This window comes from Trichechus manatus, unplaced genomic scaffold (assembly GCF_000243295.1).
Source record: "Trichechus manatus latirostris isolate Lorelei unplaced genomic scaffold, TriManLat1.0 scaffold00046, whole genome shotgun sequence".
Taxonomy (NCBI): Eukaryota; Metazoa; Chordata; class Mammalia; order Sirenia; family Trichechidae; genus Trichechus; species Trichechus manatus.
The window spans coordinates 17,788,996-17,861,084 of NW_004443982.1; the positions used below are offsets into that span (position 1 = coordinate 17,788,996).

The following is a 72,089-nucleotide window of genomic DNA, read 5'->3' on the forward strand; positions in this document are numbered from 1 at the left end:
GAGGGGACAGGAAAGCTGATAATAGGGAACCCAAGGTTGAGAAGGGAAAGTGTTGACATGTCATGGGGTTGTAAACCAATGTCATAAAACAATATGTGTACTAACTGTTCAATGAGAAATGAGTTTGTTCTGTAAACTTTCATCTAATGTACAATAAAAGAAGAATAAAAAAGAACTGATAGTAATGAAGGAAGAAGTCCAAGATGCACTGAAAGCATTAGCAAAAAACAATGCCCTAGGAATTGACAGACTACCAATTGAGATGTTTCAACAAATGGATGCAGCGCTGAAGATGCTCACTCATCTGTGTCAAGAAATTGGAAGACAGTTAACTGGCCAACCGACTGGAAGAGATCCATATATGTGCCCATTCCAAAGAAAGGTGATGCTACAGAATGGGGAAATTATCGAACAATATCATTAATATCACATGCAAGTAAAATTTTGCTGAAGATAATTCAAAAATGATTGCAGCAGTACATCTGCAGGGTACTGCCAGAAATTCAAGCCAGATTCAGAAGGGTATGTGGAATGAGGGATATCATTGCTGATGTCAGATGGCTCTTGACTGAAAGCAGAGAATACCAGAAAGATGTTTACCTGTGTTTTATTGACTATGAAAAGACATTCGACTGTGTGGATCATAACAAGTTGTGAATAACATTGCGAAGAATGGGAATTCCAGAACACTTAATTGTACTCATGAGGAACCTGTACACAGACCAAGAGGCAGTCGTTTGAACAGGACAAGGGGATAATGCATGGTTTAAAATCAGGAAAGGTGTGGGTCAGGGTTGTATCCTTTCACCATACTTATTCAATCTATATGCTGAGCAATTAATCCAAGAAACTGGACTATATGAAGAACACGGCATCAGGATTAGAGGAAGACTCATTAACAACCTGTGATATGCAGATGACACAACCTTGCTTTCAGAAAGCAAAGACTTAAAGCACGTACTGATGGAGATCAGACTACAGTCTTCAGTACGGATTACACCTCCACATAAAGAAAACAAAAATCCTCACAACTGGACCAATAAACAACATCATGATAAATGGAGAAAATATTGAAGTTGTCAAGGATTTCATTTTACTTGGATCCACAATAACGCCCATGGAAGTAGCAGTCAAGAAATCACACGATGTATTACCTTGGGCAAATCTGCTGTAAAAGACCCCTTTAAAGTGTTAAAAAGCAAAGATGTGACTTTGAGGACTAAGGTGCTCCTGACTCAAACCATGGTATTTTCAATCACCTCATATGGAGAGCTGGTGGTGGAGTGGTTAAGAGCTCAGGCTGCTAACCAAAAGGTTACCAGTTCGAATCCACCAGGCTCTCCCTGGAAACCTGATGGGGCAGTTCTACTTTGTCCTAAGGGTCGCTGTGAGCCAGAATCGACTTGACAGAAATGGTGTTTTTTTTTAATACGCATGCAAAAGCTGGACAATGAATAAGGAAGATTGAAGCAGAACTGATACCTTTGAATTATGGTGTTGACGAAGAATATTGAATATACCATGGACTGCCAGAAGAACGAACAAATCTGTCTTGGAGCAAGGACAGCCAGAATGCTCCTTAGAAGCGAGGATGGTGAGACTTCGTCTCATGTACTTCATGTTATCAGGAAGGACCAGTCCCTGGAGAAGGACATCATGCTTGGTAAAGTAGAGGGCCCGCAAAAGAGATGAAGACCCTCAAAGAGGTGGATTGACGCAGGGGCTGCAACGATGAGCGCAAGCATATCAACAATTGTGAGAATGGCACAGGACTGGGTAGTGTTTCATTCTGTTCTACATAGGATTGCTATGAGTTGAAAACGACTCTACGGCACCTAAGAACAACAACAATTATACCAATGTTAAATTTACTGAAGTTGATTACTATGGTTATGTAAGACAGTATCCTTGGACACTTAGGGGTAAAAGGATATTTAGGGGTAAAATGCCAGGATGTATACAAGCTATGATGATACGATTAAGAATATATATATATATATACACATATATCCTTTTTATTTTCCAGAAGCATGCGACAAGGTTGTGAGGTCTGGTTGGCAGCTTTTTGGATGCTGAGTATCTAGTCTGCATTTATTCACTCTAATGTAATAATATGTGTTCTTGGGTTAGGAATCATCTCCTGCTTCTCTAATTATTGGAGATAGGACTTTCAGTCCTGCCCTGTCCTGAGCCCAGAGAGATGATGATTATTCATATTGTAAATATCCTGCTGTTTTGGGAGCTCATGACACTTGAAAAAAAAATATATATATATATAGAGAGAGAGACCACCCATCTTTCAGTTTGTTGTACTGTGGTGTCTTGTGTGTTACTGTGATGCTGGAAGTTATGCCACTGGTATTTTAAATGCCAGCAGAGTCACTGTCATGTATTGAATTGTGTCCCCCAAAAGTATATGTCAACTTGGCTAGGCTATGATTCCCAGTATTGTGTGATTGTCCCCCATTTTGTGATTTGATGTAATTTTCTTATGTGTTGCAAATCCTAATCTCTGCTTGTGGTTAATGAAGCAAGATTAGGTTATGTTAAAGAGGATTAGGGATTAGGATTAGCAACACACTTGCTCAGGTCACAGCCCTGATCTGATGTAAGGGGAGTTTGCATGGGGTCACCATGAGCTGGAGAGAGAGAGAAAATCATACAAGAGTGAGAACAAACGATAAAGCATATGCGACAAAATGTTAGGTAGAAAGTATGAGGGTATTATTTGCACTTTTCTAATTGCAACTTTTCCATAAATATGAAACTTTTCAAATTAAAGATTTTAAAATAAAATTTATTGCTTGTTTACATCACTGTGATCAAAATTAATATCCAAGACAGTCAGCAAGGGGTTCATTCAGGGACTCTGACTCTTTCAATTTTCAACATATAGTCCCAAGTTCAAGGAGCCCTGGTAGCACAGAGATTAAGCACTTGGTTGCTACCTGAAAGATTGGCGATTCAAATCCACAGAGTGGAGAAAGACCTGGCGATCTGCTCCCATTAAGTTTACAGCCTAGAAAACCCTATGGGGCAGTTCTATTCTGTCACATGGGGTCACTACGAGTCAAAAATTGACTCGACGGTACCTAACAACAACAACAGTCCCAAGTTTACTGTGGAAGGGCAAGAGAATGAGTGGAGAGCCCTGCAAGGGGCTTTATGGACCCTAAATCTCTTTTACCATTCCTTCCATTGGCCAGAAGTAAGTCACCTGGCTCCACCCTAACTGCAGAGAAGTCTGGGAAAGTAGTCTTCTGGTGTGCCCAGGAGGGAAATGAAACTGGTACAGGGAGTACATTGCATTGTCTCTACCACATAAGGGTACTCCTGCCTTGCTGCTAAATCAGCCCGTGGTTTCATTCGCCAACCATCATGTATGACAAGTCGATAACTCGTACACTTTTCTCTTTTACTTCTATGCTGCCCCTCTGTCTCTCTCCATTGTATCTCATTTGTTTTATTAATACCTATTCTTTCAATAAATATTTACTTAGTGCCTTGTGTGATCAAGGATGTATGGGTTATATAAAAATGAATATATTCCTGCTCATGAAGACTTTAGAAAAACCAAACCAAATTCATTGCCGTCAAGTTGATTCTGACTTGCACTGACCCTATAGGACAGAGTAGAACTGCCCCATAGGGTTTCCAAGGAGCATCTGGTGGATTCGAAATGTTGATTTTTTGGTTAGCACCACAGCTCTCAATCACTGCACCACCACGGCTCCATGAGGACCTTACAAACTAATTATTAGGGGGTGATAGACATGCAATGTACATAAACAGGTCTGATGGGGGCACGGTGTGATAGATGCCTTTACAAGTACAATCTGGGATTATTTGGGCACTCATGATTAAGGTTGCATTGTAGGAACTCTGTTATTCTTGTGGTGATATACAGCTTGGATCAGGAAGAGGAGACTCATTGGGGACTGCTATAGCATTATAGGCAAGGGGTCATCAGGACTTTAGCCAGTCTTCTTTAGGGTTCATGTAAGGGTCTTACTTCAGAAACACTGACTCATCTTCTATCTCTTCCTCGACTACTAAAAGACCAGACATCTCTCCTTTTCCCTTCTCCCCAGAACCATGTGGATTTGCTAAAATAACGATCTCAACCTCCTGCCACTTGAACAAGGTGAGATCAATTTCTTTTACACACAGCACATTTGTTACAATAGAAATGCCTATCAGTGATAGGTAAGGCCTTAGAGGCTGGGTTGGGTTTTAAAATCTCCCTGAAATCTTTATTCTGTCATAGTTGCAGACTCAGCCCAGGTGCAACTTTTGACCTTGGGCAAACATCTAGAACAAGGGAACTGGAGCCTGAGATGCTGTCATGGTTTGCATTATGTCCCCCCAAAAATGTGTGTATCAATTTGGCTAGGCCATGATTCCTGGTACTGTGTGATTTTCCTGTATGTTGTAAACCTGCCTCTATGATGTTAATGAGGGAGGATGGGTGGCAGTTGTTTTAGTAAGGCAGGACCTGATCTACAAGACTGGACTGTGCCCTGAGGCAATCTCTTGAGATATAAAAGACAGAAGTGAGCAGTGAGACAGGGAGACCTCATACCATCAAGAAAGCAATGCCAGGAGCAGAGTGCGTCCTTTGGACAGGGGTCCCTGCACAGAGAAGCTCCTAGTCCGCGGGAACACTGACGAGAAGGCCGACAGAGAGAGAAAGACATCCCCTGGAGCTGATACCCTGAATTTGGACTTTTAGCCTACTTTGACTGTGAGGAAATAAACTTCTCTTTGTTAAAACCATCCACTTGTGGTATTTCTGTTATAGCATCACTAGATGACTAAGACAGATGCCCTCACCCCTCAACACTCTCACCCTGGCAAAGCCAACTTCTTGATTAGAGTGTCTCAGTTTTATGGTTTCTGCAGACCTAGGCTTCTACCAGCCTCCACCTTCTCCTCTCATCCCATCCCAGCCCCTCCACTGATTGGCTAGTCTGGTCAGGCACTGAAACTGTTCCCCCAATAGTCAACAGGCAAGGGGAAGGAAATGAATTCAGCTATTGTTGCAACCTTAATAATGTGAACTAGGGAGTTGCTACAGAATTAGTGTTCTAAGAATCATTAGTATGCTCTTTTCTGGAGGGCAATTTGGCCGCATCTATCATGAGTCAGAATCGACTCAACGGCAATGGGCTTGTTTTTTTGGTTTGTTTGTTTTAATCAAAGTGCTAATATCCGATGATCATAGTTCTTGAAATCTATACTACAGAAATAATAGCATGAGTGGATAAAAATAAATAATTGTCCTTGCAATATTGTTGATAATAGCAAACGAAAAAAAAAAAGAGAGGGAAATAAAATGTTCATCTATAGGGGAAGGCATAAATAAATTATGGAGAACAAAAGGGAAAGTATCACACTTGTTACTTTATGTGTTACTTTATGGTTTCAAATAGTTAAACAAACCCTGGTGGCGTAGTGGTTAAGAGCTACTAACCAAAATGTCAGCAGTTCGAATCCACCAGGCCCTCCTTGGAAACCCTATGGAGCAGTTCTACTCTGTCCTATAAGGTCACTATGAGTCGGAATTGACTTGACAGCAATGGGTTTGGTTTGCTTTTGGGTATTATATATTAATTTTAAAACTTAATTTAAATCGCACAATACTTGAATACATTTTGCACATAAACATTACAATATAACAAATACTTAACAGGCCCTTGTTCTCCATCTTGTCTCCTGTTTGTCCTCCACCTGCCCATCCACTTCCAAGAGGTAATAACTGTTGTCATTTTGATGTATGTAATTCCAGGATTTTTTCTTCACACTTATATATATTATATACATATATGCATGTATAATTTTAAAATTTTTATGTAATATATATGATTTTTCAATTTACTCCTTTGTGCAATAATATGCCTTGGGGATTTCTTTCATGTCAGTATATACAGAACCATCTTGTTGAATTTAGCTACTGTAAGGGTGGCAAGACTATGTCTTACATACTTTGGACATGTTGTCAGGAGGGATCAGTCCCTGGAGAAGGACATCGTGCTTGGTAAAGTAGAGGGTGAGATCAGATTCATTGATACCCCTAGCTTCGTCTCTCTGGTGCCAACCATAGCACGTGATTGCGAGTAAGAAGGCTCGTGTTCTGGTACTGACTCTACTTCCAATTGGCTATGTGATATTGGAGTAATCATTTCGCCTTTCTAAGTTTTACTTTATTCACCTATAAAATGAAAGAAACAGACAAAGCCCTTTTCAACTTTAATATTATGGAGTAAAAAAAAAATTCCAAACAAAGAGCCTACTTGATGCTAAGTTAAGCCTTTGCATCTGGTCCTATTTTTCCTCAGAATACCTATTTTTACACAAGCAATGCGTGCCTTCTACATTTGTTTACCAATTGTGCCCTCCCCCCACCCCGAGGTATTTTTGTGTGCTATGCTAATTTTTTTACACAACATGTTAAAAAAATTGCATAGCAGGGCTTACGAAAGTACCTTGAGGGGGGAGGGTGTAGTTGGCAAACAAAAGTAGAAGGCACTCATTATTTGTGTAAAATATGGTATTTTTTAGATCTTTACAGAAATAAAATGGAACAAATAGAAAATTCCGTGCTTAAGACTGGTGCCAAGCAAAGAAGCTTTGGGCCCTGGTTCTTCAATCGTTTTGGTGATCTCTGTACTGGTTTCATGGTCAGTTTTAAGTAGTCACAGATTGAACTGGAAACCAAGGCTGGAAGATGGGGGTAGGAAGGGCTGGAAGGGATATGTACAGGGCAGGGTGGAACCCAGCAGTCTTAGATGAGGTGGTGTTAGAAGTTTAGAATCACGGTGAAAGTTTCGAGTGGGGTTATGCTCAGAAGAGGTCCTTGAATGGCTCAGACAGTTTGCTCTCGGCTACTAATCAAAAGGTTGGTGGTTTGAACCGACCTAGTGGTGCCTTGGAAGAAAGACCTGGCAATCTGTTTCTGTAAAAATTACAGCCAAGAAAACCCTATAGAGCAGTTCTACTCTGTAACGTATTGGGTCGCCACGAGTTGGGTTTGGGTTTGGTTTATGCACGGGAAGTGAAGATCAGGAAAGGTTTGAAGGTTCAAGCAGGAATATTGGTTAATGCTGGCAATAGTCCTGAAGCCAGAGTGACAGAACAAGAGTGATCAGCAGCTTAGCCAAGAAGACTATGTAGCATTGTGTCATATTCTTCTAGTCAGCATACAGGATATATCTTATGAGAAAACCAAATTCTACATATGTCATTTGCAAATTTCCTAACCCTTTGCTTTTGTTGTTCCAAAGCACTAAATAGACAAGGGATGGGGAGTCGTGTTCAGGGCAGTGTCAGACAAGGGGGCTTCAGAACCTTCTTCTGTTATGTTACCATTTAGGTAAGTGTTTCCCAAGTGCAGTCTGCAGACCACCTACAGCAGGGAGACCTGAAGTGCTGGCTGAGATGAAAATTCTCAGGCTCCATCACTGATTTGTTGAATCAGAGGGCGAGGGGGGGGAAGAACTAGAATTCTCCATTTTTAACAATCTTCTCTGGTGATTTGTACGCATGTTAAAGTTAGAGAACCATTAGCTTAAGGAGTCAACTGTGGTCCAGACACATTTTAGGGGTAAAGTTCCCAGTCACACAAACTCAGGAGTAAAAAGTATGTTGTTAGACAGAAATAAGAAGCACACAGTGAAGAATCCTAGAGGATGTAGATGCCTAAAGCAAGTGAAGGTCTGAAGTAGGAAAAGTAGGGATGCATAGACTCTCATAGACTAAGAAGCCCTGGTGGTGCAATGGTTAAGCACTTGGCTGCTAACCAAAAGGTCGGTAGTTTGAACCCATCAGCGGCTCCGTGGGAGAAGAGACCTGGTGATCTGCTTCCATCAATATTACAGCCTAAGGAACTCTATAGGGGCAGTTCTACTCTGTCCTGTAGGGTCACTACGAGTCAGAATTGACTCAACGGCACACAACAACAGACTCATAGACTGGAAGAGAGTTGAGTGAGAAAGTCTCATCATAAAGTCATAGAATTCTAGAGTTGAAAGGAACTTTAAGGTCGCCTATTCCAATCTTCCAGCCACAACAGAAATCCTTTCTACAAACACACTTGGCAAATGGTTAAGAAAGAAGGTTTTCTGGGACCTGGAATAGAGGGTGTCCTTTCCATCCAAACCTAGCTGTCAGGGTAATGTCTGCCATTTAACTGGTCCCCATTGATCCTGAGCTCAGACAAGTAAGGAAGCATGGTCAGGGATTGTGGAAGAAAATCCTTGGGATATTTTTATCCCAAACAAACACATACATGCACACACCATTATAGTTGGTACGGCTTTTGAAAGATATTAACTTGAATTTTTTTTTTTTTTTTTTGGCCATGTCATCTTCAAGGATTTATCTCCCCTTGCAGTATACCTGTGCTGCCACCAGGGGACAGAAGGATGCTATTGATTGTGTACAGGCAGTCCCCAGATTACAAACGAGTTCCATTTCTGTCTTTAAGTCGAATTTGTACGTAAGTTGCAACAATTAGGTATGGTTCGTATCTAACGTCAGTTAGTCAAATGTTTGTCTTAGTATATAGTATATAGTGTATCTTTCTATGCATAAAAAAAATTAAAGAAATACTTCCAGATACACTACAACATCTTTAACATAATAATACAATAATAATAAAATGTTTTGATATACGTGGCAAAGTAGCTCCCTTTTGTTATTACGAACCATTGTATGTACCTTGAATTTTTCACATAATAGGCTTTACGGGGATTGGTTCATAACTACGGGTTGTACGTAAATCGGACGTTCATAACTGGGGGAATGAATGCCTGTACTGCAGTTTAAACTTCAAAGTTTTTGCTTTCCCTGAGATCCAAAGCAATGACTTTCTGTTCAGCTCAACCCCCTACCCAAGGTGTATAGTCACATATCTCAAACTTCGCCTAAAAGCATATCCCTTGGTTAAAATGTTTAAAATATAGCAAACTTTAAAACCATCATATTGGAACCCACATTTTCCAGGCCCAGGAGTATAAGTCAAGGCCTGACAATCTACTTCTAAAAAGTCAGCCATCGAAAACCCTGTGGAGCACAATTCTATTCTGATACACATGGGGTCGCTATGGGTCAGAATCAACTTGATGGCAACTGGTTTGGAGTATAAGTAGGAGAAACAGTAGTAGTTTCTGGTTTGTATAGCCTCTATCTTGGAGAAATAACCAGAATTTCAATTCCCTTTGTTTCATTTGATATCTCTTAGCTATGTCTCATTTGTGTTCTTCAGTAGCCTTTCCAGGCCTCCTTTTCCCAAAGTCCCAACACCTACTCTCATTCCCTGGTCTCTTCCCATACACAACACAGGGCTACATCAGTAATTCATGTAGTAAATATTTACTTAGTGTCCACTATGTATCAGCCACTATTCCAGGCTCTGGGAAAATTAATGAACAAAAATCTGCCCTCATGGAGCTCCAGCACCATTTATAGAAATACTACCTCTTCTTTTCACTAAATTTCAGTGGTACACTTGTTGTAAATCAAGTTATCATATACGTGTGGGACTGTTTTTGGACACTCTCTTCTTTTCGTTTTACCTATTTTTCTATCCTTGCCCTGATACTACACTGTCTTAATTACTGTAGCTTTATAATATTGCTAGTGGAAGTATAAATTGGGCAACCTCTTTGGGAAAGTATTTGACAGTGTCTATTAAAGCTAAACATATGTCTATTCTATGACCTAGGTATCTCATTCCTAGGTATATGCCCAAGAGAAATGAGTACATATGTCTACCAAAAGACACAATATCCAAAACCTGGAAACAACTAAACGTTTGTCAATGGAGAAATGGATAAATTTCAGTGAAGTCATATAATTGAAGAGTACACCACAATAATAATAATAATAATAAAACTACTACTGCACTCAACAACACATATGAATCTCAATAAGATTGCTGAGCAAAAGAAGCCAGACACAAAAGTGTACACACTACAAGAAGCCATTTATATGAAGTTCAAGAACAGGCGAAACAACTCTATGGTATTAGGGATAGGGGTACTGATAGCAAAGGGATATGAAGAAAATTGGGTGCTGGAAATGTTCTGTATCTTGATCTTGATAATGATTATATGGGTATATACATACGTAAAAATTCATTGAGCTATACACTTAGGATTAGTGTTCATTATAAACTTTGCTTTATGTATGTTATGTCTTAATAAATAAGGAAAACATGAAAATCTGAGAATGTCTTTATTCTGTTTCACAACCGAGTATTTTTCTGGGTGATTGGACACAAAACTGTGTGATTCCTCTCAGATTCTCTCTAACGTCTTCTTTCTTTCCTTTTTGGTCAGAGTCGCACCTGTGTGGAGTTGCCCTCTTCTTCCAGACTTTGATGAAATGCCCCACCACGGAGCATGGGGTCTAATTGCTGACCTATTGAGGCTGGATGATGCAACCCAGAAGTATGAGGGAGTTATATTCCCGTGGAGTGAATCTTGACTGATGGGAAACAGAAGAGAAATTGGGAAGATAAGTTTCCACTCCCTTCTCTCTTCCATGGACCACTCAGAGGTGTGCTTCCTTTTGAAGTCCTTCCAGAGAAGACCCATGCACTGAGCTCACACACATGTTGAGTGTGAGTCTTCAGGTTCATTGTGAATTGGCGGTCAGTGTGGTGATGCTTCACATCTTTCCTTGCTTAACTTCACCATTTCCTCACCCTCACCGCCCTGAGCTTGTACTTCCCATGCAAAGTATCAGCACTTTAATCCTTGCCACAGACTCTAGAGACCTAGAAAGATCTGCTTCTGCAAAGATTACAGCTAAGGAACCCTATGGATTACAGTTCTACTCTATAATAGATGTGTCGCCTATTTGGAAATAGGGATTTTTTTGTTATGTTAATGAGGTCATACAAGAGTAGGTCGGGTCCTAAATCTAATCATTTCAGAGTTATAAAAAGCAGAATAGACACAGAGGCACACTGCGGGAAGACAGACACAAAAGAATGTCAAGGAACTCCAGGGAATATCCAGGGCTACTGGCAAGGAAGGACCCTCCTTTAGAGTCAGTGCACTGATTTGGACTTCTAGCCTCCAAAAGTGTGAGACAACAAATTTCTATTCATTAAAACTAACCACTTGTGGTATCTTTTGTTAAGGCAGCACTAGGTAACTAAGACACCACTCTTCTCCCAATTATTCAGCTTTTAGGAATTTATTGAAATCTCTTATCCCTTCATGGTCCTCTTATTCTCTTTGCATTCGTTATAACATTGTTATGGATTAAATCGTGTTCTCCTCAAAATATGTGCTGAATTTCTGGCCCTTGTATCTGTGATATGATCCTGTTTGGAAATAGGATTTTATTTTGTTGTGTTAATGGGTCATACCGGTGTAGGGTAGATCCTAAACCTAATCACTTCTGAGTTATAAGAAGATCAGAATAGACAGAGAGACACACAAAGGGGGAAGACAGATGGCATGTGAGCACTGTCTACAAGCCAAGGAACACCAAGGAACCAAGGAACACTCGAGGCTACTGACAAGGAAGGAATCAACATGGCCAAGACCCTGATTTGGTCTTCTAGCTTCTGAAACTGTGAGAAAATAAGTTTCTGTTCTTTAAAACCACCCACTTGTGGTATTTGTGTTACAGTAGTATTAGGTAACTATTAGGTAATTATTATTTTTCAAACATCCTTTGAGGGAGGAGATAGAGAAGGAAAATTGCTCAGAGTCAGTTGACCATCCTGAATTGGAAGGGTCTGAAATTTTGTTATGTAATTGAATCTGTGACTTGTGACTTGTGAATTTCATGACTGCATAACTAAGCTTCTATAACCACTGTGCAACCAGGGATCTTTAGGCTGATATTTATTTAATATTTTCTGAATGTTAGACATGCATTGGATATTCTCTGCCAGTTTAATCTTCACTTACAAGAGAGTTTATGGTTCTCTGCCAACTAAAGCAATCAATGTCACCTGCAGCAGACTCTCATCCAACAGATAAAGACTTCCTAATTTCTGAAAATAACTATTTGGCTTTTCAAACACCATTAAGAGAGTGTGACAGTAAAAACGTTGCTTGTTAGTATTCTGCATTTTTCAATTTTAGCAGAAGTTTTAAGGTATTACTTTAGAAGAATAACACTTTGCTTTTCTTCTTTTATTGCCTAAAATATGATGCAAATTTTATTTCCCTCCTCCCTTTTTAAACCAATCTATTTATTTATTTTTATCTTTAAAACAATTTATAAGTAAATTTTACCTTTTGGCGCAATCTACACAAGTTCCCTCTTTCTTTCCCCTAGAAATGTGGATGTTCCTGCACTGGAAATGGAGACATTCTAATACAAAACTTAAGCCATCTGGAAACATCATTGAATGAGTCATTATCAGTGGTTACACTTTCCCCGATAACTGAAGATTTACTCTGTAAGCTTAGAAAAAATGTTACCTATTTAGCTGACTTAAAAGTAGAGGGTCAGGGAAAAGCTCAGTGAGATGGAGTGTCACAACGGCCACAACAATGGACTCAAACATATCAGTGATCATGAAGATGGTGCTTGACCAGGCAATGTTTTGTTCTGTTTTACATAAAGTCACCAACAGCCAGAGCCTACTCAATGGCAACTAACAATAACAACAACCATATGATTTAAGATTTTCACGAATGGACTGTTAAAAACATCAATGTCATTGTACATGGTATTGTGTCAAATTGTGAGCTCTAATTAATATTCTTCACCCCTTCAGATGCTGGCCGGTACACTGACGAGAGAAAGATCTCAGCATATATAGCATTTATTGAATAAATGTATGTCTGAATGAATGGATGGATGGGGAAATGCAGTTTAATGATGCTCTCAGGTTCTTCTGAGGTATATATAGCTCATTTCCTTTACATTAAGTGGCTCGAGACTGCTATGCTCCTAAGTTCTTGAGTCTGCCTTGTAGTGTTTCTTTCTTTTCCTTTTCTTTAGGTTCTCAGATATTATTTGTTATATTTATTTGTTAGATATTATTTGTGTATGTGCCTACCTCTAGCAGCCCTTCTCTCTTCTTTTAATTTGCTATTTCTTATCAGCTATAGGTCTGGAACCAAGATCATTAATCTTGCTATGGCAAGTATAAACAAGCTCTGAGTGAATTTCTGACTGACTTTGCTATAGATCAATATAGTGTTTTGGGATTTTATTTTACTCTGGCTGGTCAGGTACTTACTGCCACCCTCATCCACAGTTTTTACTACTATTTCAGATATGAGATTGTCAGATAGGTTATTTCTACATGGAACAGTGTCTTTGTTATCTACTGCTGCTATAACAGAAATACCATAAGTGGATAGCTTCAAGAAAGAGAAATTTATTCTCTCACAGTCTAGGAGCTAGAAGTCTGAATTCAGGGTGCCAGCTCCAGGCGAAGGCTTTCTTTCTGTGTTGGCTTTGGGGAAAGGTCCTTCTCATCAATCTTCCCCTGGTCTAGGGACTTCTCAGTGCAGGGACCCCGGGTCCAAAGGACACGATGTGCTCCCAGCACTTCTTTCTTGGTGGTATGAGGTCCCCCTGTCTCTCTGCTGGCTTCTCTCCTTTATATCTCAAAAGAGATTGACTTAAGACACAACCTAATTTTGTAGATAGAGTCCTGCCTCATTAACATAACTGCCTCTAATTCTGCCTCATTAACATCATAGAGGTTGGATTTACAACACATAGGAAAATTACATCAGATGACAAAATGGTGGACAATCACACAATACTGGGAATCATGGCCTAGCCAAGTTGACACACATTTTTGGGGGACACAATTCAATGTTAGCTGTTGGGGTAGAATTGTTTAAAGTAAATAACCTGTATTTTCTAGGATGGCAATACCTTTGGACTTCACGAGCCTCGGGACTTTCAAAGAAATTATGACTCTACACAAGTTATTACAATTCAGAGGATATAGTGTTTTTCTCATAGAAAAGCAAATACATTCTTCATAGCAATCCCTAGAGTTGGCCATGCTGTGTAAGCATGAATATAATCCATACTAAACTCTCATTTTGTATACTTTCATCTCTCTCATCAATTTTTGATACGAGCTGTACCACTAGCTTTTCTGTGTAACAAACTACCCTGAATTTAACGGCTTAAAACCACCACCACCTAATATTTCTCATGCGTCTCTAGAATAGCTAGGTGGTTCTGTTAATCTCAGCAGGGCTTAGCTGGGCTCACTTACACTTCTGCAGTCAGCTGTGGGTTGTCCAGCAGTTTTGCTAATCTTAGCCGGGCTGTCTCATATGACTAGGGGCTCAGCTGGGACTACTAGGCTGACGCTGCTCCAGGACTTCAAAGTGGTTCAGTCATGGCCAACAATGAGAAAACAGAACAGACTCAAATTTTTACAATTTGAGTGCCCTAGGGGGAAGCCCTGGATTGGGAGACTCGAAAGAGGAGTAGTGAGCCCTTTTAGGAGACTGATGCGTGAGATTGGATTATTGCCAGGACTGTGGAGTACGACATACATTCAAAGTGGCACAGTCTGCTGCTATCTTTGAGCGAGGAGGCACCGTTTCCAGCGCTGCTCAAAATCCGATGGTCAAGAGATTTGGTTGCCAGGCAACACATACACTGCCTTTGTTTTCTAAGAGGGAGATTAGGTTTCTAGCAGGGCTTCGACCTGTAATTTTTCCCATTCTGGTTACTGTTACAGTTCACCCAAATTTTAAAAATTTGGATTTGTTCTGGTTTCGCTTCCTCAGCCGTGATTGAACTGGGAAGCACCGGTTCGAAGCCCTGCTCTGCTGCACATGTTTTGCCCTTCAGCAGGCTAGCCTGGGCATACTCTCATGCGAAAGGCAGAGGAACAAAAGAGAGAACAGAAGAATGCCAGGCTTCTTGAGGCCTAAGACTCTGGAATTGACACAATATCATTTCCACCACATTATATTGGCCAGGACAAGTCACAAGAGCAGCCCAGATTCAAGGTGCGGGCAAATAAACTCCTCTTGATGGAAGGAGCTGAAAAGTCACATTGCAGAGGACGTGGATAAAAGAAGTGGAAAATTGGGGCCATTTTATAATCAATTTAAACATTATTTACTTTTTAAAGAAAGTAATCACTGTATCCATTTCAATATTTTCTGTCTTGTTTTTTCCCTCTAGTTAATGCTGATACCATCTACTTGTTTCACTTTTTTTCTCCTCCCATCTCCTCACCATTTGATATATAATATCTAAAAGAGGAAGCAGATTTCTCAAGATACGTTTTTACGTATACCAACTAGAAAGTAAAGTTTGCTGATCACTCTCTAGAAAGAAAAAAAACTACAAAAGCTCATATGCTTAAAGCAGGGCTTCAAACCGGTTCTGTCCTGTTCAGTCATTGCTGAGGAAGCGAAACTGGAACAGACCCAAATTTTTAAAACTTGGGTGCTATGGAAGAATAACCTGAATAGGAGAAATTGTGGGGTGAAGCCCTGCTAGAAATCTAATCTCCCTCTTAGAAAACAAGGGCAGAGTATGTGCTGACTAGAACAAAATCTTTTGCCCATCAGATTTTGAGCAACGTCAGAAACGGTGATGCCCTGCTCAAAGATGGTGGCTGACTGTTCCACTTTGAATGTGTGTCACTCTCCACAGTCCTGGTTCTGGCAATAATCCAATCTCATGCATCAGGCTCCTGAAAGGGCCTCACTATGCCTCTTCCAAGTCTCCCATTCCAGGGCTTCGACTGCAATTCTTCCTGTTCCAGTTACCCTTCCAGAGCACTCAAATTGTAAAAGTTTGGGTCTGTTCCAGTTTTGCTTCATAGGCCATGACTAAACCTGTTCGAACTGGTTTGAAGCCCTGTCGTAAAGGCTGATTTTCAGTCTCCTTCCTGTATGAGTTGAACGTGGTCAAACTCATTGTTGGCTTTGATCTCAGTAAAGCCATAGGCACATTTGCCGAAGCAGAATGAAACACTGGGTAATGGATACAGTAAGAAGTTGACAACTGAGATGTATGAGTGTGATGTTACAGCCATGGATGACCTAGAGCCCCCGACTGGAAAACAGATGGTCAGATAGTTCTGCTGTCCTTCAGCAGCTTGATCTGGAACACCTACCATGCCAACCGTGTGCCCTGGTAGTTTTCAGCCAATACAGGCCCGTTATCTGTCCTGGGAGTTTTTTTAGTTAGCATGATGTCAACCAACACAAGGATCTCTGAAATTTGCTAGCATCTTTCGGAAAGGACAAAGATAGTTCATTCCTTATGCCCTGAATTGCCCCATCTGACCCAAAAGAGTGATGTTTATATTTTTCTAGAAGAGTGGGTGGGTTAGGGAGGTTATTATTATTACTTAACTGGGAATTGCATGACTGAAAATAGGAAGCACTGTTCTGCAATAAAGTGATCTAATATAGTGGTAAACTTGGTGATTACTTAATATTCTAATGTAATTTTAAGATTTATGAAGACCTTTTTTTAATGTAGTTTAAATGAAGTTTACATTTCAAGTTAGTCTTCCATACAAAAATTTATACATACATTGTTATGTGACCCTAATTGCTTTCCCCATACTGTGACAACACACTCCTCCTTTCCACCCCTGATTCCCCATGCCCATTCAACCAGCTCCTAACCCTCTCTGCCTTCCCATCTCACCTCCAGATAGAAGCTGCCCAATTAGTCTCTTGTATCTACTTGAGCTAAGAGGCACACTCCTCATGAGTATCACTTTATGTCCCACAGTCCAGTCCAGTCCCTGTCTGAAGAGTTGGCCTCGGAAATTGTTTTAGTTCTGGGCTGATAGAGAATCCAGGGGCCGTGCCTTCTGGGTTCCTCCAGTCTCAGGCAGACCATTAAGTCTGGTCTTCTTACTAGAATTTGAGTTCTGCACCCCGTATTTCTCCTGCTCCATCAGGGACTCTCTGCTGTGTTTCCTGTCAGGGCAGGCGATTTATGAAGACCTTTTGAACTTCAATCAGGCTTGCTGTATTTGGGAGCAGTCTTCTCTAAAGGATGATGTTTCAGAATCTAATACTTTGAGGTGTTTCTGAAAATCAGACAAGCACAGTCTCCAGGTAGTTAGTCTCAGGGTGAGATCAGAAAATGAACACATAGTAGCCTCTACTCATGTTCAACTTTCCTAAAAAACAAAAAACAGTTGGCATGGAGTCGATTTTGACTCTTGGCGACCCCACAGGTGTCAGAGTAGAAATATGCTGTACAGGGTTTTCAATGGCTGATTTTTCAGAAGTAGATCGTCAGGGCTTTCTTCCAAGGCACCTCTGGGAGAACTCAAACTGCCAATCTTTTGGTTAGCAGCCGAGTGTGTTAACTGTTTGTACCACCCAGGGACTACAGCCTTCCTAGTACTTCCTTTTATCCATAAAACAGTATATATTGGGGTTTAGTTTTTTTCCTATACCTTAGTTTCTAAACTTAAAAATTGCTAATCCATTATCAATAATTATTAACTGGAACATCCATTTGCTTAGAGTAACTCCCCCTCCAACTACACAGGATAATAAAAAACTTTGAACTAGTTTTAACCTTTGTCTGAACTTTAATAGTCTTGACAGAATTGCAGGCCATCTGGTTGATTTTTGTCCATCTTTTAGAGAACTCTAGGGGTCAGGCTTCCTAGCCTCTACCAGCAATTTTATTTTTCGCCTAACATTTTCTAGCTCAGAAATTCTGTCCTCTTATACTTAGCTTCTTCCTCAATTTTATTTCATATATATATTTGCATATATGTTTATATATATGATGAACAATAAGTAGCCATTCCCTGCCAGAAATATCCAGAAAAGTGCATGTAAGAAATAGAGCCCTAGACCCTTTTCTCCAAGCAAAAACAATTCCACTTCTTGATATGTCCTATTTTCTCTTAAAAGTAAACGTTACTCACTCAAGTTAACCAGTGTTTCTAAACTAAGATACCAAGATACTTACATGGCATAAACCAGAGGATTATACCATCACTTTTATCCAGCTACTCTGAGTGCATAACCTCTACCCGGCACAATAACTTTGAAAATATTCTTGGTTACTTATATCTTGTCTAATCTGCTAGTGTAGTAAAAAAAACATGGGTGTTGATGCCAGAAAGATGTGGATTTAATGTTGACTTAGTCACCCGTTAGTTGTAGGACCTTTGTCTGTTTGAACATTCATACTCTCTCAAGTTTTATCAATAAAATTAGAACCAAAAAGCCTACCTCAGGGTGTTGAGAATTAGCTGAAGTATGTGTGTTTCGCATAGTAGAAGTATTTACTAAAATGGTAGCTATTTTTATTATTACTATTTGTTCTAGGTTTAATGTCCTTTCCCTCAATGACAACACCTACTAACTCCCAGAGAAACATACCATGTTGCCTCTATCCATTTCCTAGGGGATTGTAATTGGTTGACTCATTTGGAACAATGGTCAATACAGAACCATATATATATATAGCCACCATGTTATTGATGACTTCTAATTGCAAAATTAGAACCTAAAAGGTCAGTGGGAATGGTCTTATACTGGGGCTTCTTCTCTTTTGAAATTTTGTCCAAGACAGTGAAGTGACCTTCCCTTGTCTCTTATATAAGTGCTGTGAGGATCCCCAGGACATTAGCATAGAACTTGGTACTCAGCTTTCCCTTCACAATTCATACACCCTGCAGTGTTTGGCCTGTCAGATACAGAAATGCAAAGAATCTCAGCCCCAAAGGGGCAAAGAACATCTTTGCTAGTGAAGTTAACCCTTTAAAGCAAGATTCATTAACAGACACAGAGAGGGCTCATTGATTTTAATAGTTGTACAGTTTTAATGATTCTTCCTGGGAATTATCTTCCAAGGCCCCACCCCCAATTATTCATACACAACATCAAATATTTGTATTTCATAAGCACAATATTGCAAAAGCAGGAAAACTAAGAAAGCCTTCATAGCCTTGAGATTAAAAACAATGCTTCATCGTTCTCTCAGTACCTGTTAATTAAATGCTAAACAAAAGCTGGGCTGGCAGCTGGGGAGAATGAAGAAGGGAATTCTCATAATGACAAGCACTTTTACACTCATTTTTCATCTCACAACCAGAGTAACACACAGCAGAGCTCTAGTTTGGTAACTGTGTTGGTGTCAAAGTAGAAAACCCTGGAGAGACATTTTTAGAGCAACAAATGGAGCTGGTTGTACTTATGCTACGTAGTTTAGAAAGCACCAAGATTCTCAGATGCCTCATAATTGAGGTTCCCTCTCTTGCTCACACTTTGGTGTAAAGAACTGAAACTATGATCACAGAGCCTGACTTGTAGCAATAGCACAACAAATATTTGTTGAATGAATATTTGTTGAATGAATGAATACCTGATACCTGAGGTGCAGTGGGATCAGAATGGATCTAGGTTTCTCTAGTTGGAAACGCTACTGGGATATTTGGGAGAGAAAACATTCCCACAGCAAGAGACCCTCAGTGCCTCCAGGGAATCCTGGGAGCCCGAAGTATAGTAGTACCACAAGGAACAACTGAGTTCTTACCAATTCATCTCAGTCTTCTGAATATGCCCTCTCAGCACCAAAATTTGTGAATAGAATTTAAAAGATTCAATCCCATATGTACTCAAAATAAAATGAATATGTATATTCATCTTTCAATTACCTTCAATACAAACAAAGCTTTAAGAAATCTGGGGTAGAAATTGACCAGCCTGAGACCCCCTGTCCCTAAAACTTTCCCTTTTGTCTTTTTTGCGTTTTCTCCTTTTCCTTCTATTCTCTTTTCCCCTTCCCTTTCTTTCAAACCCTGACTTTTGTCTTTCCCCCTGCTCTCTTCTTTGTCTTCTTCATTACCAAGGTTTAATAGTTTTAAATATCTGTGGCCCCAGAGGGTGGGACAAATGAAACTGCTTCTACTTCCCAGAAATAGGGCAGTTCTAAGAAAAAGAAAACTGCTTCTGGTCACACTAACAGTGATTTGGAGACTATTTCTTGAAACCATGGCTTTCTAGAACATTCTTTTTGGTGTGAATTCGATATCTGTGAATAAGCTGGAGATTTTAGTTTCTAGAATGTCAACTTCAGGATGATTATGATCATGATAACAATAAACCTTTAGCCAGAATCGTAAGATCTATTCTGTGTGTGTGTATTTAAGTAGGACAAGAGGTGGACGCTATTTAATGCAGACAAGCATATCAGATACACATTGGTCATAATTCTTAATTTCAAATTCACAAAAGCTGAGTGGAGGAGACCCTTGCAGGCTGTAAATCAGTCTATACTTCTTTTATAGCACAGGGAGTGAGACTAGAGGAGCCAGTCAGAATTATGTCAGGAGATCAATTGTCTGCCTCCTTCCCCCTTTCCTCCAAGCTTCAAATAAGGATGTGAGGGAGCCTCCAGAACATCCCACTGGCTAAGACTTTTAGCCTGTTCTCTACCCTCAGGAGAATCAGGTTCCAATCTAAGGTAGTTATTTCCTTAGATAATTCTGTTTAAGGCTTAATATTAATTCTACCTTGACATCGTGTGCATCTAAATGGATTTTTCATTCATTCAACAAACTTTCATTGAGTACCCACTATCTGCCAAGCACCATGGTAAATTCTGTGGATTACTTTAACTCCAATTCAGCCTTATATTCTTTTTTTCAGGAAGAATCTCTGATCCAGTTAGGCTGCTGTATTGGTAAACAGGAGTGTACTCAGATGTCAATCTTGTCTCTATTATGTGTTGAGTTACTCTCAGCACATAGTAGCTCTAACTATCTGGAAAATTTCCTTCAATATGACAGTAATGATAACAAAAATAACACAAAATAAAACAAAATGGAAAATGAATAGCTTCTCTCTGGTTTGTGTCTTCCTTTTGATAGTATACAAATCAATTTTGAGGCAGTATTATAGAAAGACTACTCAACCTGGGGTCAAGTGGCCTAGATCTGGTCTCAGCTTTATAATCTCAGGCTAGTTATTTGCCATTTTGAGCCTCCATGTCTTTATCCTAAAAATGAATCCAGGAATCCCTACACTATCTTCCTCATGGCATGACTGTGAGGAAAACCAAAATGAAATAATGTTTGTAAAAGTGATCTGGAAGCCATAAAGCCTCATAAAAATGTAACTCATCATTATCAAACAATCTCTGAAATTCCTTTGAGGGAAAAAAAAATCACATTGTAGTTTCTTTTTCTCCTTTCTTTAAAGTGGGGAGCAGGGCTTATCAACTAGCATTATTTGTCTGGGCATTTGACAGCATAACCCACATTTATTTCCTCGTGGAAGAGATGAGTTAGAAGTTTTCCTTGTTGAAAATAAAATGAACTCCACGAGGGCCAGACTCGGAGTTGGAGATGCTCTGTTTACTGAGAGTTTCAGCCAAGGCTTCAGGTCCACAGAGGAAAACTCCTATTCTTGTACTTTTGGGAAAGAAAAAATAAAAAGATAGTTTCAGGCTTTGGGGTGAGGTAGACATCTGGGATAAAAAGTAGGGAAATTTCCTATTGATAGCAGGCCCTAGGGCAGAGTCCCTTCTACTCTTTTGTTCCTCCAACAAATGGCAGATTTATCCTGTGGGATGGTGGTTCAGTCATGTTTGTGGGGGCAGCTGAATGAGTCAAAGGGCAGTCAATTGCCCTGGACAGTAACATCCAAGCAGAGCTTATGGAAACTTCTACCAGAGAAAATGGTGGATTCATGAGTCTGTGGGCTGCTTCTCTTCAGGGCTCTGTGCCCCCAAAACTTCTCTGGCTACTTGAAATCAGTAACAAACCTGCTTTATGTGCCCCAATTATGTCAACGACTTGGTGTGGCTTCATCCCTCTAAATTTTAGAGTCTAAAGTCTTGCTTCTTGATCAGCAACATGAGCATCAGAATCAGCATCCACAGTTTAACAAGATCCCCAGGTGATTTGTATGTCATTAGTGTTTAAGGAGTACTGGTCTAAAAGAGTGTATTTATGGTGATTTCTTGAGTTTATCATGTGTTCTAGCAAGATGGGGATATCCTCAAAATTCCATGCTGACTGAAGCTTTAGTGAGGGCAGAAAGGACCCTGGTACTTCAGTCAACTTATTTTAGACCCCAAATCTATAACTTAAAGTAAGGACAGCGTTTCCTTAATAATAGAATTGTATTGAATTGTGGTCATATCTGGGAGGATCAGAGTTCAGTAAGTGTGGGGCAGGGGTCTGAGAATCTTTGTTTTTAATAACTCCCTAGGTAATTCTGATGTGATTTAAAGACTCCTTATTAAACTCAGAGATATCCGAAACCTTCTATCGGGCATAAATTCAACTGCTACATAGCAATATGGTTGCTTTAGTTTTTAGAATACACAAATCTAGTCATGTTTGGGAGTTGCTGCTTTAGGCAGACCATGAGCCTCAAGAACACTCTGGTTGGGGAGGGGGGTTCTTACTTTGGGTGTTGACTTGCAATTGTCTTGAACTCATTATCCCAGTTGGGACGGCCATACAAGGTCTTTTGTTTCAGGCCCGTGATCACGTCTTTCTCCTCGTCATGGTGCACAGCAAAGTGGTTGGCCTACAGGAGAGTACATGAATTCACAAAAATGAGACATGCTGTAAAAACACACACAGGTGTATTTGCGTATCTCACAAGCCAAGCTCTCACTGGCCACTCTAACAACAACAACAAAAATTGGGGATAAGGCAACATGATAGAGGGCTGGAAGGTACTAAACAAAGATGAACAAACTAAACAGTCTGGCAGTTTCTCAAATGGCTAAACATAAAGTTATTGTATAATCCAGCAGTTCCACACCTAGGTATATACCCAAAAGAATTGAAAACAGGTGTTCAAACAAAATATTCGTAGCAACATTATTTATAATAGCCAAAAGGTGGAAACAACACAAATATTCACCAACTGATGAATGGATAAATAAAATGTGGTATATCCATACAATGGATTATTATTCAGCCATAAAAAGGGACGAAGTACCGATACATGCTACAACATGAATGAACCTTGAAAACATTCTGCTAAGTGAAGGAAGCCAGTCACAAAGGACCACATATTATATGATTTCATTTATATGAAATGTCTAGAATAGGCATTTAATATAGAGACAGAAGGTAAATGAGTGGTTTCCTAAAGCTAGGAGGTATGGGGAAATGGGGAGTGACTGCTAAGGGGTAAGGGGATTTTTTTGGTGGTGATGAAAATGTTCTAACATTGTCGTGATGGATGCACAACTCTGTGACTATACTAAAAACCATTGACTTGTACACTGTAAATGGGTGAATTGTATGGTATGCAAATTATATCTCAATAAAGGTGTTTTTAAAAAATGAACAATCCAGGTCTCCCTCAAGCAGTTTACAGTCTAGACAGGGAGACCATGAAGGTCAAGTATGAATAATCCTATCTCTAGATTAGGGTGTGATGAATGCCATGGAAGAGGCACACAAACCCCAATGAGAGCAAAGAAGAGAGGTGGGGTAGGAGGATACAGGAAAGTTCCGGGGCAGCAGCATTTGAACTGAGCTTTGAAGTGTGAGAAGGAGTTCCTAGGTGGCACAAATGCTTAAAGTGCTCAACTACTAACCAAAAGTTTGGTGGTTAGAACCCACCCAGAGGAGCCTCAGAAGAATAGGCCTGGTGATCTGCTTCCAAAAGGCCTCAAAAACCTATGGAGCACAGTTCTACTCTGCAACTCATGAGGTCATCACGAACTGGAATTGGCTCTACGGCAACTGGTACTGGTTGATGTATGACCAGGATTTAAATTCTCTGTTTTTCCTCTCTGAGCTACACCTGACTTTTTCTCCTCACCCTAATATACTCCCAATCCTTTATGAGAACCATTAAGAACTAAAGCAATCATAGATTAAAACGCACTCATATTTTGGAAACATAATGATACATCAAACCAAGCCTTTCCGCGTGTGTGTGCACACGCGTGTGTGTGCATGCATGCATGCATGTGCACATATATAGCTATATTTTGGTTTTCTGCTACCACTCCAGGGCACCTCAGTTTAAACAACAGGTGCTTTTCATAAAAGTGGTTAATTAAATTTATTTAAACATTAAATCAGATTCTAAATTCACTGGACAGGGGATGGATGATAGGGATGGAAGGGGTTAAGAAAGTTAGCTATTCTGGTTTAACAATCCTGTAGTGAGCAGTTCTGCAAAGAAAAATAATTATTTTTTCAATGCAAATAAAATTTACCATTTAAGAAATATGCCTGGCTTTTTTAAAATAACAAAACTGTAAAAGCAATTCATATATTATAGAAAATTTTTTCCTGGGTTCACTTTTATCAAGTGTTTTGTTTTGTTTTTAAATTGCAAAAAATGGGATCTTGAAACCACTCTTTTTCTGATGCAGCAATTCTCATGGTCATGTGTCCCTGAAGTTACATTTGCTACAAGACTCTTCTAAGACTTGGAGAATCTAGGATAAACAATATGTCAAAAACCAAATGAAAAGTTAGTCTTCACAACCAGGGCACACTCACTCAGGGTTGAGGAGCCCAGGTCTGAGTGTGGCCAGCTGAGATACTGGAAGGGAATTAGGCAGAGATTCTTAGTTCCTCCCTCAGGGTGACAGCTTATGCTGCTTCCAGGCCAAGTCATTAATGTTGCTTACTTACAAAATGTTGCCCCTCTAGGAATTATTAGCTTGTTTCTGGCTTTCTCATCCTCAGCACTTTTGACATTTGAACCCGGATTCTTTGTTGTGGGGGACCATCGTGTGAATTGTGGGATGTTTACCAGAATCCGAGAGCCCTGATGGCGCAGTGGTTAAGAGCTCAGCTGCTAACCAAAGGTCAGTGGTTCCAATCCACCAACCGCTCCTTGGAAACCCTATGGGGCAGTTCTCCTCTGTCCTACAGGGTTGCTATGAGTCAGAATTGTCTCAACGATGCCAAAGAGTGGGTTTGGTTAGCAGCATCCCTGGCCTCTATCCAGTATCAAACCCTCCCCAGTAGTGACAGACAAAAATGTCTCCAGACACTGCTAAGTGTTCCCTTGAAAGAGCAAAATCACCCCCATTTGAAAACCACTGGCTTATTTTATTATAGCAGTGGTCTCCAAACATTTTTGAAAGTACACTTCATATATATATAACCAAAAGCAAATTAAACCCATAGTTACTATGTATTAAATGTATTATGTATATTATAAAACATACATAAAAGTACAAATTAAAGGATGAGATATATGTCTATATATCTATATGTACGTAGAAAGAGATAGACAACTAATATTTTCTTCCTACAACTCATCTTGCCCACCTGGTTGGAGACCCCTGGTGGACACATTGCTCTAATAAGGGCAAAGTCATGGCTTTATTCCCAAGTCCCTGAGTGGCATAAATGGTTATGTGCTTGACTACTAGCTGAAAGGTTGCAGGTTTGAACTCACTCAGAGGCTCCTCAGAAGATTAGGCCTGGTGATCTTCTTCCAAAAGGTCACAGCCTTGAAAAACCTATGGAGCAGTTCTACTCTGTACACATGAGGTTGCCATGAGTTGGAATTGATTCCATGGCAACTAACAACAGGCTACTTAGCTTTGATCTGTTCCCGATACTAACTTTGAATCTAATCTCAACGGTCTAAACATATGGGGATACTGAGTGAGAGTGAATGTGCTGGATTACTCAAGTCCATTCACTGTCCTTGGTTAGGGGGAACAGTACACAAAACACATCAATAACCAAGGGGAAGTCGGTAAGCCCTGGGCTCAGCCAGAAGGAACTGACACATGGGATCTTGTCCTCACCTGAGATTCATCCCAGCCAGTGAGGTAGATGTTGTAGCTGAGGAAGTCGGCATTGTCCCTTTCCTGCATCTGAGTCTCCAGCAGCTGCAGCAGGTCTGCAAACCACTCAAAGGCATGTGTGTCCCGGCATAGCCAGTAGAAGTAGATCTGAGAGAGGGTGGGTCATAAAGCAGATTGGATTTAGACAGGTATAGCAGATTGAATTTGGATAGGTATATCAGCATTGACATACAGATTCCTCACCCCTACCCCACTTTTTCCTGCTGCCTAGAATGCCTAGAAACACTAGCTCACATGAATCTTCTCTGGCCTTCGCACAGGCAGCGCAGTAAATATGCAGCTTGGACTTGGAAATACATAGCTTAAAAAAACACCATTGGTCCCATTCACTTTCCCTCTGCTCTTGCTCTCCCAGAATCCCTGGCTTCCTTTGTATCTCCTCTCAGAAAGCCCAATGAAATCTATGTAGTAGTGGCTGCCACAAGACTCCTTCCCCGCCTGCTACAGAGTCCCTAGGGAAAAAGTTAGCTCTACCCTCCCCTCCTCCACATAGAAAAGAGGTAAAAGGCGAGAATGAAAAGGCAGGCTCAATGTCCCTATTAGAGTTTATCTTTACAGTAACTAGAATGACTCAAGGCGTATTAAAGATGACCTTTATCAGGCAATGAAATCAAATTTATATGTGACAAAAAAAAAATCCCCGGAAATTTAATTTCCTGAGGATATATCCATAAGAAAGTAACAATTTCATGAAAGGACACGTCTCCTGTCCCCCTCCCCCTACAAAGAATATTGGGGGGCTGGAAATTGACTAAATCTCAATATTTAACATACAATAATAGAAAAATTATTCTATATCCTTTTGATGGAAAATGATGAAATCATTAAAAACAATCATTATGAAACCTGTCATGACAGAAAAATGCTTATTATAATAGTTGAAAAAAGTAGGACATGAAATTATACACACTCAATAATTACAACTTTCTAGAAGTATGCAAACGTGGGAAATATTGGAAGAGCATATACAAAAATAAGAACTATTGGCTTCGGATTATAAATACCATCTCTCATTTCCAACTTTCTTTCTTCCAAATTTCCAGTAATGCTGTACAAATATTTTACTTTCACAAATAGGCCTACTTATATAGAAGCACATTTAATGTCAAATAGCCCTTTTAGGAGTATGCTGGCACTATGGAACCACCTAGTGCTTTTCTTTACTTTCCAGGGTCTCTGCCAGCCTCGACCCTGAAGACTCCCTCAGGCCTCACTTGGCAGAGTATAATGACTGCTCCAGGCCCTCCATAAAAGGAAACCCATTGCCATTGAGTCGATTCCGACTCATAGTGACCCTATAGGACAGAGTGGAACTGCCCCATAGGGTTTCCAAAAGCGGCTGGTGGATTCCAACTGCCGACCTTTTGGTTAGCAGCCTTAGCTCTTAGCCACTAAGGAACTTACCTTTTTGAGCCTCAGACTGGTGGCGTTATTGCAATATTTGTACCAGACTGACTTGAGAATGGACGCGAAGGGAGTAACCCCAATCCCTGCTCCCACCAACATCACCACCTCGTAGCTGAACACATCTTCACTGGCTGTGCCAAAAGGCCCATCAACTGCTATCCTGGAGGGAAATGGGAGAAGAGATAGTTACAGAAATATCTTGTTGTTCAGAGCGGGTGGAGTACAAATCATTACTCTGGGGGACGTGAAACATGTCGATTCAAACTGGGACGATGAGTCTATAGGGTGTCTTCTTCTATGAAATAGCTTTCAAGTAATCAGCTTAGTGTGAACATGGGGGTTGGTAGAAGAAGAGAAATTTTTAGGTTACTGAGAACATTTGGTAACTCAGCACAGGTATTTTCTCTCTCATACACATGCATGCGTGCATGCGCACGCACGCACGCACGCACACCCACACACCCATGTCTCCTCTCAAGGTACCTCACAGTTGAAATTCCTGCTTACACTGCACAATGAAGTGAGAATTTCCTACATCATAATATGTTGTAGATTTAACATCACCATTTTTCATCTGTTTTATTCATTGATTCATTCAACAAACTTTTCTTCAGCATCCACTAAGTGGCTGATACCATGTCAGGTATGTGTAGTGTAGGAGGCAAAGGAGAATAATATGTGGCACTTACCCTCAGAGAACTTATGTCAATTAAGCTTTAAGAATATCTTAGATACACTATTATTATGTTAGGAAAAGTTAATACATCTTGCGCTTGATCCTTACATTCTTAAAGGAAATTGGGAGTATTCATTACTAATATTGGATTCAAATGTTTTATATTTCACATAAGAGTTATAAAATATGCATAAACACACCTCACACATAAAATGGGGAACACAGTGATAGCACTTATTTTCTTAGAACCTGTGTGTTTTTTTAATCAAAATCTCAGGAGATAGTATAGAGAGAGATGGAGGAAAAGAAGCTAGTTAGTGCCATTTTTCCTAAACTCATATACTCACTTAGGTAGTTTCCAGGCATCTTGAAACTCCTGCTTATCACACCCACAAGCTTTGAACAGCCCCTCTGTCCAGTCCCCAACAATGCGGATATGGATGCTAAAGAAGTCTTCCTCAGGGGCAGACGTCAGTGTGAAGGGATGCCACTCCAGCTTGGACACCTTGGGGCACTTGACAAAAATGTATTGTCCCACCTCCATCTTGAATCCCTTCTTCTTCATCTGCAGCTCAAAGGTTTTGAAAGGGTGAGTGACCACCTATGGAAAAAAACGTGGCCCTGGAAACCACATGTTTCCCAAATACTTGCCTTTTCTGTGTCCATATGGATAAGAAGCCTGAGCTAAGATGCCATACCCAGATCTCTTCTTCAGGGCTAACACAGCAGTTCTTCCAGCAGATGTAGCTCTTACTGGGAACTGCCCTCCACCGCAGCCAATGGTCAATGGCTAGCTGGTGCAGGGATACAAAGGCCTGGCCCCTCTCCTCAACTTGGGACAACTCCGAGGGGTCCTCCCAACTCCAGCACTCCTCACAAGATCAGCTAAGGCTGCAGTTGCAATCACACTGAGGGTCAGCATCTCCCTCTTCCCAATCACGAGTTCTGGAAATGTTTGGCAATTTTTATTAAAAGGATTTCCCACTCTTTAACTGCCACCCCCCCCACCCGCCACCCAAAGAAAAGCCCAGTAATATCAGTCAGCATTAGCAAGCTGTTATTTTGCTTCTATTTACTTTTCGTTCTTTTGATGTCCTCTTTAGGCTCATCTCCTGAGAACACGGCCCAATAAACTTCCGCAATCAATTCTGTCTCAGAATCTGTTTCCTGGGAATCTAACCTAAGACATGAGCCTACTGTAATTTTTTCTTATCTAAGTCAGGAAGGTGCTAGAAATAGAAAGAAGGGATAATTCCCAGCTCAGCTTTCCTATCACCCCAGACCTTAGGGGATGAGCGAGGGTTATTGGCATCTGGACAGAAGAAGATCTCATTGGCTAGTTGTATAGTAATATCCTCCAAACCAAACCTAATCACGCTGGTCTATCTTTGTCCTGAATCACACCTTGAACCTGCTTGATTCCTTGATTTGGTTCTACATTTCTCCCTACCTGGGGAGTACACCATCCATTTCTCACCAAGCCAGGTCCTACCCACTCATTGCCATCATCATTCTCCATGTATATGAGAAGTCATAACAGCTTTATTCATAATAGTAAAAAATGGAAAACATCTAAAAGGCCCATTAATTGGTAAATGAATATACGATTTTTAAAAACAGGTTACAGTAAAGAGCTCTCACTGCAATATAGAAAGTAATATACTGTTTCTCTGATAATTCCTAATACCTCTGGAAGGGACTTTATATGTATAACTAAAGACAAATCTAGGAACATTGAAGGAAAAAAATACAAACAAAAGAACAGCTTCCTAATGCTGACTGATATTACTGGGCTTTTCTTGCAGGGGGGGTGGTGGGGGAAGAGGCTATCAAAGAGTGGGAAATACTTTTAATAAAAACTGCCAAACGTTTCTAGAACTCATGATTTAAATGTATATCATATGAAAAAGCTGTAACTAACTTCCTTTTTGCTCTGAACAAAGCAGTTGTAAAGCCTCATTTTGACAAACAAAAAAAAATCAAAATTTATGAAAATTATGTTGAATATTTACCATGTTACAATTTTGTGTGTTGAATATTATATTTACCATGTTATGATTTTGCTACCACAGGCACAAATAGGATTTAACAAAATAAAAAGTACTAGCTGACAACACTCTCACTGGAATCCTTTTAGATAACACCTTGTTTCTTATGTTTGTTTATATGAGCAGAAAATGAGTATTTCCTTCACAGGAAAACAAAGTTATCTTAGAAACTTGTTTAAGGAAATACTCGTCTAGTTCAGTCGTCTCTAGTCTAGTAAGCGAAATTTTGCGGCAGCACGTTTTGCTGATCTGTGGGATTTCTTTTATAGCATAATATAAATATTATAAAAGGAGAACTGTTGTGGTTTCCTGTATTTCAAGATTTCTTATTCCAGTTGGACTAACTTTACTGTGGCTCTTCATAGATGCTAAGAGAGAAAGATACAATGGAGGAATTTGTGTGTTTTATAAAAATAACCCGTAATAGGTTTTGGTAAATACGTTTTGAACTGAGTTGAGTTGAATTAAATTGTAGTTGGTAAAAAATAGTGTTTCCTGGTGTTTCCTGAAACTATAACAAGGAGTTTCCATTTATATTTATTTAGCTGGATATTTATTTATTTTGCAATAAGAAGCGTCACAGCAGAATGAGAAGATAAACACTCAAGAACTGGAATTAGGAGACCCAGTTCTGGATACAGCTTAGTTACTAACGTGCTTGAGACTTTCGGCACTTCAACTCTGGTAGTCTATGATTACGTATCATACACAAAAAAGGAGGTAAAGGAAAGAGGACCTGGGAAATAATCTTAACCTCAATCAGACCTGCCCTTGGTCCCCTGATTTTTTGTAAATCTGAATAATTTAAGGTTCAATTTATGTCTTTTTGAACGGATTCTTTTTGCCTACCCACTCTTAACTAACCACATAATCCCTCTATGCCCCTCCCCTGTACACACACACACACACACACACACACACACACACACACACACACATTCATGCACACAAAGCACTTGGCTTCATTTTACAACAGAAAATGGTAACTTCAAGTTTCCCTGGTTAAAAGGCTCTAAATAACCATTTGACTCTCAAGCTAACTCCACTGAAATAAACTATAGGTCTACTCTCTGCCATAAGTTTAATCAAAATAAACTGGGTGCAAGATACCTGTGATCAATGATATAGAACACTCGGGTAGACTTATCCATGAAGTAGTTAGATAGTGACTACTAGTAATTCCTAAGCCAACCAATACCTTTGTGATGACCACTTTCTGTTGAGATCGCCAAAACCGGACCAACCTCTCACAGAGATACAGGAACATGGGACCCACTATCCATTTCCAAGTCTGTAATCAGAGCAAAAACAAGAACAAGAGTGTGGTAAGGAGTGGTAGCTAGTAAAGAAAAGATTCATAGAAACAAAAATTTTAAAATCAAGGTAATCTCTGTAGGTTTGTTTAAATATTTGATAACTAGATTAGTAAATTTCTTCTACAACAGAACACATGAGAAGTATCTGAAATTAAAATAAATTTTTGAGCCCATGAAAATGAACATTTTCCTTGGCCCCATTGGGGAACTAAATCTACAGTATGAAACTTTCCCAAGAGGAACTGCCCACAAGAATGGGATTTCCTCTCAGTGTCACAACTGCAGTAGCAATAAACTACAACAAAGCAGGGTTGGTTTCGGAATGAATATTTCTCTAAAGGATAGCATTTCAGCCACACCATAGTTTTTAATGCAATATTGCAATTCTTTCTCTTGGCCATAGACAGAGTTTAAACTCTTGAAAGATTACAAATTTTGTGCAAGAATTTAGCTGTTTCTCCAATATTCTAGAAAGTTCTGGAAGCTATGCATTGCACTAGCTGAATGAGAACAAACCAAAAGATTTTCAGATTTCTCAACAACCCCTTTTGCCAGAATGTACAGTGTTTCAAAATACTGAAATTACTCTGTAGCATTGTTGGCTATATAAAAACATTTAGCACAAACAGATTCATCTTGTGACTAAACAAGTTAAGTTCCTAGTGTAATACCTGAAGAAACAATAAATTTTAGAAGACAATACCACCTAAAAATGTGACTTCCCAGAAAGGATTCCAAAGAGGATTAAATCAGGGTATGCCTCTTACAGTCTCACATATGATCTTTCTATTAATTTTTTTTCAGAAATTTACTGTAGAAAGTTGAGAGCATATAAATGTCCTGTATCTCCACCCAAAGTTGAAGAATATCTGCCCCAAAGGTCAAGAAAGTTAGCTACTGGCCTTCATTTTCATGTAACAAGCCTTTATAACAGTCTCCTATCATCTATTTCCTGGGTGCCATCATGGGGTCCCATTCAATGGAGCCATTGCTTGGACCTGGCCTCTAATATTCTCAGAAAGCCAGAAGCTCCTTTAAGGTAGATGCCTGTTAAGGTAGTACTATTCTGACTCCAAAACCCCAAAAACCAAACCCTTTGCCGTCGAGTCGATTCTGACTCATAGTGACCCTATAGGACAGAGTAGGAGCCCTGGTGTCGAAGTGGTTAAGAGCTCTACAGTTCTACTCTGTCCTATAGGGTTCGCTACGAGTCAGAATTGACTCGATGGCACACAACAACAACAGGACAGAGTAGAACTGCCCCACCGGGTTTCCAGGGAGTGGGTGGTGGATTCAAACTGCCGACTTTTTGGTTAGCAACTGAGCTCTTAACCACTGCACCATCAGGGCTCCATTCTGACTCCAACTGTCATCAAGTCATCGTGCCTTCCCCCAGCCCATTGGAGGACCAAGAATATAGTTGCTCCTTTTTCCTTTCTGTTGGTGTCTGCATGTAGTGGGAGCAGCTCACTGATGTGTATGGTGACTCTCGTTAACGGGCAAGGCTGCTTAAGGCTTTTAAGTCATCAGACACCATGCTGAGTCTAGAGGAAGAATACTCCTGTACTAGGAGCTGCTGTTAAGTGAGTCGGTTCTAACTCACAGGGACACTATGTACAACAGAATGAAATGAGCTCTGGTAGCTCCAACAGTCAAATGCTCGGCTGCTAACAGAAAGGTTGGCGATTTGAACTCACCCAGTGGCTCCACTGGAAAACGGCCTGGCAATCTGCTCCAGTAAAGATTACAGCCTAGAAAACACTATAGGGCAGTTCTACTCTATCACATGGGGTCACTATGAGTTGAAAATCGACTCAATATCACCCAACCACAACAACTGTTGCACTTAATCCTCACCACCTCTGGCTGAGGCAAGTACTATACTAGGAGAATAGGATAAAAGAAAGGAGAAAATGGAATGGGAAACTTGCCTTTGTGTTGTTACTATGCTTAAGGAAAAAACAATAATCCTGTTCAGAGTCTCTGTACAAAGTTTCCTTTTTTTATACATAACAATGGGTAGCAATAAAGTATACTGACTACCAATGCAGGATGAAAAGGTATGATGGTTACAGGGCCCGCTTCTCACTCTATGGATCACAGATATCGATTATACACAAAGTAGAATCCTTCAGAACTCTCTGCAGAAGAAGAGAACTGTTTGTTTCACTATGTTCTCCCTTGGTCACTATTGCCGCACTCCCACCCTATCATGCAGCCCCATGGGTGTTGGTGTGAACCTGGCTGTCTAGCCTCCTTTATGGCTCATAGACAAGGCCTGATGAAGCTTAATGGCAGCCCTAGGTGCCACCTTACCAATTTCCTTCCCAGTTCTGAAAGCTGTATACAAAGTCTTACTTCATGGCATCTGAAGAGGCTCCCAGGTCCTTATAAGCGATTATCTGAGCTATTCAACTCAACTTAGAATGGAATCCCAAAATGTCCCTCCAAAAATAATTAACTACTGTTATTATGGCCCTCGCACCCAGTAAAGAAGAGAGAGATCCAAATAGGGCTTTTAAAAACACCGTGTTGTCCATGTTTTATATCAGGACATTGATAACAGACCAATGGAAAGCTTATTTTTCAAGAAATAACTCTGGCCAATAAGTAGAGCAGAGAATAGTAGATACTTGTAACCTCCTAGCAGTTTCATGGCATTTGTAAGGCACAACTCTATGACATTTGGTGGAGTTTCTTAGACACAGTTTGAAGATTGTCAGTGAGGTGCAATGAATTACTTAATATGGCCCATCTAGCCATAGTCTTTGTAACTCCCATCAAATGACTGGGTGGGACTATGCAAATGAGGTGCTTGTGGCCCACCAAGGGGATAGCTTGCTAATAATGTAAATAAGTTGCATGGTACCCTTGTGGGGGTGGGACATGCAAATAAGGTATATGGAACCCTAAGGAGGGGATTTGTCAGTGTTGCCATCCCACTAGGCTTAAAATGAGACATCCCAGAGGCAGGAAGGGAAGATCTCACCACCATCAAGAAAAAAGAACCAGGAGTGGAGCTTGTCCTTTGGTCCCGGGATCCCTGTTCTGAGAACCTCCTAGATCCAGGAGACAGAGAGAGAAACTGTAACACAGAAGACAGTGAAAGATGGCAGCCCGAGACAGCAGGAACCCGGAGACTGGCAGGAGATGGTGGGCTTCCTGGCCCATGGAATAAGAAAGCTGAGTGCCTTCAGACAGGAGGCTTCCTGGCAAAGTGGGGCACCTCTGGGCACTTATCGGCAGAGGTAAAAGAACTTTGTAACACTTGCAAGAGCAGGGCAGAGGCGAGGAGCCAGAGAGAGGTGTGCATGCAGGCACAGCTGAGAAGAGGCTGTCCTGATGGAAGAACTGTATCCTGAGTGTTCCTGAACCTGGATTTTAACCTGTTACTTCCCTAATAATCTTCATAATTGTGAGTATTGTCTGTGAGTTCTGTGTGGCCATTGCGACGAATTATCAAACCCAGCAGAGAAGTAGAGAGTGCCGTGGGAGGGATGGTTGATGTCAGAACTGGTAAAGATGACACAGAGGAGTATGTCTGAGCTTTGCCTCATAGGAATCAGCCTTGAGCTGTTGATAATAATTCTCTCTCCCCCTTGTGAAGTTAGAGGAGGTCAGACATTCCTGCCAGGCCATTTTTACAGTCAGTAATAAAACTATAATAGCAACAGTGAAATCATACATACCATAGGAGGGTTCCCAGCAAATTCTGGAATTGGGCATTCTTTTATTTTCCCCCAGTCTGAGATATTTTGAGAACACACTTTTGGGTCGTGCACCTTCAAACTATCTGCAGTCTGTCCACGTACAATTCGTCTGGGGATAAAATATAAGTTCAGGTCATTCAGTAGGAAAACATTAAGCTCTCTGTTTCTGGAGATTCTGGGCAGGTTTTAAGTACTCTAATGTGGGTCCTGTACATTTACTTAAAAGAGATATCGTACTGCTCCTTCCAAATAGATTAAGCGAAGGGAAAGAAAATATATGATTGTCACCAATATTAAAAAAGAAACAATAATCCAACATGTAGAGTGGTACAATGGATAGTTATGTGTAACATTATAGAGGATAAGTCTGGGATTATAAATACATGTTTTCTTCAAGGGAGTATCTGTGCTTCTGTCTCAAGTATCATTTTCATTTACAAAGAAAGAAAAACAAAAAAACTACAAATCTAATGGGGTTACTGCTAGCCCACACAGTGCCTTTGTGCAAGTTAGAAAAAGTGCCCCTTTGTGAGGACAGTCCTATAGGCAAAGGCCTTGGCCAGAAGAGTGTGGGCTAATTTTTAGCCCCCTTGTCCAGGTACCATTGAGCAGTGGACAACCTATATAAGTAGCCCTATAACTTAGCAGAAATGCTATGAGGCTTAGCAGCCCTGAGGTTTAGTGGAAGTGCTTCATTTATTGGTTCAAAAACTGTCTTAAGTTACACCACAAGTTCAAAATTGATTTAAGAAGACTTAACTTTAGGGGGAATATAAAGTTCTCACAGATATTAGTACTGATAGTGTGTCTGTTGACGTGCCCAGAGCCCATTCACCTCAATTCAATCAATATTAATTGAGCAACTACTAAAACATAAGTCAATGCTGGGTTTTTCAGTGGGGGTGGGGGAGGGGGCACAAAGTCAAATAAGTCATGTCCTTGTCCTCAAGGAACATAAACGACTGCCTTCAGAATATATGATAAAAAGGAACACACATGGCTCTTTGTAAATTTTATTTTGGGGAAAAATTTATCATGCCATTTAGTATATTCTGAGAATGTTTTAACTCAAGATAATTAACTACTCCATTCTATTCCTGAAGGAACCCTGGTGGCACAGTGTTTAACTGCTTGGCTGCTAACCAAAAGGTCGGTGGTTTGAACCCACCAGCCAGCCGCTCCATGGAAGAAAGATGTGGCAGTCTGCTTCCGTAAAGATTACAGCCTTGAAAACCCTATGGGGCAGATCTACTCTGTCCTATAGGGTCCCTATGAGTTGAATCGACTCAATGGCAGTGGGTTTTCAGTGAAGTTTTCTATTCCTGGGTCTTAAGGAAGAGAATTACCGTGAATTGAGCACCTATTATTTGCCAGGCCAAAATAAGGCACTATACACAAATTATCTCATTTAACCCTCACAACAAGCCTCAGAGGTAGTTATTATTAGCCTCATTTTATATATGGGAACATCAAGGCTTAGAGAAGCCAGATAACTTGAAGCAGAATGATTTGGTGGAAAGAATTCTGGACCAGAGCCAGTCAAATCTCAGTTCCACCACTTACTAGTTTGGTAACCTTAGGCAAGTTACTTAACCTTTTCTTGAGCCTCAGATTCTTCAGCTATAGAACAGGTATAATAGTACCTAATTAAAGTTTACTTTAGTAATTAAATGTCATGATATACAAAAAATGCCAGACACAGAGTGCAATAAATGATAACTATTAAAGTTCTTTATGCCCAAGTTCACATGGAGAGTAAATGATAGAAAAAAAAATCTGTTTTTCTCCTTTACTTCTCAATGCTAGGACCAGGAGTCAGGAAACCTAGATTTTTAATCCCAGTTTAGACTTCACCCAACCATGAGACTGTGAGCAATCACCTAACTAGTTTTAATATCAGATTATCCTCAACGAAGAATGGGGTAACAATATCTGCTCTGCCTACTCCAAAGGAAGATGAATATCTGTGAAATTATACAAGAGTAAAGTGGTAGTATTACTAAGCTAGAGAGAGGAAGAAATACCGTCTCTTTTCTAGAATTTTCTGAAACAGCTGGGATTATGACTAAATCCCATTTAGAGATACTCGATTGCTTAAAGAGAGTCAAGAAATTCTTTGTCTACACTGATTTTTCAATATTTAGAAAGAGTATTATCAGGGGTCAGAGTCAGCAAGCTGATCAAGAAAGTACACAAGTGTTTGCCCAATGCTGCCTCTCCCACCCTTCCGCTTTTCACAGTCAGGTCATGACCTCCTCTAGGCTGCCGGCTCTGAGCAGTGTCATTGTGTTTTAGCACCTACTTCCCCTTCTACTAGCTTCTAGGGGCTCCATGCCCACCAGGGAATTTCCCCAGGCCTGCCTCTGTGTGCAGGTGGGAGAATCAGCTAATGTGAAACAGCATAAAAAGGAAACCTAGTATTAAAGAGGATTCCTAATAAGGCAAACTCGCCCACCCACACACCCAGGTGCTGTGTGTCTCTATTAGAGCATTTATCACAGCCTGTCTTAGACCATCTGGGCTCTAATCCCAACATGCCACTTACCAGCTGGGTGACTTAGGCTACTTATTTTACTGTTTGTAGCCTCACTTTCCTTGTCTATAAAATGGGGATGGTAAGAACATCTATACATTTTGATGATTAAAAGAAACATTCCATGTCAAACCCTTAGCACAGAGCCTGACATAGAACAAGCGCTCAATAGAGGTTAACTGTTACCTTTATTGTAGTAGGATATTTGAAGGCAATACTCATGTATTTTTCCTTCTAGTGTTCCCCACAGGGCCTGAGATTGGTCCTCATACACAGTAGGCAACCAATAAACGAGTGTTGGCTTGAATCAAACTCATTGAACTACAGCAAACCCCTTCAACTGATTAATCATTAATCCCTCTAGTTTGGGAGTTTGTCTAGGTTAGTAGCGAATAAGCCACAGGAAACATTGCCACAGACATCCAGGACCCCACCAGTGCTCTCAACATGTTTTATACACTTGCAAAGATACTCAGACTTTGGTGTATTTTTCCACAATTGCTATAAATAACAGCACTAGGAATAGCAATTAACTGGGTGGAAGAAACTGAAGTGCTGCTGAGAAGTTTCTATCAAGCTGACCTCCGCTGTCCCCTCACATTCCCTTGGCGGTTGGGCTGACCACACACAGGCAAGGCGATCACTGTGCCTCTAACACAGCATCCCGCCTAGAAACTAAGGAGTGGAAAGTATTTGGCCTTGGAGTTTAAACACTCACTGAGCTCCATGAATGGCAAGACCGATGAAGAAGATCACAAAAAGATGGTGTGTGTACCAAAACACTTCAAAGTAGGATCTTCGGATGGTTTTGGTAGAGGAGGTGATAATTAATATGAGGCACAATGTGATGACAATTCCAGTGATGCCTGCCAACAGAGTCACAGCCACGTATAGACCTCCTTCCGGATTCTAGAAAATACAAACACACACACATTATTTATAGGCTCTCATATGCAGGACTACCTATTTATGAAATGTCTAGTGTATAGAAAAATACATATTTTCATGCCCCCTTTTGATAGTCCTAATCATCCCCTCACAGAGAGATAATAGACTTGGAATCGATATTTCTAAATTTTAAAAAAGGTTTACATGGTTGAGGTGTCATAGGCAATATGAATTGATATCCTGAAATAGCTCTAAGAGAGTAACAAATAAAGGAAATCAGTTGACTATAAGATACCCTAAAAATGTCTGAAGCTCTTTCTCCCTTTGATCTGGAATTAATGGCCACAGTGTATAGTTTGCAAATATATTCTGGGCACGCCTAACAGCTTAGGTTGGGTTTCCCAGAAGCAGACCATGAGGTGTAGATTCATGGACAACTGATTTATAAATGGTGTGCTTCCAGGAGAAACTGGTGTGGGAATAGAGAACAGGACAAGAAAGAGGAAAAAGTCAAGCAGGGAGTGATCTCAGGCAGAGTCTCATGGAGGGTAGCTTGGGCCTGACCCTGCAGGGGAGCTCTGGAGGGTGTTACACCTCAGGGTTTGTCCTGACTCCAGGCAAGGGAGCTTGGCTTTCATGGCCTGTACCTATCAGTCACTCGCTAAGGGCTGTCTAGGGAGAAGTAACCATCCAGGCCCTTTCAGAGCTCTGAGCCTGTGGGCAAAAGGAATCCAGTATCCCCAAGGCAGTCCTCTGAGGAAGGAACACAGGTACAAACCATTGAAAGCAAAAGGACACAGAATGGGAGGGGGCACAGACAGTACAAGTGACCCATGGGGATTTAGGCAGAGCACAGTAGTGTCTACTCACCTAGTATGTTCACATTGCCACCCTTTTATATCATTGTACAAACAATGAACAAACATAAAAGGAAAATTATCCAAGACATTGTGGGAAAAAAAAATTGTTTTGTTATGCTGTTCAGTTTAATTCTGTCCCCAAGTAGTCTAGGCAAGCTTTTCTCATGTTAGCCAGAGGATAATATTTTTTGCAAAATTAGGGGTTTCCCCTTGTAGTCTTTTCTAAGCACAAGGAAAAATGTTTGGAAGTTGGAGTATAGTAATGTGATTCAGCCATCCTCCTGAGCCACAGGGCACATAGTGATGACTTGAAGCTTCTGAGTGTAGAAAGCGTCAATGACTGCTTGGGGGAAGAGAGGAGAAGTCTCTGCCTCTGGATGTCCTCACAGCTGCTCCTGGAGAACTGCACTATGCTTCTCAAGAAATGCCAATTAGCTGATATAGTCCGCCCCTAAGATGTTGTAGGTAAGAAAGAACAAAAGCATCCCTGACAGCTGACAGCTGGTGGCTGGCCTGGTACTAACACCTAGGATAGGGTGTTTCCTATTTAACATAAACAAGTTTACAGAAGACCAAAATCAGACAAGGTCACACTGTGATTGTGATGGAGTGAGACAAAAACAAAACCACTCTACAATCATGTCTGAGCTAAGACAAAAACATGGGTGACTGCTGCTTCTTTACCTATTACAGCTTTACCCCATATTCCATTCCTTCTGCCACCTAGAAAAAAAAATTAATATACCCAATCCTAGAACTACTCCCAATTCTTGACTATACCCAATCCAGAGCAAATCTCTGCTTCCTTAAACCCACCCTAAAATCACCCAACACCAGCCCAAATTCTATAACAAGTCCTTCTTAATACCCTCTCGAGATACTGTGGACTTCCTCACTGTGTGAGTTCTCTTTTGCTGCAACAATAAACCCAATTTTTTTTGACTACACATGTGTTCCTAGCCTTCTCTGATTGGCAGGCACCATCTTGAGTGAGCAGAGAATTACTGAGTTATTCCAGGTTCCATGTACACACATTCTCACAGGTGAGTTTAAGGACCTGCAGTACATGTAAAGACCATCCACACACGAGATCAGTAATGTGAGAGACATCTTCTCTGCACCCCACATCTTTATCACCTACAGCCCTGTCTCTCTGAGGGTTAGTCAATGTTTTGTTGTTGTTCTGACTGAGTAGAGTGCTTCACTCACTGAAATCTAGCCTTTAGTTTTAATGGCCTAGGGAACATCTGAATCAGGAAATCAGAGGCTTACCTTGATTCTCTTGCGAGCAAAATTGAGATAAGTTTCACCGGGCTTATCTCCAATGTTAGAGAGTGCTATTGAATAAGGATCAGAATTGTTGACACGGGCGTTCACACACCACTCCACATTAAACAGATGTGCAATGGTGTGAATAGCTAAAGAGGGTAGAGAAGAGAGACAAAAGGTAAAGGATGTGTACACTTTTATTATACGCCAGGTTTATGGCTACATCTCTTGACATTATGATGAGCCATAGAGACACACAGAGCCCAGGACACTTATATAAACAAGAACTGGGTCTCCAGGGCCAGAGAGACAAGGCAATTTTAGTGGGAAGAGCTCCTAGCTGTGTGAGGTGTACAAATCACATAACTTCCCCAGTTGTGGTTTCCTCATCTATAAAAATGCATAGTTTTGTTAAACTGCATGATCCTAAAGATCCAAGCACTAAGAGTCTACAAAATAGCCTTGGTCTCTGAGGGTGTTTAAATGTGCTCTCATTCTTTCCCTCCCCCTGACATATCTGTACTCAAACAAGAAGACTCTCATGTATTATATGCCTATGGCTGGTCCATTCACCAGCTATTATGTCACCTGACTCTGACATTACCTCCAGAGAGAGACAAAAATTTTTTTTTTATTGTACTTCAGGTGAAGGCTTACAGAACAAATAGTTTCTCATGAAACAGTAGTACACATATTGTTTATGACTTTGGTTAACAACCCACAACATATTAACCCTCTAACTTCTCAACCTTTCTTTTTGGTGAAAATACACATAGCCAAAGATACAGCATTTCAAAAATTTCTGCATGCACAGTTCAGTGACATTGACTACGCTCTTCCAATTGTGCACTTATTCTCACTTAAGATGAAGGCTTACAGAACAAAATAGTTTCTCATTTAACAGTTACTACAAATGTTGCCCTATGACAATGGTTAACAATCTCACAACACAACAATATCCTTACTCAACCTTGAGTTCCCTATCACCAGCTTCCTTGTCCCCTTCTGCCCTTGTCACTGGACTACGGTACCTCGTTAGTCTCATTTGGTTTTACAGGGCTGTCCACTCCCAGGCTGAATGGTGAACCTCGGAGATAACTTCACCACTGAGCTAAAAGGGAGTCTGGGGGCCATACTCTCAGGGTTTCTCCAGGCTCCTTTAGGCCAGTAAATCTGGTCTTTTTTTTGTGAGATAGAATTATGTTCTACATCCTTCTCCAGCTCTGTCCAGAACCCTCTGTTGTGATCCTGGTCAGAGTAGTCAGTGGTGGTAGCCGGGCACCATCTAGCTGTACTGGACTCAGTCTGGTGGAGGCCTTGGTAGCTGTGGACAATTAGTCCTTTGGACTAATCTTTTCCTTGTATCCTGTTCTTTTCATTCTCCCTTGCTCCCGAAGGGATGAGACCAGTGGAGTATCTTAGATGGCCGCTCACAGGCTTTTAAGACCCCAGACACTACTCACCAAGGTAGAATGTAGAGCATTGTCTTTATAAGCTGTGTCATGCCAATTGAGCTAGATGTTCCCTGAGACCATGGTCCCCACAGCCCTCCGCCCAGCAGTATAGTCCCTCGGGGAGTTTGGATGTGTCTATGGGGCTTCCATGACCTTTCCTTGTACAAGTTGTGCTAGTTTCCCCTGTATTGTGTACTGCCAGAGAGAGACAAAATTTGATTGAATTTATACAAACCAATGGCCATAAGTATGACTCTCTTAAAAAATAAAAATAAAACAAAAACAAATTGCATCCTTTATTTAACAAACACATAGGGCTTAAAAACCAAAACCAAACCAGTTGCCAGCAATTTGATTCTGATTCATGATGACCCCATGTGTTGCAGAGTAGAATTGTGCTCCATAGAATTTTCGAGGCTATGAATTTTTGGAAGTAGATCACCAGGCTTTTCTTCCAAGATGCTTCTGGGTTAGTTCGAACCACTTACCTTTCAGTTAGTAGTTGAGCGCTTAACCATTTGTACCCACCCAGGAACTCCTACTACATAGGGCTTACTAAAACCAAAAAAACCCGCTGTCATCCAGTCGATCCTGACTCATAGCAACCCTGTAGGACAGAGTAGAACGGTCCCATAGGGTTTCCAAGGAGCAACTGGTAGAATCGAGCTGCTAATCTTTTGGTTAGCAGCCGAGTTCTTAACCACTGCTCCACCAGGGCTCCTATTGACGTATAGGTTGATTGCCAATTAATCTTTACACTAGCCCAATGATATAGGTACTATTATTATCAACTCAAAGAGCCCTGGTGGCTCAATGGTTTAGTGCTCAGCTGGTAACCAAAAAGTTGGTGGTTTGAACCCACCCAGCAGCTCTGTGGGAGGAAGACCTGGTGATCTGCTCCCATAAAGATTACAGCCTAGAAATCCTATGGGGCAGTTCTACTCTGTCACATGGAGTTGCAATGAGTCAAAATCGACTCAAAGGCATCTAACAGTAACAACATTTACCATCTCATTTTACAGAGTCGAATGAGTCATAGGCTACTTTAAAACTTTGCCCAAGGTCATCAAACTAGGAAGTAGCAGTTAGGATCCAAACCCAGGCAGTTTGGCATGCAATTCTGTGTTCTTAACCAGTACACTATGCTGCTTTCTAATAATATTTTACCAAAAATTTCACTTTTGAACTATTAAGTTTGCCACAGCTCAGAAAGTCTACATGCTCTATTCGTAGAAGAAGAGAAACTCAGTTGAACACCTGCAATCCAAGCCTATTTTACTCAGGCTAGGGACAAACTCCTTAAGGGCAGAGTAAAAGTCTGTTTTGTTTATCACTGTGCATGCCTAATGTCTAGCAATTCAATTATTTATTAAGTGAATTAGTGAAGATTTGATAAGGGTCCCAGGTATGGCCCCTTCTTTCACCCTAATACACCCATTCTCCATACATCAAGCTATGTGGGTAGAAAGTTTCAAACCTCTCCAACATTGACTTTCAGGAGTTCCCACTTCTCTAACCACATCTCTCTCCTTCCTTCTGAACTTCTAGTCACTTCCATTGCTTTACACTTCAAGTTTTTAACTATGTAATCCCTAAATTAGAATAATAATTATAATTAATAACAACAATCATAAAGATATTTAGTTGATAAAGGCTATCTTAAAGGATTCTCAATTTTTGGGCTCTGGCCCCTGTGGAGTTACTGCAAGAAACCAACGAATCCACATATACACCAAACATTTCGGTTCAATGAATGAATAAAAGCTCTCATGCGAATTTACAAATATTTTTGATATTAAAAAAGCATCCTCACAATGGAAAAGGGTGAGGACATGAGACTTGACTCTTCTTATGGCGTATTTTCAATTTTACAGGAAAATTCTGAAGATAAAAATTTTTGAGATGTAAAGGAATAAATCCTAATATTGGAATGACAGAAACTGTGGTGAATATTTTTGAACTCATTCAAAATATACAACATAGCCATCCACCACCTAATCTACCTGTAAAGGCTGGTCTCCTACAAAAAGTATCTGAAAACAGAGGGAACTCTCTGGTTCCAAGTTTTCTTTGCAATCTAAAAATGCCTTAATAAACTCACCAGTGTGAAGTGCAATCATCCAGGCCACCATTTTATGAAACGTGAGATTCCTGTCTAATTGCCTTCGAATTCTTGTTGAGCAGCACTTTGGATTAAGAGGAAAAGAATGGGATAGTAATTGTTAACAAGAAAGCTTTCTACATTTTATATTTATCATCTCATTTAAGTCTCACAACCACCCTACAAAGTACTATCATTATCCCCATTTGATAGATGAGAAAACTGAGGCTCAGAGAGATTCAGTCGTCTGTCCAAGGTCACAGTGTCAGTAAGCGGCATAGCCATGTTAAGCAGTATGTTTTCTGTTCTCACACCAGTGACATGCAAATTCTCTTCTGGATTTAATTGCTTAACTTTATAAAAATATGAATTTGGATAGAAAATATATCTAACCATATATTTTCTAGTTCAGATTAATTTATCCAATAAACAGGTGATATAAATAAAGGAGTGGGCCTTCCTTCAAACACCTGACAGCCTAGTGAGGACATAGACAAGTGAACAGTTTTAGAACAAGTGAATGGTTCCAGAACAACAGGGTTTTAAGACACACTCACTATGGGAGAAGAAACAAGGGTCCACTTGCCCATGCAGATCAGAAATAACATTGCAAGAAAGATAATTGACAAAATAATAATAGATAACATTTGCCAAGAGCTTGTGCAAGCAGCTGCTTTAAGTGTTTTACATGCATTGACTCATTTAATTCTTACATCAATCTTATGAGTGAGGTGTCATTATTATCAATACACAATAGATGAGGAAACAAAGGTATAGAGCACTTAACTTGCCTTAGGTCAACCCAGACTCTGATACCAGAGCTTATATCATATTTTAGTATTTCATACCTTATATGATTACCTTGACATAAAAATAGTATTTGGGTCCATACTTAGTGTAATTAACTGCATATGCTAGAAAATGTGGCTTTGGATCTGGATTCAGGCCAATATTCAAAGCAGAAAAAAAACTTGGTTGATGGTTGAGTCAAAGCTTTGCCCTGCTGAAAACTGTCCAACTGCTCATGCTGGTTGCCTTGTTCTTGAGTCTAAACACACTATCACTGAGATTCAGAGAACTTTAAGAGGAAAGTAAAATGCCAAAAAGTTCTTGGATATTTAAAATATCTGGTTTTGAACATCACATTCAATTAAATTTAAATATACAAAAGCAAAACAACCCATTGCCATCGAGTTGATTCGGACTCAGGGCGACCCTGTAGGACAGAGTAGAACTGCTCCATAGGGTTTCCAAGGAGCGGCTGGTGGATTCGAACTAACAACCTTTTGGTTAGCAGTTGAATGCTTAACCACTTCGCCACCAGGGGTCTAAATTTAAATATAGGAGTGTTTAATTTTTATTAAAATAAGCCAAATATTAAACACTCCTAAATTTAAGTATAGGAGTGTTTAATATTTGGCTTATTTTAATAAAAATTTCTGATTTTAAAGAAAAATATAATTACATGGAAAACTGTGCTTACTCCACTATCTCTCAACTAACCATACCTAAGGGGATGAGGCTGTTTGGAACATGAGTAGATTCCTGGAATTGCAGAAAAATTAGTGTTGTGGATTGATTTGTGTCCTCCCCAAAATATGTTGAAGTCCTAACCCCTGTACCTCTGAGTGTGACCTTGTTTGGAAAGAGGATGTTTTTCTTTTGTTAATGTTAATGAGATCATACCAGAACAGGTTGAGTCCTAAACCTAATCCCTTCTGAGTGGCGCATTTAAAAAGAGCAGAAAAACATAGAAAAACACAAGCCAAGGAGCACCAAGAAACACCCAGGGCTACAGAAGCTGAAAGAGACAAGGATCTTCCTCTAAAGCAAACTGAGAGGGAGCCTAGCCTTGCCAATGCCCTGAATTTGGACTTCTAGCCTCCAGAACATCAAGAAAATCAATTTCTGTTCTTTAAAGCCACCCACTTTGTGGTATTTGTTATAGCTGCCCTAGGAAACAGGGTAACTAGAAAGGAAGATATTGAGGATTCTAGAAAAAGGAAAAAATTAGGCTTTATTGAGTGCTTTCTGTGAGCCAGGCATGTTACTTATAATCATTACCTCATTTAATGCAATGAGGTACACGTTATTGTCTTCATTTTACAGATAAGAAAACTAAGGTTAAAATTTCACAATGGTTGGGATCTATTTGTCTTTAAGGTTCATGTCCTTTTCCACCAAACTAAATGCAAAGATATAGTCACTGTTATTCTAAGGGTCTAAAAACCAGAGACAAGAATTTAAATGTAAGTATGGTATTTGGAAGGTGGTACTAGAAAATGTGGGTAGGGAAGTGGGGAGTGAGACAGAAACAAAAAGGAAATCAATAGAGAGTGCATTATATACCAGCTATCACTATATCAGTTGGCTCAATCCCACTAGGGAACTCTGGGTGACTGGGTAGAACACACCCCAGAGTTATTTTACCCAAGAGGTTAGGGAACTGGGGTATTTATCCACCAACTCCCATCCATCATCGGCTGAGGGCTACTCCCAGGGCATCAACTCTCTGGCATTTCAGTCTTTCCCTAAGTGAGGGCTGAAAGAAAATCTTCAGGCAGAGAATCACTAGTGCTGTCCCATATATTGGAACTGTCAATGCAGAGGGGATATGGGCGGGGCACCGACAGCATCAGCTACAACTAAGTGTCCACCAGTGGAGCTGATTAGTGACTCAGACTCTCAGAACAAAGAGTTCCTTCTTGAAAATACTGATTTTACATGTCTGGTGGTGAAAAATTGATTGTTTTCTTATATAGCCTCTGGGCATCTTCTGTGTTGCTTTCAAGTGCTGAAAGTTTATTTGCTACTTTGTATTCTTTATAATTTTAAGGAAATCTTTTCTTCTTCTTCTTCTTCCTATTTCCCAATTTCTTGGTTCCTCCGTAGTTTCTAAGAGTCCCCGTGGCAGGCAGACTTCTAAGATGACACACTATGACCCTCACTCTTGTATAATCTCCTCCCCTTGAGTGTGGGCAGAAGCTGTGACTATGATGCTGTATCATTTCTGTGATTTTGTTACATTATATGGAAAAAGGGATATTTCAGAGGTAATTAAGTTTCCAACTCAGGTGACCTTATCAAATGAGCCCTTTAAATCTGGGTCTAGAAGTCAGAGACCAAGGAAGTCAAGAGATTCAAAGCACGCGAAGGATTCACACGCTGTTGCTGGCTTGAAGGGGGGCACGTGCCAAGGAATGCAAGGGCTTCCAAGAGCTGAGAGTGACCCCCAGGTGACAGCCAGCAAGAAGACTGGGAACTTGAGTCCTGCGACTGCAAGAAACTAAATTCTGCCAACAAAAATGAGCTTGGAAGCAGATTCTTACCCAGTGTTTTCAGATGAGAACTCGGCCCAGTCAACACCTTGATTTCAGTTTTGTGATTCCCTAAGCAGAGATAACCCAGCCATGGTATGCTGGACTTCTGACCTACAGAACTCAGAGCTTATTAGCTCAAAAGGGTGTTTTATTTAAAGCCATGAAATGTGTGGTAATTTCTAACATAGCAACAGAAAACTAACACAGTTCTTATAGGAATGATGACACTTAATTGGAATCCTAAGTATCAGAGAATGGGAATTAGTGTTGAAAAACAATTCTGGGTTACATTTCAGAGAAGGATGTTTTGCTGTCAGATATACCTATGTTGGATACCAGCCCTACCACCTAGCTGTAAGACCCTGAACAATCTACTCAGTCTCTCGTTTCCTCACCCATATATTTATCATAGTTCTTCCCTCATAGGTCTGTTGCATAGATTAATTGAAAGGTGATAAATAAATATCTGATGTTCTTTTGTACCATTATTTAACTTTTCTTCTAGTATGGCTTGGCTCCCCAGCTAGAGGATAAGCTTCCTGTAAAACCAAAAAAAAACCCAAACCCGTTACTGTCGAGTCGATTCCGATTCACAGCAACCCTACAGGACAGAGTAGAACTGCCCCATAGGGTTTCCAAGGCTGTAATCTTTACTGAAGCAAACTGCCACATCTTTCTTCTGCTGAGTGGCTGGTGGGTTCAAACCACTGACCTTTCAGTTACAGCTGAGTGCTTAACCACTGTGCCACGAGGGCTCCTTCAACTTCCTGTAGGCAGAGCAACATGTCATGTACTTTTAAAAATCCTTGAATAATTATTTTGTTGAATAAATGAATTACACCTTCACTGCCCTAGAAACGAAGATGATTATGCTAAACCTGCTGTTCTTAGGTGCCGCTGAGTCGGTTCCAATTCATAGCCACCCTATGTACAACAGAATGAAACACTGCCTGGTCCTGCGCCGTCCTCACAATCATTGCTATGTTTGAGACCATTGTTGCAGCCATTGTGTCAATCCATCTTGTTGAAGGTCTTGCACCTGACCCAAGCCATGGTATTTTCAATCGCCTCATATGCATGTGAAAGCTGGACAGTGAATAAGGAAGACTGAAGAAGAATCGATGCGTTTGAATTACCGTGTTGGTGAAGAATATTGACTATACCATGGACAGCCAGAAGAAAGAACAAATCTGTCTTGGAAGAAGTACAGCCAGAACGCTCCTCAGAAGCAAGGATGGTGAGACTTGTCTCACATACTTTGGACATGTTATCAGGAGGGACCAGTCCCTGGAGAAGGACATCATGCTCCCTAAACCTGTTGAGAATATTCACCCCCATATCTATACTTGCCACACTGCTTTCTTTTCTACTTCCTAATAAATCCTTTCGAAACTTTGGGGGGAAAAACACACTGGCTCCACATGCTGAATTGAAGAAAAAGAATGTGGTTTAATTGTGGTCCCTACGTTGTCTCCACGATCTTATTTTCATTGTCATCAACATGGATAATCAAAAATGTGAAACAATAGATATTGAACCCCCTTACCAGGTTTAGCGACAGATCCTTGGAGAAAAATAAACAGAATGTCAGAACAATGAAGTGATGTGCTTGGGAAATACAAGGTCCACTCAATAATACTGTTTTATCTTAATAAGTTTTTTTTTAAGTTAGTTAATATAAAACACATACGTTTTATTAAAAGGATAACAGGGGTGACTAATCACTAAAGGGCTAGTAGCCACCAGCACACCAATCCCTAATTTTTTCCCAGTCACCCTCTTTAGCAGAATCAGGGATGGAAAACAAACAAACAGAAACCAAAAGTCATACACACTAATATACTTGGCTTTCAAGAATGTGATTGAATCACCATTTCCTAAAAAGGGGGCAAGACAGCCAGTTGGTGGGGTGAGATGGAAGGGCTTTGCTGCTTGTGGCTGATTTTTTGTTCCTCCCACCATGCAGATCCCATTTATATGATTTTGAGTTACTTCTAAATTACTGCCAGCCACCTACCAATTACCCAAGGCACCATCATACCCCATAGCTTCCTCACTGAAGTACCTCCTTGCTTTCTGCCATTGACTTCTAAAGGGAAGTTTCTTTCTTACTATCCCTTGCCCAATCTCAGTAAACTGACATTCAAGTGCAAGGCAGAGTATTGAGTCATCTCAGCAGATTTCTATGCTCTATTCAAACTCTGAGAGAGAAAAAAAAATCATTTCAAAAAAATGGGAAGTGGAACTAAAAAGAAGTGTGTATTTAATGGGGTATGAGTTTCACGTTACAGAAACTTAAAAGCTCTATTTTATGTACACTTGGTCTCACTACACACACCATTAATGATGAATTAGATATTTTGTGCAATTTGGGAGAACTTGCAAAAGTCGGCCTTGAAACTACAGATCTCAGGCTAAGAAGCTGACAGTAATGTCCAAACCTAGCGACAGTCGGATATGTGATAAACATGAAGAACACCACCTTATAATTGAATAGTACTGTTTATCATTTTGAAATTACCTGTTTATTATCTATTTCCCACATAAGACTCTAAGTTCCTCGAGCCCATGGCCATCCATGTCTTACTCTTTACTCACCACATGTCCCTAGTGTTTAGCACCTAGCTGGCACTCAACAAGTAATTGTTGACTGACAACTCACTAATTGACAGACTGAATCAATTAATATACTTTTAAAATATCATTTTAATTCTTACATTTGCACTATTCTATCTGTTTTCTGGCTAAGAAAATTATGAGACAGAAAGTCCAAGAGGCTTGCCCTAGACTACATGCTTAGAGATAGACCCATGTTGAAGGTCTCTGACTCCCAGACTATATAAGGTTACAGATAGGACCTCACCCTCTCTCCTTCCTCTTTCTATCCATCCAGTTAGAAATTAGTTTCTGCATGGCAAGTTGAAGTTATTAAAGCTTCTTCAGGGACCTCTATATCTTGAGCCCCACCCTTTCCCCATCTCCCTCAACGAAGCAGGTAGAGAACCTTTATCCCTTCCTCCCCTGAGGTGGGCCAAACCTGGGGCTATCTTTCTTAATGTAACCAGAAGGATTTTACAAAGCAAAGTCTAAAGGATTAAGACCACTAGAAACTGAGCAGAAGTTCTGTGGTTTTGTTCACATAGTGTCCTACTAATGAATTCTGGAAGTTACAACATCGTTGTCATTTCTAGCATAGGTTATTTGGCTTGCTCAAACATTCATACATAGATGATTGGTTTTTGAAGACCATAATACCTCAACAGGAGAGTTTCAAGAAGTTTAGAAGGCACGTAGGAAAGTGAATGGACTGTGGGGGCATAATGACCTGGGTTTGAGTCCCAGCTCTCCTATTTAATTTTGTTCCCGCCTCACTGGCTTGATATAAAGATTTCATGAGATGAGGTCTATGAAGTCTCCACAAGTGACAGCTACTATGATTTCCTAGTCTGTCTTAGTCTGGAAGCTCCACTAAAAACCTGTCCACCATGGGTGACCCTGCTGGTATTTGAAATACCAGTGGCATAGCTTCCAGCATCACAGCAACACACAGTCACCACACTATGACAAACTGACAGATGGGTGGTGGCTAAGTCTAAGACAGGCTAGAAAGAAAGGCCTGGTGATCTACTCCAAAAATTAGCTAATGAAAAAAAAATTAGCTAATGAAAACCCCATGGATCACGTAAGAATAATGTCCCATATAGTGCTGGAAGATGAGCCCCCTCTGTTGGAAGGCACTACACAATGGTCGCAACGATGGATTCAAACGTACCAATGATCACGAAGATGGTGCAGCACAGGACTGGGCAAAGTTTCATTCTATGATACATAAGGTCACTATGAGTCAGAGTTGACTGGACGGCAACTAACAACAACAACAACAGTACGATTTCCAACATTAGTGACAGGAGGCTGACTCATTTCAATCTCCAGGGGGAAACTCTCATTTGCAAAGCTCACATTTCAAGTTGGGGATAAGGGAAGGAAAGACACACCTTGTATGTAAAAGAATGTTGTTTGCTGCTAGTTTTATAAAAAAAATATATTCTTTTTTAAAAACAAAGGATCTGTCTAGTTACAGAGCTGAGCTGCTCTGTGATTTGAAGAGCAAACTCATTTCGTGCCTGTCTTTAGAGACACTGATGAGGATCTTCCCCTTGGACCACAGGAAGCCTAAGAGCTGCCATTACAACATGGGCTGCTCATGGGACATGGCAGCTCAACGGCAGTGCAATTTGGGCTTATGGAGTAACAAGGGTTTCTTAACAGGCCGTCCTGGTGAAAACGCTGCCTGTTTCTCAGAATTGGCTTCCTCTAAACAGAAAGTATTTGAACAGGGGAGGTGAGGAGAAAGAGTCCTGTCTGCTTTAAATAAAAACTACAGCGCATGGGTTTCATTTAACACATGATCATTGATCACCTTCAATACACCAGATATTATACTTTAGAATGGGCTCATCAACAAAACTTTGAATCCGGTGGAATTTTACCATTGTGGTTTCTTAGGTTGAGAAGCTTATTTGGAGATTGTTGAAGTCAATGTCATTGCTAATACTAAGTGCTGTTTTTAGTTTTTGTTTTCGTTCAGCTGTCAGTTTGCAAAGGAGCCTTAACTGTGCAGTGGTTAAAGTGCTCAGCTGCCATCCAAAAGGTCAACAGTTCAAACTCACTAGCTGCTCCACGGGCGAAAGGTGTGGCAGTCTGCTCCTGTAACGATTATAGCCTTGGAAACACTGTGGGGCAGTTCTACTCTATCCTAAAGGGTGGCTATGAGTCAGAATCCACTTGACAGCAGTGGGTTTGACTCCCCTATAACTGATCTCTAGTTTCCCACTTCTGTACTTCCCCCATGCCCTTTTCTCCATGCTGAAAGCCTTTCTTTCTCATTTACACCTTTTAGAGGCTTATTGATCCTTATATGCTCATCTTTGATGCCATTTTCTCTAAGATACTTCTTTATCACCTGCCCCAGCTGAGATAATTTCTCCCTCCTTGATTTCCAATAGCTCTTTACTTGTAATATCTTGTGGGACTTGTCATATTTTGTGTAGTAATACCAGTAAAAAATTGTAGACGATTTTATAGGTTACAAAGGCTCTGCCTACATAATCTTTTTTCCTTTTAGCATAGCACATTTAGGGGCTCAATAAATTGTTAAAGTGAGGGCGAAAGGAGCCCTGGTAATTTAGAAAACTCAGCACTCCACAGTTCCATGGAGGCAATCCTTCTTAGTCACATTCATTAGAACGTGACTCAATTGTCCATCATTTCCATCTGCTTGGGATATTTTCCACAAAATATATCTTCTCTGACTTAAAAATTTAGAAAAAAAATGACACTGCGAAGTTAATTTTCAAATGGTACATTCCAGCCTTAAATAAAGTCTCATTTATATACATGTGTGTGCATGCACACATGAGTGTATAATATATATATTATATATACATTACTATTATATGTCAGCCTTAAATAAAACTCCATTTATATATGTGTGTGCATGCACATGAGTGTATATTACATATATACATATACACACACACACACATATATACAGTTGCCATCGAGTCAATGCCTATTCATGGTGACACCATGCGTGTCAGAGTAGAACTGTGCTCCATACGGTCTTCAATGGCTGATTTTTTAGAAGATCATCAGGGCTTTCTTCCATGGCACCTCTGGGTGGACTCAAACCTGCAACATTTTGATTAGCAGCCAATAGTGTTAACCATTTGTCCCACCCAGGCACTCCATTTATATATATGTATGTACACATATTTTCTCATTGCTATGGTTGGAGCACTGGTAGCGCGGTGGTTAAGAACTCAGGCTGCTAACCAACAGCTTGGCAGTTTGAATCCACCAGCCACTCCTTGGAAACCCTATGGGACAGTTCTACTCTGTACTATAGGGTCGCTATGAGTCAGAATCAATTCCACGGCAAAGGGTTTGGGTTTTCTTTTTTTTGGTTTATTGTTGAGGTATAGGTTGGTTGGTTGGTTGGTTGTTTTTTAAATGTCTGGTCCAGGTTAAATGGTTGTCTCAGGGAACTCTATCCCCAAATAATGTAGAAATAAAATAGACCATCAGGCATGACTTGGCTTATAAATATTGTACAGAGGCTGAAATCTTCAAAAACCATTGGTTGGTTTGCTTTTCCTAAGAAAAGGCATTTAGCTTGATGGTCTTTGAAAATTCGAGGAATTTAGTGAACATTGTTTTCTCTTACCGCACTGGAGCCTCTGAGGAAGGACAGCAGATTTCGACAGACCGGCAGCAGGATCAGCATGCAGTTGAAATTCAGGCAGGCTGCAGGGGCCCGGGCAAATGCCAGGGCAGACTGGAAGAAGCAGGATATACAGTCGGATGATTCCTGTGAGCACAGTACGTATCTCCAACCTCCCCAGGGTTCCCAGCATGAGGCCCACACATCAGAGACATCAAATTATCCAGAAAGGAAAAGTCCTTCAGGGACAAGAGTTTTCCTTTAGGTCCCACTGGGAGTCTTTGCTTTGATGTGAAACTGACCTTTTCCCACAATCCCAATATTTTATTATGGAAATTTCAAACATATAGAGAAGTTGTAAGAGTTTTACAATGAACATCTGTTTACCCATCTCCCAGATTCCACCATATACATTTACTTCACCAATTTTCCAATCCTGGTGACATGAATCAGGGTATATCTGAATGTCAGTCCACTTTTCCTTCCATATTTTCTAGAAAATTAAAACTACCCTGCAGAGACTTGCCCATGGGGATGGTTTCCCTTTACCACCATCTTTCCTGAGCAGCTGTTCACTATGCTTCCTTTATCATGTATCTATCCATCTATTCATCCCTCAATTCATACATCAACTCACCTTATTTTTTTTTGATGCGTTTCAAAATAAATTGCAGACAACGGTTCATGTTCCCCTAAATACTTCAGCATTCATATCATTAACTAGAGCTCAATATTATAACTGGGCCTTTTTAAGATTTTATCAAAGGTTTTCTTAGCACTTAGACTAACCTTAATAGTACTCAAGTTAGTATGGTGTAATGCTCTGACATTAGAGTTATTATCTTTGTAATGCCTGAATAATTATTATCTTTGAAATGCCATATTTTGGAGAGAGGAAACAAAGAAAAGCCATTCTTCTCAGAATCAACATGAATAAGTTAACAGCAATTATAAAACTGTACTATATATTATAATCACTTATACATACAACTCATAATGCATATTATAATTAATATTAATTAACTCATAGTTCCAGCAGGATGTAACAAATGATATTCTATGGGGGTGGCAGCAATTGTGATTATATTCATTTGTGATGAAGAAGAGGCTAGCAGTTCAAGGAAACTGAGAATGTTAAGTACCCAAGGAAACTCAGGGGGCCTCTACTCTGCTGTCCTATTCAAAGATATGGCCCTTCAGAAAATTCCTCAAAGACTCCATTTGTAGAGAGAGACTGATTTTCTGAAGATCATTTCATAACATGTCACCCAGGAGCAGGACTTTTCACAAAAAAAAAATAGTAGTAGGAATTGGATGATTTAGAGACTACGGAAAGACCCACTTGTTCCACATGTGTCACCCCTGGATTGATCTTTACGGCTTGGCTTTACATTTCAGAGTCTGTATTAGATTTCTCCTTTAATCAAAACAATGGCACCATGGCTTTTGAGAGGGAAGGGATGCCGCTGGGACCCTTTGTCCTATTTTTGTTTGCTCTATACTGGAAGGTATTAAGAGAATCTTGCCCAGGAAGGTGCAATGAAGTAAGTAAGGCTGATGGTGTTGAATATTTATTGATCAGAATATTTACTTAAAATGTGAGGAAATACAAACAAGAATGTCTGATGAGAAATGTGAGCCAGCCAATCTTGCAAGAGACGGAACTTATACTTACCCCAAGAAGTTTTCGAGTATAAAAGAATTTAACTGGAACATCATAAACCAGGTAGTACCAGACAAAGAGGAAGACATTCATCCCCAGCCATACCAGCTGCATAAACAGAAATAGTTGAGTGAATTTTTTACATTTCAACAGGTAAATTGTACACAAGGTTGGAGTCCGACCTTCTGAGGTCAGAATTTCCCCAAGTGCAGCCTTGGACAAAGGTGGTTACAAAACTGGGTATAACCAGCTTAGATCCGGCGCTTGCCTAACACAGTGTCACCATACTTCTTTGTAATTTACTTTCCCACCCTGTCTTGTCCCCCATGATTGTTTTACTTCTTGACCAATATGCCAAGTTGTTTTCAGTCTATCTCCCCTCCTCCCTTTTTCCTCTTTCCTTCTTAACCTTCGATAGGTAGATAATAGCAGATGTCTCTTAAAAATATAAAAGAGGAATATATGACTATTACTCTTTCCCACACTAGTAGGACATTGTGCTCTGTCACCTCTTTCCACCATGTAGCACCTCATCCCAGCTGACGGGAGTTTTGCCAACTAAAATGCCAAGTCTTATTCATTTTGATAACTTTTCCTTAACTTTTTTGTTTTTTTATGGTGCTTCAGGTGAAGTTTACAGGTCAAGTTAATTTCTCATTCAAATATTTATACACATATTGTTTTGTGACATTGGTTGCAATCCCCACAATGTGACAGCATGCTTCCCGTTTGGATGAGGGGATACTGAGCAAAAATGTGGGTGGGGGGGGGTGAAGGGCATGGGATTTAAAAACAAAGAGATCCTTCTAGGGAGTGATTGTTCTTTTCATTCCGAGCACTGACTACACCAAGTGGTGACACTCCCCAGTTCTCCACCCTCAGCTCCATTTCTTACTGTGCTTTGAAGCTATTAAAAGCCTATAGATGCTGAGATCAGAAACCTGTCCCTCTTTACAAAGAAGAAGGTACTGAAGTGACTTCTCCATTTCCTGAACTTGTCATTCTTCTTACTCTTGCTTTCCAAGTTGTTTTGAATTTCTAGTATATATCTCTAGAAGGAGATTATTTCCTAGGGGAAATTGTGGTGGAAACTAAAAATCATAATTCGAACTTGTTTTTTTACAGAAGTAATCTCTTAAAATGGTGATTAGAATATCAAGTTCATAGCTCTAAATCCTCAGAAGAAATCTATATTGCATTAGAATGTTGGTTTGGCATAAAACGTGCTTTTTTAAAATGACAATATTTTTTGTTTTTATGTTGTTTGTGCACATACATCTTTCTATCTCTAAAACTCAAAGACTCAATGTACTTCATGATAAAACTCTTTTAACAGTTCAATTTATAAGTGTTCTTTTAAGCGTCTGTTTTATGTTTCCATTGGCTATTTGTAAAGGTTTTCTTTAGATATTGCATTTCTATTTGCCTAACTTGCCCATGATTGCTTTGTTGAGATCACCATCTTAAGAGAATAGTTTGTGTCTTTATATTTAAAAGCACAGAAAATAATGTCTATTGGAGAATTAGCTACATCTTTTTATTACAAAAATTATTTCTCAAGATAGATTATATGGATTTATAATTTAGATAGCTTATTTAAATTCCCTTTTCTTGCATTTTTATAAACCTCACAAATAATTCAAGTTTAGACCTCAGAGAAAACAAAGTGCTTCTTTGAAAAATAAAGTTGAGAACTTAAAATTATTTTTTATGTAATTACTGAAATAAAGGCTATAAACTTCCCATAAACAAGCCATTCTTGTGCTTCTTATTTGGAAAATAGTACAAAATTTTAGTTGGCCATTTTCAATGTTATAAATGCATAAAAGTAGAGAATTTGCTTCTCACCGATAACTAGCAAACAACTCAGAATCAGAGGTCATCAGCATGAAATTTTTCTACTCCCTCTGTGACTTGCTGGCTAATTTAGTACTACAAGGAACTCAAGAAATAAGCTAGAAGAAATGAGGCCCCTAAGTACATTCTTTCCATTAAGAAATTTGGCAGTGGACTCAGTCTGCTTACAGATAAATATATGTTCACAGAGTAAATCAGTTACAACATGATTTCTCAAATAAACAAGACATATAAAGCTTTCTTCCACCTTAGCTCCCCCTAAAAACTCAAACAAGTCAGAAAATTCATAATTCATTTGCCCATTGGTACTTACAATGACGAAGATGGAGAGTCCCTCATTCACAAACCAGTTCGCCATGGTGGCAGAGGTTCAAAGTGTTATGTCTGCCTTTCTTCTACACTGTACTTCTTCTTCTCGTGAGGAAATGAAAACAGCAGCCTCAAGCAATCTGCTTCCTTTTCTATTATCAGAAATTAGCTAATCATTGGTCAACTAAGAAGCTTATTTCCATAACAAATTTACATCTTTAACCTACAAAAACTACAGAAACTAGGTGGGCCATGATCCAATCACAACTAAGCAGAGCGAAAAATGAAACCAATTTCTACAACTGAGAGACAAATGGCAATGAAATTTATGGGACGTATTTTACAGTGATAACTGACTTAGACTAATCAATTATCAATAGCAATTTTTAAAAGGCACCCAACTAACCATGACTGGGTGCTGGGTAAAACCAGCACTTTTGACAGGCTGGAGCAGTATTTACAGTTTTGTTGAAAAAAGGTAATGACAATAGTGATGGTTGGTACTTATAGAATGTTTACTATGTGCCATATAATATTCTAAGCAACAGATAATAGATATATATGTGAATATGACATATATATGAATATATGCTATATATATATATTTGTATATCAAATCACTTGATCTTTAAAACTCAACACCTATAAAAAAAAAAAAAACCATTCCTGTCGAGTTGATTCTGACTCATAGCGACCCTATAGTTCTATTATTATGATCACATTTACAGATGAGGCCCAGAGCAGTTAAGTTACTTGGCCAAGGTCATACAATTAGGAAATAGTGGAGTTTGAAACCCAAAGAACTTTGCTCCAAAGTCTATGTTTTTAATCACACACACACAAAAGTCTTACTGTGCCAACCCCATCCTAAATCACTTTGTGTACAACTACAGGAAATGAAAATATAACAGATGTACCAAAATTTTCAAATGACTACAGTGTCCCCAGGCAGACATGACATCCTTTAGGCCAGGCATGTAAACAAGGTCAGAACAAAGGCATGTTAAATGTGGTAGATGCCAGAAGCCAGCTGTAGCACTTTTCCCCCCACCCAGGTGCTACTGAGTCTTCAGGATATGAAAGAAACAGGAAGGCTCGGTGGTAACCCTGCTATTTGATCAAATAATTGCAAAAGGGTGGTTGTACAGCAGATATAGCTAATAGGGAAGTGAAAGAAGAAATTGGAGGAGCAGGAGGAAACAGAAAGAAGAAGAGGCATGAACTCTTTCGGCTGATGTCTATGAACCACTAGGGTCAGCCGCCCAAAATTATGACAATTAACAAAGTAATATTGTTTTTACTTTTAAATATTTAAGGAAAGGCACTAAACTCTGACATTCATTGCTGTTGGAATACGTGTAACCCACATAAATGGCTGTCTGCCTCATGCCTCCATCCCACACAGAGATGAATTCAAAGACAATGAAAACATGATTGTTAGACAATCAAAACATGTGTTAGTCACTTGCCTCTTTGCTCCCGGATGCACTCCTCATCCTTTCTTTACTCTGCTGTGATTCAGAGGGAATTATATTTGCCAGTGTTCTTGACCCTCTGGCTTCTAATATGTTCAGTCAAATTGGAGGGTGAGAAGAAGGGGAGAAGCCAGAGTAGTTCTTCCTCTAGCTTTCTGCTTCAAGTGGCATCTTGGAAGTGGCTGTATCTCCACTGATGCTCCAGCCCCCACAAATCATCCCCTCTCTCTGTGGCACCAGCTCCTACCGGCCATTACCACTGTAGTTCTAACTCCTGCCAGATGGCCCTGGCTGGGCTTGAGTTACACCACCTCCTACCAGTTTCCCTCCAACCATGAGAGTTGGAGGGTAACTGCTTCCCATAGTTGTTCATCTTTGAGTTACCTCAGCACCCTCTGCTTAAAGTCTCCACTTTTCCATCACCCATGTAACAAATCAGTGGTATGAAACTGCCTCTGTTGAAATATGGTGGTTTTTGTTTGCCTTAGTGGATCTTCACTGACACAAAAAGCAATTTAGACCTGTACTCATATTTTCATGTCATTAAAGAAGGCAGGCATATATGCTTAATGAGGAATAAAACACTTTAAAAATCTGCTCTCCCTATCTATTCCCCTCCCAAACTCCTCCATAGGGAGGATTGCTACTCCATTAAACTCTTTGAAACTAGCCAAGTCTTCTCCTCTGTACATGTCTCCCCTTTTCTCTTCCCCTGCCTAGTGGTTCATCTTTCCTTTTCCTACTAAATCTTCAAGTCTGTCCCACATTTTCATCTACCTTCTACTAGGAAGAGAGTTATAAATGTTCATACACTATGAAATAATCTCCCCTGTTGCACATAAACCTATTTATTTGAGCATTTTACAGCTCCCTTTTTTGTCCTCCACTATTTGAGAAGAAATTTTTTTTTAAAAAAGGAATATTTTCCATGCATAATCTACCATTCCCTCTTATTGCTTTTTTCTCCTTTTATAAAAGTAATCACAGAGCTGTGAGTAGTGATTTCTTGAGAGCCTTAAGAAGCTCAATCAGCTTCACAGCTGGAGAAAAAGAGATTGGTTGTGATGAACAGTAAAATCTTTCTTTATGGAAAGTAACTTTTTTTGGGAAAACATTGTTAAAAGAAAAAACGTAATGTGCACTACTCTTGGTAAGACAGGGATGGACAATGGAGAAACAGGTGTTAGTTGACTGGCATTGATTGGAGGTGAAGAGTGAAGAAAGCTGAGCCTCAATGCTTTTAGCTAACAGCTGCTTTTCCCCAAACTACCTTTGCTTCCATTGTCTTCTAAGCTGTTAGTGTCAAGCTAGACTATGGCGAACATAAGGAAATACTCATTATCCCAGTAGGCAGTGATGACTATCCCAGTAGGCAGTGATGACTAACACACTCCAGCTTGTGTTTGAAATCCTAGACACCTCTGGCTGAGACAAAAGGGAGAAGCAGACTCATATTTCCAGGCAATTCCCTGACTTTGTGCCCTAAGATTCTTTTTTGATGCATCAAATTAAAAATTAGGCTCCTAATTTGTTCCAAGAAATTGTGAAATTGCTGAAGAAAGGGAGGTATGTTTCTATACCAAGATTCCCAATGAATTTTGTTCCTGGTGATGATGAGAAATGGATTTCTGCCCGTTTTCTCTGCTGTGCATCTTATTCTTTGCAGCTGAATTATGATGCTGTCACAACAAGGCCTCAGCAGTTCTGCGGGGAGATCTGAAGCTGGGATGACCTTTCAGATCTGTCCTGAATGACCTAGGCCAAGACATTGCTCTTCACTGACACCATCCCTGTGGGTGCCTAAAGTAGCAGAGTAAATCCTTCATTTCTGAGGGTGGATCTAGTTGGCACATCACAGAAACCAACCCAGTTACATATGACATAAATTCCCACCATCACTACTTCCTGCTTTAAAAAAAAAATTTGAGGTGAAGTTCTACCACTTATTCCTAGAAGAGTCCTTACTAAAGCATGGTATATAGAAACCAACTTTTATTTCATAACCACAGTCTGAAAGGTTAGTGAAAGTTGGGTGAGGCTGCTGGGATAGCATACAGATGTTCTATATCCTGTTTGAGAGAGAAAATAAAGTAAAAGAAGAGACATTTAGGGAGAAAGGGGGAAATTTACTGATCTGGGTGATTAAAGGCATTAACAGCATAGTTTTAACTAACATTACTTTTAACAGAAAGTGAAAATGTCTGGTGATGAAGATTTAAAATTTTTAACCTCGTATGTTAAATATGATTTCATACATTAATTCATTAGCAAAAGGAAGAAGACGAAGAAAGCATACATATTTTATCTCACTAATAACTGATTTTAATTAAAAATTTTCCAGTATATCTCTGGTGGTAAATTGGTTATTTTCTCTTTTTTTGTCTTAAAAAAAGTTTACCTTTACTCCTAGGAAAATATCCTACAGAAATAAGAGCCATGACAAGAATAGACATATGCATACTCTGTTCACTGCAGCATTATTCTCAATAGCAAAAACATGGAAATAACCCGTGTCATGGATTGAATTGTGTCCCCCCCAAAATATCTATCAACTTGGCTAGGTCATGATTCCCAGTATCATATGATTGTCTACCATTTTATCATCTGATGCAATTTCCTTGTGTGTTGTAAAATCTATCACTATGATGTAATAAGATGGATTAGCAGCAGTTATACTGATGAGGTCTACAAGATTACATAGTGTCTTAAGCCAATCTCTTTCGAGATACAAAAGAGAGAAGGGAGCAGAGATACATGGGAACATCATACCACCAAGAAAGCAGTGCCAGGAGCAGAGTGTGTCCTTTGGACCTGAGGTTCCTGCGCAGAGAAGCTCCCAGACCAAGGGAAGATTGATGACATGGACCTTCCTCCAGAGCCGACAGAGACTTGGAGCCGATGCCCTGAATTTGGACTTGCAGCCTACTGGACTGTGAGAGAATACATTTCTCTTTGTTGAAGCCATCCACTTGTGGTAATTCTGTTATAACAGCATTAGATGACTAAGACACCGAGTTTCCATCAACAGATGAACCGATAAATTATGGTACATACACACAATGGAGTATTATGTAATGATAAAGAACAAGGATGAATCCGCGAAACATCTCACAACATGGATGAATCTGGAGGGTATTATTCTGAGTGAAATAAGAGAATCACAAAAGGACAAATATTGTATGAGACTACTATTATAAAAACCCAAGAAAAGGTTTACACACAGGAAAAAAAACAATCTTTGATGCTTACAAGGGAGAGGAGGGATGGGGAGGGGAACCACTAACTAGATAGTAGACAAATTAACTTTGGTGAAGGGAGAGACAACACACAATATAGGGAAAGGCAGCACAATTTGATCAAAGCAAAGTCACAGAAGCTTCCTAGACAAACCCAAACACCTTGCTGGACTGAGTTACTGGGGCTGAGGGCTGGGGACCATGGTCTCAAGGGACATTTAGGTCAACTGGCATAACACAGTTCATGAAGAAAATATTCTACATCCTATTTTGGTATCGTCTGGGGTCTTAAAAGCTTACAAGCAGCCATCTAAGATACATCTATTGGTCCCATCACGTTCAGAGGAAAGGAGAATGAAGAAAACCAAAGACACAAGGAAAATATTAGTCTAAAGGACTAACGGACCACATGAGCCACAGCCTCCACCAGCCTGAGCCCAGTTATCACCACTGACTGCTCTGACAGGGATCACATAGAGGGTCCCGGACAGAGCCAGAAAAAAATGTAGAAAATTTAAATTCACAAAAAAAGACCAGACTTACTGGTCTGACAGAGACTGGAGGAACCCCCAAGACTATGGCACCCGGACACCTTGCTAACTCAGAACTGAAGCCACTCCTGAAGTCCACCTTTGAGCCAAAGATTAGACAGGCTTGTAAAAGAAACAATAACATATGTGAGGAACGTGCTTTCTTAGTTCAGTGAAGTATACAAGATCAAATGGGCAACACCTGCCCAAAAGCAAAGACCAGAAGGCAGGAAGAGACAAGAAAACTGGATGAATGGACACAGAGAACCTAGGACGGAAAGGGAAAAGGGGAGAGTGCTGACACATTGTGGGGATTGCAACCAATGTCACAAAACAATTAGTGTATAAATTTTTGAATGAAAAACTAATTTATGCTGTAAACTTTCACCTAAAACACAATAAATTTTTTTTTAAAGTTTGCTTTTACAGACTTAATCTTATTAACAACAGCTGACATTTATAAAGCACTTTATGCATGCCAAGGAGCCCTGATGGCTCAGCAGTTAAGAGCTCGGCTGCTGACTGAAAAGGTCAACAGTTTAAACCACTAGCTGCTCCACAGGAGAAAGATGTGGGAGTCTGCTTCTGTAAAGATTACAGCCTTGGAAACCCTACGGGGCAGTTCTACTCTGTCCTATAGGATTGCTATGAGTTGGAATTGACTTAATGGCACCGGGTTTCTGCATGCCAAGTGGCTTATGTGCTTTGTTTTATTTATTTTTCACAATCACCCTATAAGGTATATAAAATTATTGTATCCATTTGTGGTAGCCTGAATGCCCCTCCCTCGCAGATGTCCATGTTCTAATCCTCAGAACCTGTGAATGTTATCTCACACGGTAAAAGGGACTTTGCAGATGTGATTAAGTTAAGGATCTTGAGGTGGGGAGATTATCCTGAATTATCCAGGAGGGTCCAATGTAATCACAAGGATGCTTATTCGAGGGAAGTGGTAGAGTCAGTCATAGAAAGAAGATATAAGGATGGAAGCAGAGGTCAGAGAGGAAGAAAGATGCTATGCTGCTGGCTTCAAAGATGGAGGAAGGGGCCACAAGCCAAGGAGTGTAGGTAGCCTCTAGAAGCTGGAAAAGGAAAAGGAATAAGATTTTTCCTAGAGCCTCCAGGAGGAATCCAAGCCTGCTGACACCTTGATTTTAGCTTAGTGAAACCTGTGTCAGACTTCTAACCTGCAGAACTGTGAGAAAATAAATTTGTGTTGCTTAAAACCACTAAGTATGTGGCGATTTGTTACAGCAACTGTTGGAAACTAATACACTATTTTAGAGATAAAAGATGCAAGCTCCAGGGAGATAAAGTAACTTGCCTAGAGTCACAAGGCTACTTGAGGCAGAGCTGGGGTTTAAATCTGGGCACTCGGATGTATTGTTGCTTATTTGAGCCACCAGAAACATTTTGTAAATGTAGACCTTCACTGTAAATAGTAAAATCACGTCATGAGCATCAGCTGCTGTCCCAAGGCCCCTGGCTTGAATTCTGCTATATTGTTCTCAGTTTGCAACAAGAAACGTAACTCTTTCCCACAGGAATGATGATAAAGGCCCTTCTGACAGTCCACATGTTGCTGACAGATTCCTGCAGTAACCACACACATGAAGAACCAGCTCAGCCTAAGAAACCTGAAGAAGTTTGTTGAGCAGCAGGTGTTAGGTCCCCACAACCAGTTTGTGCATATTTCAGCTGGACCTGAGGGAGGAAAGCTCCATCTCAGTCTCTAGATCACTTTGCCTTGTATCTGAGCTCCCTTAGCCCCACCCTAGGCAGTTAGCAAAGAACTGCCCCTGTGAATATGTTAACCAGTAACTTAAGTGTTAGCCAAGGGAAAGAAAAGACATGTATTTCACATGACCCTGGGTCTACCTCCCTTGATTCTTTCAGCCAACATTATTTGGCCTGACTATCTGCTAGTGAGAAACTGAAGCTGTTTCGTATAAACACGTGTAGTCTTACGCAAAAACTTGATATACGTAACCACTTGCTTTAGTTTCCTAAGACTGCCATAACAAAATACCACAAGTTGGGTAGCTTTAAAGAACAGAAATTTATTGTCTTACAGTTCTAGAGGCTAGAAGTCTAAATCAGAGTATTGGCTGTGTCAATCCCTTCTGAGAGAGGAACTCTCCTAGCTTCTGGTTTCTGACAGCAATCCTTGGTGTTCCTTTGCTGCTTGTAGATGTGTCTTCACATGGCTTCTTCCCCTGTGTGTGACTCTGTATCTGAGTATGTCCTTCTCTTGTATAAGACAGCACTCAGAAAAGATTAGAATTAGAACCCACTCTACTCTCTGATTTCATTAACTCAACAGATAACATCTGAAAGAAAAATCTTATTTCCCCAAACAAGGTCACATTCACTGGTGCAGAGGTTAGGACTTTTCTTTTTGGGGGACACAATTCAATCCATAACAATAGTACAATTATCAAAATCAGGACATGTAACATTGATACAGATTATCTAATCTACAGTCTATATTCAGATTTTTGCCAACTGTCCCAGTGTTCTTTTTTCTGATTATTTTGGTCCAATAACCAATCTAAGATCATGCATGGAATTCCGTTGTCATGTCTTTTTGGTCTCCTTTAATCTGGACCAGTTCTTCAGCCTTTATTTTCTTCCATTACATTGATATTTTTGAAGAATACAGGCCAATTATTTTGTAGGATGTCCATCATTTGAAGTGTGCCTGATGTTTCTTCATGACTAGATTCAGGTTATGCATTTTTGGCAGGAATATCACCGATATTACCTGTGTCCTTCTTAGTGCATCATATCAAGAGGCACATGACGTTGGTTTTTCACATTGGTGGTGATGGACTTGTGCTTAGGAAACACACACTGAAGTGTTTAAGAGTGAAGGGTCATGATGTAGGCGACTTATTCTCAAATAGTTCAGAAACAAATAATATAGAGAAAATGGTAATGTATTTTTGTTGTTGGGTGCCATCGGGTCGATTATCTACTCATAGCAAATCCCCATGACAGTGTAGATCTGCCTCATAGGGTTTCCCTGTAACCTTTTCAGGAACAGATCGCCAGGTCTTTCGCCTGTGGAGTACTGGGTCGGTTCCAATTGCCAACCTTTCGTAAGTATGACAAAAATGTAAATAGTAAATCTGGGTCAAGAGTAGACTGAAGTTTTCTGTACTATCTTTGCAATTCTACTGTATGTTTGAAATTATTTTACAATAAAGTTCTTTTTTTTTTAATCTGGCATATTATAAGCTTTCTGGAGTATGTATGGTTTGCTCTGGGAGTTGGGGACAGAATCAGTCCTGAGGAGAAGCTGCTCTTTTCTAAGAGGACACACTCTGATGAACTTTTTGGTAACGCAAAGGCACTGCTTGGTCTAGGGGTTGGAGATTGAGTCAGAGAAGGTCTAAACTGCTCAGCACGGTAAAATGAAATGATGACGCCTTTGGGTGGAGAAACTTAAGAGTGTTACTTGATTTGAAGCTTGCACTGGAAATTGTGGAAGACAATGTTGTGGTGGATAGAAGTGGTTCTTATAGCGATGAGGAATAGGCCCAAGAGAGGACATGGTCAATACTATTTATGGATGAACTTAGAGAACAAGGATACACAATAATAATTGCTGGTTTTTTCTTTCCTGTATTGTAATTTTTTTTATTGTTTATATGTCTTTAGTAAAGCTGATTAACAAGCATAACACAACATCAGTCTTGAATTATTGGTCATCTTGGGGGATAAGGCAGAAGCTTTCCATTGGGTAAAGGAGACCAGAGGGGGCTGAGCCAGCAGGCAGTAGAAATGAGATGGCAGGAGGTGATCCAGAGGAAGAGCCAGAGACAACCATGTGGATGTCAACAGCCTGGAAATTCCCAGAAATACTTGGGAAAGGACTCTGGACTTCCAGATGTTCCCTGGAATTGTAGTGATTTGTATATTAAAGGAAGAGAGACTGAAGATACCTGGGGAACTTGATTTTACACAGGAAAGCAGAGTTCATTTGCCACATATGGGCCACATGCAACAAAAGGTAAAAAATATATTTCAATAGTTTATTCAAGTCCAAAGGAGAGGGTGGTGGCCACCTTTTACTGTGATAGTCATCAGAAGAATAATGATTTAGCAAAGCAAAGTCTTTCATTTGCAGATAAGGTAGATCAATAAGGGTTGTCCTATGTCTGTACCTTCAGATTTTGCTAATTTATGGACTATTTAGGGAAAAAACAAAGCAGAGAATGAATATTTATTTTAATGCAGTGAGATGATTAATCTATAGACATTTGTGAGATTTACTGAATTACTGAGACTGAAATATTAGTAAGTAAAAACTCAAACTTAATCAGCAAAACTGCAAATGAATCATAAGGTTTTACTTTCTCACTAATGTGAAAAGACAGCTGCATGCACTGAACTTGAGATTACAGGTGTGAAGTGTGAATACTGCTGACGGTTTAAGGAAGGGAAGATATTCAGACTCAAAACAGACTTGTAGATAATTTGGAGACTGCAACTTATTTCCTCTGCTAAGCTACCCTGAGCTCAATGGATTAACAATTTTGAACAAAGGCAAACTTAAAAAGCCACAACTTAAAAAAAAAGTTAAAGTTGCCTTTAACATTTAAATATCTATATCTATATAGAGAAGCCTGAGTGGCACAAGCGGTTTATGATTGGCTGATAACCTAAAGGTTGGTGGTTTGAATCTACCCAGCAGCACCACAGAAGAAAGGCCTAGGGAACTGCATCTGTAAAGATTACAGCCAAGAAAACCCTATGAAGCAGTTCTACTCTGTAACTCATGGGGTCATCCTGAGTTGGAATCTAACTTGACGGCAATGGCTTTTTTTTTAAGCTATACATTTGTATAACTATCAGCCCTGTCAGTGTGATTCAATTTTAAAAGTACTGACTGGGCTTGAAAATGAAATATGCCCATAAAAAAAGGCAAAGGATCCATGGAATTATGGTGCATTTCAGACTATAGATTTCAGAACTTTCATAAAACATCTGGTAATATGGTCCAATGATGATCAATGCTTGGGTCTCAGGTGATGCTATACAAAATTTGCTGTCATTGATGAAACAACTGAAATCAAAGAGGCACCATGACCAATGCAAGCCCAAAGTCAAAATGAGGTATTCTCCAGATATTTCCATTCCACATTTTCCCAGAATATTTTATTCTGCTAAATACCAATGTGGCAGACATTATTTTTGACTATCCCAAATATTTTCTCACCTCCTTTTTCTCCTACTATCTCCCAATATAGATCATGGAACACACACACACACACACACTCTCTCACACACACACTCTCTCACACGCTGCTCTCTCAACCTTTCTTGCAACTATTCTAACAAACAAATTTTCCAAGGGGAGGTATATCATTCTTGGAAAATATTTTTTATTTTATTAAAACCATCATATTAAGAAATAAAGACAAGAGTGATGTCAGCAAAAACAGAGTTGGGAACTCTGGGGGTCCATTCCTCCGCATAATCACACACACACAAAAAAACCTGTTATAATAAAGCTTATCAGAACTCTGGAAGATAGTCAAAGGTTTACAGCAACCAAGTGAATACTTAACGAGGAGAAAGGCCACTGAAACATGGTAGGCAAGTCTTGTGGCAAGTTACCCTTGCCCCCACTGCTCTCCCCACCACAATGGCAGTCTTGAAGACAGCAGCCCATGTTCCCAGTGTGGGAACCAGGGATTAGTGTTTAATAGGGTTCCTTAGAAGCCAAGGTTAACTATCTTTCTGCAACACGATGTGCTAAGATATTCCTAGGGAAGAAGAAAAAGAGTGAAAGGACAGGTTGATCTCTAGCTTCTTGAGGTTTAACCAATTATCTGAACGGGATGGCCTTAGAAGTGGGTAGTATACAGGTCGCTAATTAAGTGGTATGATTTTGTAGGTTTTGGGAAGGTTCCCTGCCCAATCCCTACCTCACAACCCCCACCTCTGCCAAAAAAAAAAAAAAAAAAAACCATACAATAAACTCCCAGGAACTAAAAATATCTTATTTGGCATAGAAGGTAAAGTACTTACTCATCTTAGATAAATTTCTTTATTAAAAGCTATATTTGATGGGAACAGAGAGAGCATTTTTTTCCATAACAGTGCTGAGTACTTGAAGAGGCTAGGGAGATTCACAATGAAATCATGACAAATAATTGTAAGGTGAGATTCTGGATTGGACCCTTTTGCTATACTGGACAATACTGGAACAATTGGCAAAACTTGAATGCAGTCTCAGTATTAGATGATAATAATATATCAATGTTTATCAATGTTTATTCCCCAATTTTGATGGTTATGTTGTGGTTATTAGGATAAATGTCTTAGTTTGTAGAAAATATACAGTAAAGTGTGGGGCATCAGCTTGGCAATTTATCCACAAATGGTTTGTACTATAAGTTTGTACTGTAAGTTATTTGTACTATACTTGCAACTTTTCTGTTTGTGATTGTTTCCAAATAAAATATGTACCAAAAAATCTACTTACACCCAAAGACAGAACATTAGTAGAAAGAACTTCAGAATAAGTATATTTAATATCCTCAGAGTACAAAAATAGTCAACTAGAGATAAAATGGAAATTAAAATGTTGATTGTTGAAATAAAAATTCAATAAATGGACTGAATAACAGAATGAACACTGCTAAGTAGCATATTACTAAGCTGGAAAATTAAAACAAAGGAATTCTCCATTATAACACAATAAGGCCAAAAATTGTCACCTGCTAGTATGTGTTCTAAGTAGAAAGAAAAGGACATGTAGAAAATATGAGAAAATAGAAATATATAATGAAGTATATAATACATGAGAAAACTTCCCAGAACTGACCAAAATATGCATCTTTGTCTTAGCCTGGTTCCATAGAAAACAGAAACTGAGGTTCAGTTCAAGTGCTATTAAAATGCTGATTTAGTTAGAAGATGCAAACCTAAAGCAATGAGGGTGAGAAAAAAGGAATACAAGGCAAAGAAGATGTGAAGAAATGTGATGTTGTGTGTTATTGTATTGGCCACTTCTTTGCAATGAACCACAGAGACTCAGCAGATTCCTACTGAGCAGGCACAAAAGACTTCTCCAGACATCTGGAAGGCAAAACTATACCTCAGAACAGCTCACAGTGGGGAAGAAGGTAGGGGTAGGGAGATATAGCTTCTAGATAGACCCCCTCCTGCTTCCCATTTTTCATTAGCCAAGGTATACCCCATGGGAGCTTCTTCCACACTTTAGAAACACATTATTCAGGCCGTCACCACCCCCTCAGGAAGCCAGATCCTATACCCCACGGTATGACAATTTCACCTGAGTCATGAAGTGGAGGGGTGAGAAGCACCAGTGCAGAGATATGGAGTGAAGCTTTCCTGGGTGGAACCCCAGCAGCTCAATGCTGAAATCCTCTTATAGTAATACTCAACAGTCATTGCTTCACCAGGCAGAAAGGAGGAGATGGCCAAGGAATCCACAAAGGCACCCACTGTCCAATGCAGTCCATATACTAAAAATACATGCTAAGTACTGATCAGGATAAATTTTTGAAGTGTTTTCATACCCAGACAGAGTGTAATTCATATTACCAGAATTTTTTTTAACCTGCAAACCTTCTGAGAGAAAAAGAATACCTACAAATGATTGAGAATGTGAGTGCTATCAGAATTTTCATCAGCATCCTTAAGGTAAAAGGGGTAATGGAATAGTATCCTCTAAGTACTAAAGGAAAATAACTCTGCACTCAGATTTCAGTACCCTACTCAGCTTTGATTCAAATATGAGGGCAAAGTAAAGATATAATCTCAGACAGATGACAATGATTCAGAACACTCAACCATTTGGACCCTCTATGAAATATTACTTGGCATACTTACTCAAGGAGAAGAATATATCTAAGTGTGACAAGTGAGATACAAAAAGCAATGGTGAGTCAAAAAAGGATGCAAATCAAAACCACAATGAAATATCATTTCATTCTCACTAGGATGGCTAAGATAAAAACAAAATAAAAAACGTTGATGAGGATGTGGGGAAATTGGAGCCCTTATCCATTGCTGGTGGGAATGCAAAATGGTACAGCCATTGTAGAAAACAGTGTGGTGGTGCCTCAAAAAACTAAAAATAGAACTACCATATGACCCAGCAATTCTACTCCTAGATATATAGCCAAAGACTTGAAAGCAGAGATTCAAAGAGACTTGTAAAAATGGCATGGGGGAGGTGTCTGACCTCCTCCAACCCCACGACGGGCAAAGAGAACTATGATCAACAGCCCAAGGCTGATTCCTATGAGGTGGAGGTCAGACACATCTCCTGTCTTTACCATCTCTACCAACTCTTACACAAACCATCCCTCCCACAGCATTCTCTACTTCTCTGCTGGGTTTGATAATTCATTGCAACGGCCACACAGAACTCACAGACCATACTCACGATTATGGGTTTTATTAAGAAGTAACAGGTTACAATTCAGGCTCAGAACACTCAGGATACAGTTCTTCCATCAGGATATCCTCTCCCAGCTGTGCTCACAGGCACGCCTCTCCTTGGCCCTCAGTCTCTGCCCAAAGGCTCTCAGCTTTCTCTCTCCGTGGACCAGGAAGCCCACCGCACCGACTCCAGCTGCCAGTCTCTCCTTCCTTGGTGGTAGTGGTGAGCTCTCCTCTCTACTCTGGAATTGGCTCTCTTTTAAGGCAAAACTGACCAGTCCCCTTGGTAGCCACAATTACCCTATCACACAGTCACCTGGGTGGAATTACAAGCCCATGGCTAGAAAGACCACACACAAAAGTAATTAATCACACCACAGGCCACCCCCTGACTTTTCTAGCCATGGTTCTTTCATATTTGGAGGATAACTTCCCCCTCCCAATCATTTTACCAGTCCAAAACAGTCATTAACAATTAGTCTGTCAATAGGGCAAAGAGTCCATAGGGTGAGTCTGTCAATAGGGCAAAAAGTCCATAGGGTGAGTCTGTCAATAGGGCAAAAAGTCCTCAGGTACTAGCCATTCAGGTTTGCTACATGTGTCCATCTGATTTGGTCAGGCTCTCCAACAGTTTGTCTCGGTCTTCACCCTTTCTGGCCTCTGATAAAATTTAACTGAGAGGATTATCCCCTTGCTCTGAGCCTCAGGAGGTATCAGCATAAGCAAAATCTATTAAGGGACTTTAGGTTTGGCTACTGTACTCCAGTCCAGTAGTGCCTCCTTCTTAGTCCACTCTTTCACACTTACAGCTTCTACAATTACAGTTTTTACAATCATAATTAAGCCTTGTAACAGTCAACACTCACAGCTGAATCATATAATCCTATCAGCATCTTCCCTCATCCTCTCTTCCCCAGACCCACCAGGAAAAGAGGAATCTATTCAGTGGGGATCCTCCCTGTTCCCACTCATTCAATGTAAGCACACTCACGAAAACGTGTAAGCCAGCCACTTCAT

The 72,089-nt window shown here is 40.0% G+C and overlaps 1 protein-coding gene across 2 annotated transcripts; it reads right to left on the reverse strand.

Moving 5' to 3' along the window:
* Positions 1-18,757: 18,757 nt before the first annotated feature.
* On the reverse strand, positions 18,758-57,610 carry LOC101344219 (cytochrome b-245 heavy chain). 2 transcript variants are annotated; one of them, XM_023731931.1, is made up of 13 exons: positions 57,412-57,610; positions 55,254-55,349; positions 53,582-53,692; positions 44,036-44,120; positions 40,484-40,629; positions 38,182-38,372; positions 34,910-35,039; positions 31,103-31,195; positions 28,204-28,421; positions 27,178-27,340; positions 25,714-25,860; positions 22,375-22,499; positions 18,758-21,373 (listed from the first exon to the last, which is right to left on the reverse strand). In XM_023731931.1, the coding sequence occupies exons 1-13, from the start codon at positions 57,454-57,456 to the stop codon at positions 21,247-21,249; spliced, it is 1,677 nt and encodes a 558-aa protein (XP_023587699.1). In that variant the 5' UTR covers positions 57,457-57,610; the 3' UTR covers positions 18,758-21,246. The 2 variants fall into 2 exon arrangements, with proteins under 2 accessions (XP_023587699.1, XP_004376998.1); XM_004376941.2 differs by having other exon boundaries at positions 28,204-28,457; positions 57,412-57,542.
* Positions 57,611-72,089: the final 14,479 nt, after the last annotated feature.

Coding starts and splice junctions, on each gene's coding strand:
- LOC101344219 (XM_004376941.2), bottom strand. CDS start 57,456: ATGGCGAACTGGTTTGTGAATGAGGGACTCTCCATCTTCGTCATT. Junction 27,341..28,203: donor GATGCCTGGAAACTACCTAA/GTGAGTATATGA, acceptor ATTTCCCTCCAG/GATAGCAGTTGATGGGCCTT. Junction 21,374..22,374: donor ATTGCAAGTCAACACCCAAA/GTAAGAACCCCC, acceptor CTTTCCCAAAAG/TACAAGAATAGGAGTTTTCC.